This window comes from Nelumbo lutea, chromosome 2 (assembly GCF_056320005.1).
Source record: "Nelumbo lutea isolate HS-2025 chromosome 2, American lotus-T2T, whole genome shotgun sequence".
In the NCBI taxonomy this organism is placed as follows: domain Eukaryota; kingdom Viridiplantae; phylum Streptophyta; class Magnoliopsida; order Proteales; family Nelumbonaceae; genus Nelumbo; species Nelumbo lutea.
Genome location: NC_142685.1, coordinates 2,555,244 through 2,626,861, shown reverse-complemented (window position 1 = coordinate 2,626,861; position 71,618 = coordinate 2,555,244). Strand labels below are relative to the sequence as shown.

The following is a 71,618-nucleotide window of genomic DNA, read 5'->3' as shown; positions in this document are numbered from 1 at the left end:
AAAAATTTTCAGATGGAAGAGAAAATGACAGAAACTGGTCCAACTAACAAATCTGGTAATGCCTGCATCAAAGCATTACTTGCTGAAGAGATGTCCAAAGAAGAGGACCAAAAATACCAAATTTCAGGTTCCCCTGCACAATCAGAGTTGTTTCAGACAGAATCCATCCATCATTTTGAACCTCCAGTTGTCAAAGCGAGTGCAAATAGTGAAGGGCAAAGAACTGGTTTCTGCGTAGATAATACTGCCACGTCTGCTGCCAGCATGCAGTGCACTCCTGAGGAGTCGGATACCTGCCACAGACACTGCAAAGTATATAATCCTATGTTGGGACATAACCAACTTGATGAGCAGGGCATCCAGCTAGTAGAGAAGCGTGCTCTTCTTTGGGATAAGTTGATGAAAGGAAAAGAGGAGTTCTTAATGAAGAAGGTCAATGATATAAAGGACCTTGGTGATGGAGCTTCAACCCACCAAACAAAGAAATTTCTGGATGCTCTAGAGATATTTAATGTAAATAAGGATTTATTTTTTAAAATTCTACAGGACCCTGACTCTGCTCTGGCAAGTCAGTTTCGAGGTGTGCAAGCTTCTCGTGCAAAGACAGGATTAACCAAGTCAGGATCCTTCCCTTTGCCTGGTTCAGTTAGGAAAAATTTTATGCTACTCATGGACCAGAAGGAAATTGGGCCTTCTGCAAAACGAGAGAGCAAGTTGCATGCTGGGATACAGACGGCAAAGTTGAGCAAAGTTGATTCTTCATCTTCAGATGATAATGTAGGGAGCATTCTGAAGCCTGAGGACAGAACTCCTAAAATAACCGAAAATTGTACAGGTTTGGATTCTTCTCTCGGTTCACCTCATGAGTTGAAGAAGCGAGGGGAGAACCAAGTTGTTCTTAGTCGTTTCCAGAACATTAAGAAAAAGATAAAGCAAGCAATCAAAGAGAGCAAAAAAGAGCGTCTTCGGATTTCCATGGATGCAATCCTCCATAAAATCCCCTATGGTCGTAGGTCTTCCAAGAATGTGAGAGACCAGTGGAAAGAACTTGCAAAAGGAGGTAATAAAGTTAGTCCCAAGAATTATGAGAGCAATGGTCCCCTATCTTCTATCTGCAAGGGTAATCAGAACCGCATGAGAAGAACTGTTTCTCTTAATGAATCACTCAATAGATATTCTCAGTTGTTTGAGTCTAGCTATGGCAAAGAAGCTAAACAGCAATTCTGTGACAGGTTAAAATTGACGAATAATGGTAGTTGCTCCCCACGTAGACATGCCTCAAAAACCTTTGGAAGGATTCTTTCAATGCCCAATATTGAGTATTTATTTTCTCTTCAAAATGATATATCTTGTGACATTCCTTGCTTAGGAATGGAAACCAGGAATCATGCAGATGAAAGTGCAAATATTGACAGTTCTATTTCTGATGAACAAAAGCTACTTGGTCTTCCTACAATTACAGAGGATACCAGAGACTCAGAAGTTCTTGTAAAAAGTGAAAGCCAAGAAAACTTGGTACAGGAAAGTGAAAGTATTTCAGTACACAAAGATCAGGTAGGATTGGTGTTCTATAGAAATGATGATGGGAACACTGAAGATATTAGAACAAGCGATAATATGGATGATATAGGAGATAGCACTTCTATTTCACTCAATAAGCAACAAGTTGGGCCTAAGCTAGCACAACCAAGTCAAGTCTCTGCTCTAGACTCCTGTTTTCAAGAGGATGTAGCTAGTCCTGTAAAATTCATCAAAGAAGGTAACCCTCCCATGGAAATTAATTTTCCTTACTTAAATGCCAATAAATGGACTCCACTTCTTCTAGAAATAAGATGTGTAACATGGACTACCACACCAATCAGAAATAAATGTGTCAGTTTCTGGTACATCTAATAATAGTATAGATAGTTGATGTGTTTACTTCTGATAGAGTGTTCCAGGGTGTGTTACACATCTTGTTTCTAGCAGATCCGGACACCAATAAATCACACATCTCTTGCATCTAGATATCTCTGCCTGCTACTAATAAAAAATATGTCTACTTGATGGTTTTATATCATTACGCTATCACAGGTGGTGCATATCATAAAAAGTGTCCTAAATCTATTTAATTCCGAATATTTCTGGATCAGTGGTTAATCCTTAATATTGCATTTATCCCTTTATTACTTAAAAAAAAAAAAAAAAACTCCATAGTTTTCTGTATACTTTTACCATTTAATTCCCCTAATTGATGTTTTAACATTATTATTTACAAATGAAGAGAAGCTTATTTGATGTCTTTGGAAATGTGTGAAAATTGATGTCTGGACTTTAACATTTAAACTGCTTTAGTACGAGGTCCTGGCATAAAAAGTACTTTCCAAGACCTGTAGTTCTGGGTCTCAAAAAATGATTACAGTTTGCAGTAATTATGAACAGAATGCAACTTTTCTGAAGCCTTGAACAGCAAGCAACTTAATGGATTCACTAAAATTATATAGAAATATATCTTGAGCTTCAAACTTTACACTATTCTTATGAACACCTGATTTTCCTCATCAGTGTTTTACTGGGGGATTTTTAGGCGGAAAAAATTGCCAATTTGGTTACTTTCAGAGTATTTTGTCCTTTTTGGGCTGTTGATTTAGCAAATCCTTCTTTTTGTTTGTTATGAAAGGGGCGAATTCCCCATGAAAAAAAAAAAAAAAAACTTTTGTTGGTAATGATAATAGTATGCACACACAAGTGTTCCTGTGGCTTAAGCAAACTATATTTAGGCCATTAATTGAGACTTTGAGAGGTATCCTCTTAGCAAAATGATTTATGCCCCAACCACCACCCCACTTTTTTTATATAAATCAGTTTCTATGTTCACTTATCTACCATCAAAGTTGTTGGGAGTGACACTTCTAGTGGAATTTCCCTGCAGATTCTGAGTTCAGATCCATGTGCACCTATTTTGACAATATGGACTCTTCAGTTAATCTGCAAAACCACTCTGCAGTGGATTCTTCCTCTGACAATGTCAATACAGTGGATCTTGCAAATGCACAAGTGAAGAACGAGTACTATAATGGTAAACATGTAGATGTCAATGTTGATAGAAAGGATGAATCCGAGTTCAATTATGTTAGAGATGTGCTCAAGCTGTCAGGGTTCAGCGGTAACGAGTACCTTGGAACATGGTACTCCCCAGATCAACCTGTAGATCCCTCATTGTTTGAGGAAATCGAGATCTGCTCACCCAGAAACTACTCTAGACATGGGGCGCTTGGAAGTTGTGATTACCAGCTTCTGTTTGATCTAATTAATGAGGTCTTACTAGAGATCTATGGGTTATCATTAGCATACTGGCCCCACCCCTTGTCCTCCAATTCCCTCATCCGGCCAATGCCTGTGGGACACCATGTTCTTGAAGAGGTCTGGTCGAGTGTTAGCTGGTACCTGAAATTGCAGCCGGAACTAGACCCTTCTCTGGATTACATTGTGAGTCGAGATCTTGCAAAAAGTGATGGTTGGATGAACCTTCAATTTGATATTGAGTGTGTGGGGCTGGAGCTGGAGGAATGGATACTGGATGATCTCTTAGATGAAGTCTTAGATGAAGTTACCTACTCGTGACTCGTGGTTCTAGGAGCCTGATCAGGCTCTCCGAAGCTCTCTCTTACCGTTTTCTATAGCTAGTAGCGGAGTTTTTTTTTTTTTTTTTTTTTCCTTCTGATTGGTCGTATGTAATTAGGGAAATATTATTCATGTAGCTGAAACATTGTCTAGCAATAGGGAGAAATGGAAAAGAAGATTATGATTCCTTACCAAAATTATATACATTGTACAGTTTAGCAATGTAAAAAAGATCATGTAATTCTTTCTTGTAAATTTATTGGGAATACAAGGATTTGTGTCATTTTAATCATCAGTGGTGTATACTAGTATTTAGTAACATAGTAATGTTTTGCTTTGACTTGTCCATTGTATTAAGAAAGACTAAAAGAGTGATAAATGAAGCAATGAAAAGATCAACACTTACTACCCTTTGTACAACCATTTTACCCAGGCAATCCAGCAAACATCCCGGTGATCTTGGGATTCACCATTTGATGAGTCCCAGTCTAGGAGAGCGGAGAACCCTACTTTGAAGTTTGAACAAATAAGCAGCATTAAATAGCAGCAAAACCATAACCTATCGCATTTAGATGGGATGGATTGTCAGGACTCAGGAGAGGCTCTATCAAATATTCAAATGATCTGGTCATTTGCCTTCTAATGTTAACTTCACTCGTTTTTCTTTTTCATTAGGCAACGGTTTTTTTTTTCGGTAAAGTGAACAAGTAACCACTAAAAAACATCAAGGATAAATGATGATCCCCGCGATACACGGGCTATACTGATTTAACGACGAAGGGGGATAAGTAGATGGCACAAAGGGGGTGTTCTTTTTTTGGATTTTGAGAGTGGAGAAAGTTGGTCAATGGGATTTTGGTTCTCATTGACCAAAAATCTCATGTTCTTTTTTCAGATCGATGTGGGGACCCGAGAAAGTTTATTTTACTGGGTTTCACTTATGTGGGTAAATGATACTCATCTCCTAAGTGAATAAATAACTTTCCCACCTAGGGAGAAAGTTGCCAATACTTGAACGGGACAAAAATGCCATTTTTAATAATGGATTTTTATGGTTAAAATGGTCATTGCTTTATTTACATGAGAAATAAAAGAACATGGGTAAATGCACTTACCCAGATAAGTGTTTCCAATAAGAACTTACCACCGGTAAGTAACTTACCGAAAAGCGAACAGGGCCAAAAGAGTTTAACAGTCTTGCTTTCCTAGCCATTACATGTGCCTGAACAACGTAGCTTATTACTAACTTTAATATTGACAAACAAGGACAAAAAATAACTGATGTGGTTAAGAAGAAGTTGTTGTCTCCACCTGATGCTTCTTGTAGTTCCTTAAATTTAGATAGAACTTTCTTGGCATCTGAGAATAGGATAGCGCTAGAGATGTTGATAGAAATTAGTCTTCTTAGAGGACCTTTGACGATTGCCCATACTTCAGCTTCTGCTGGGGAACTCGCCATACAAGGTTGTCCTTCGGCAATGAACGTTTGAGAAGAGTAAGAAACTACAGTTAAACTAGTTGAAGTTTTGTATGCATCTATTTCCCAAGAGCCATCAACAAAAGACTAAAAGAGCATGAGTGAGATGAAATATGGAACCAATGGTGGATCATCTATGAGGATTAGCTACAATAGTGATGAAGGAAGATTTGGCCCGACCTCATGATCATGCAACACGTGGCAAAGGCAATAGCTCGGCACAACAGCACGCCTAAGGCGCGAGCACTAAAGGAAGGAACCAGCGGTCCGAACTCCCTACCAGCAGCCCGAACTCACTACTGGGAACTCGAACTCTCCCTTGGGCCCCAAGTCAAACCCGAACTGGCCTGCCCTATGGCAGTTCGAAACACACCTCACCGAACTAGCCTGCCTTATAGCAGTTCGGGACACCTCACCAAACTGGCCTGCTTTATGGCAGTTCGGAACACAACTCTCCGAACTAACCTGCCTTATAGAAATTCAGGACACCTCACCGAACTAGCCCGCCTTAGGACAATTCGGGACACCTCACCGAACTGGCCTACCTTATGGCAGTTCGGAACACACCTCGCCGAACTAGCCTGCCTTATAGTAGTTCGGGACACCTCACCGAACTGGCCTGCCTAAGAACAATTCGGGACACCTCACCGAACTGGCCTGCCTTATAGCAGTTCGGGGCACACCTCACCGAACTGGCCTACCTTATAGCAGTTCGGGACTCACCTCACCGAACTGGCCTGCACTATGGCAATACAGGACATACCTCCGAACTCAAGACTTCACCTCGCTCACCACTCCAGCACTTCGCCTCTAGGACGCCAAACTGAACAAACCGTACCATGCCTGACACAAAGGAAGTTCGTAACCAGGGGCGGCGCACCTGACTGACTTGGGATCTGACGCTTGATGGCTGCACTTCAAACGGCCACCTGCCACCGCCACCTGACACCACCATCTCCAGTTATTGAGACAGCTCCGACAAAGAGTAGTGGTGGTTCTGTCCCAGCAGAAAGGATGACACCCGAACTGGCAGAAACAAAGATAATCATACCCGACCTGACAGAGACCTCGGAGTGAGTGCGCAAAGTGGTTATAAAAGGCCCCCTACCCCCAACAACAAGGTATGTGAACTTTGCTCCATCTAGTCTTTACTTTGCCTTTGAGAGAATACTAACTTGAGCTTCAGAGTTATCTCACCGGGTTCCCCCCGAAGTTCCCTCATCTTCTCCATTTCAAGCTCCTCATTGCTCCAGTCAGAGGCAAAATCGTTGACAGGTAAGACCGGCCGGATTGCGCTCCATCAAGTAATTGTAAAGACTAAAGAGGGTAGTAGGCAAAGGAGAGTTATTGTCTGCCTGAACACAAAAGATTCGTCGGATCTGGCTTTTTCCTTTTTGAACAGAACTGCATTCCTTTCATCCCATAAACTTCTCAGTGGCGAGGATTCTTGCCATGATAGGTTTTCTCAGATCTTTGCTGATATCATTGTATGAGTTCCACATGTCAAGAAAGTCTGGGTTATGCAAACTCAAGAAGGAATCTGGATTGAATCCCATTTGGGCCTGGAGCCAAACAGCTCTAGAAAAGCTACATTCGAAGAAGCGGTTTCCTTAGATTCCTCTTGATCATGGCAGAAGGTGCAAGTTGTTTCTTTAGCTCTTCTTAACCCCCAACAAGTTATTTTAGTTCTTATGGCATTAAGAAATAACTTCTAAGCATGTAACTGGCATCTGAAAGGAGCCTGAGAAGACCAAAGCCACAACCATTTAACCCTGGAGGTAGAAGTCTCACCTTGCTTGGACTTACAAAATTGTCTATATGCAGATCAAACAGTGAAAGATCCATCCTTCGTACCTTTCCACATTAAGACATCAACTACAGATTAAGGGGAATGGTGCAGACAGCATTCACGCTCTTATCAAATAAATTTTTGAGAAGAGGTCGATTCCACTTTGTTTTCACATAAACAAAGAGGAAAAAATAAAAAAAAAGAGCTACAAGGATTTAGCATGGTTCGGTTAAAGCCAATATAACAATACCTACACCATAGTGGTAATCTCAAAAACTCAGAGAATTACCAAGTGCAAGGATTCACTACATGAAAAAGATACAAGCTGATGAGGGCAGATTTGGCCCTCCAGTGAAATTGTGACATGTGGCACCTCGTGACAACTAGGAAAACACCCAGCCAATAAACTTACAAAGTTGGTGACCCACCCGGGCACCAATCTGGCTGGCCTGGCGTGACCTGCGCGCGGCCTGCGCGAACTACGCGCGGCACGCGCGACCTGCGCAAACTACGCGCGGCACGCGCGACCTGCGCAAGCTGCGTGCGGCGTGCGGCCTGCGCGACCTGGCCGAGCTGGACCAGCCTAGCGCATGATCCGGCCAAGCCGCCCATAAGGCGCCCACCGACAAACCTGGCCTAGACACTGACCCGCCGACTGACATAGGCGCCAGCTTGACGACCTGGTCTAGACACTGACCCGTCGACTGACACAGGCGCCGACCTGACGACCTGGCCTAGACACTGACCCACCGGCTGACGCAGGCGCCCCCTGACAACCCGGCCCAGGCGCCGACCTGGCCGCCTGACACAAGTGCCAGCCTAACTACCTCGAGGAGTTCACCACCGTACCCCGGTTCTGATAGGATGCGACGAGTCTTACCGTTTGGAGGCTTTTCACCCACATAACCCGCGAGGACTCCGGTATATAAAGACCTCACCCCCCAAAAGGGAGGGGGATGAAAAAAGGGAAGTAACCCCTGTTCTCTAACTCTCTCATATTATCTTTAAAGCTCTCTAGAATAAGAGTGCTAACTTAAGCGTCGGAGAGCCCCCACCGGGAAAATACCCCCGGGACCTCTGATTCAGTTCTCGCAGGTCCTTCAGCTCCCACCGCCTACAAAGAGGAGGAAAAGATGGAGTTCTCGGAGGTCCCTCAGCTCCCACCACCTACAAAGATGAGGAAAAGATGGAGTTCTCGCAGGTCTCTCAGCTCCCGCCACCTACAAAGAGGAGGAAAAGAAGAAGTTCTCGTAGGTCCCTCAGCTCCCGCAGCCTACAAAGGAAAGAAGACCACCTCAGCTTCAGCATTCTCTAAGTCACCGGCCGCCAAGTAGGCAGTTCGCCACCAGGCAGTTCGCCACCGAGTAGCTCGCCATTGGGCAGTTCGCCACCAGGCAGTTCACCACCAGGTAGTTTGCCACCGGGCAGCTCGCCACCGGGCAGTTCGCCACCAGGCAGTTCACCACCAGGCAGTTCGCCACCAAGCAGTTCACCACCAGGCAGTTTGCCACCAGGCAGTTCACCACCAGGCAGTTCGCCACCAGGTAGTTCGCCACCAAGCAGTTCGCCACCAGGCAGCTCACCACCAGGGAGCTCGCCACCAGGCAGTTTGCCACCAAGCAGTTTGCCACCAGACAGATCGCCACTAGGCAGTTCGCCACCAGGCAGTTCACCCCCAAGCAGTTCTCCACCGAGCAGTTCGCCAGTAGGCAATTCACCACCAAGTAGCTCATCACTAAGGCATGCCACCACCGAATCAAATAACGAGGTACTTAGCCAAAAAATTTTACATCACAAAACATTGGTACGTAGCTGAAAACGGTTACATCACAAGCCAAGTATGAAAGAAATTACAGCAAATACGTTACAAGTAAAATGGGAAATTAATAATGTAAATTACTGATTGTATGGTCAGTTTCTAATTTTGTTTGGTGTTCTTATTGTCAATACTCCCCCTGAAGTTAGGAGCAAAGATGTCTATGGATCCCAACTTAAACATCTGTTTGGATTGATCCCTTGATGTAGCTTTGGTAAAAATGTCTTGGCTTGAAAATTTTCTTACAGTCGACTTAATGTTTGGTTCATTCATGAAACACCAGATTTGCTGCAATGTAATTCATTGCTTGATTGTCACAAAATAGTTTCATTGGTGTTTTAGGATTAAACCCAAGTCTTAAAGGAAGTAACGGAGCAAAATTAACACACAGGTGGCAGATGTCATAGGCTCATAGCTCTATACTTAGCTTCAGCTCTTGACTTGCAAACACACTTTGTTTTTTGCTCTTCCAAGTAACTAGATTCTCACAAAAAAAAAAAAGTACAATCCACAATGGTTGACTTCCTATCCATTGAATTACATGCCCAATATGCATCAATGTAACCACCAATCTCAGCATGGTCATTCTTCTTCATCTAAATTCCTCTTCTTGTAGATGATTTGAGATATCACAATATGCGTTAAACAATTTCCATGTGCCCAACCTTAGGAGAGCATAATTTGACTCACATAACTAACAACAAAGGTTATATCCGATCTTGTGATGGTAAATTAGTCGACCCGCAAGTAGGGGTGAGCAAACGGTTTATTTGGATAAAAACTGAACCGAAATAACCAAAACCTAAATTTCAGTTCGGTTTTTGGTTATTTTGGTTAAAACCGAATTTCAACATTATATATTTTAATATATATTGTAGTGTATATTTTAACATATAATATATATTATATAATAAAAATATTAATTATACAATGTATATAATAAATTATATATTTTAATACATAATATAATATATTTTATACATATTATATATGTATTATATGCTAATATATATAGTATAAAGAATAAAGTTCGGCTAATCCAGTTTTTTTCGGTTAACCAAATATTTAAAACTGAAAACCGAAACCGAAATTTTACAAAACCAAAAAAATTGTAACCAAAATTTTCAGTTTGGTTTTTCGGTTTTAACCGAATACTGCTCACCCTTACCCGCAAGTCTATGAAATCTGCCAATATCTTCCAAAGGTTCATCATTTACATTGAATTTGTTACTATAATCCATATGAGATCCAAAATTCATTGAAGTATAGCTAAGTTTTACATATTAGGCTCTTGGTGACTATTTGAGGCCACTTTGTTCAATTTACTAGCAAGGCCCTTCTTGAGATTCAAGATGATGACCTAAAGGAAGGTCCATATAAACTTATTCTTCAAGATCCCCTTGTTGAAAGGTGTTCTTCACGTCAATTTAAAATAAGAACTAATCATAGTTAACAACAACGGGCATAAAACCCCTAACAATGTTCATATTAACAATTGAAGAAAAGGTTTCTTTGTAACCAATAACATAGGTTTGAATAAAACCCTTGGCAACCTACTTTTCTTCATGCCTTTCAATTAGGGGTGTCAATGAACCGGTTTTGGATTGGATTCAAACTGATCAAAACTTTATCAAATCAGATTTGGACGGCCTGTTATAATTATTGGATTGGGCCAGTCCAAAATAAATTGGTCCATATTCTTATCGGTTTGAATCAGACCTAAACCAAATTCCCAATAATTTGATTATGAATCCAAACCCTTATCTAATTTGAAACTGATCAAAACCGAAGCCGGCATAAAAACACTTTTATGAAAGCACTTTTACAAAAGTACTTTATAAAGTAATTTTATGAAAAGTAATTTTATGAAAGCAATTTTATAAAATGACTACAAAAACACTTTTATAAAAGTACTTTTACACAAAAGCACTTTTTATAAAAGTAATTTTATGAAAGTAAAGTACTTTTACATAAGTATTTTTATGAAAGCACATTTACAAAAGTACTTTTATGTGAAAGCACTTTTATAAAAGTATTGTTATGCGAAAACACTTTTATAAAAGTACTTTTACAAAAGCATTTTAATAAAAACACATTTACGAAAGTACTTTTACGAAAATACTTTTATGAAAGGACTTTTACAAAAGTACTTTTATTCATTCACTTTGGATTGGATTGGATCCAATCCGGTCCATTTGCATTTTATCAAATTACTTTTTTTATCAAAAGTATTTTTATTGAAGTACTTTTTTTTAATATATTTTCCGGGATTTCTCATGTTATTTTGTGTTTGGTTCAATTCGAATTGCATTGAACCCAATCTGGTCCATTTGCATTTTATTTAGACTGGATTTGGTCCAATCCATTTATAAATGGACCAATATTATATTGGACTGGATTGGACCAAATCCAATCCAAGTGAAAGCCCTACTTTCAGTGGATCCATCATTATTATACTTAATCTTGTACATCCATTTGCAAATAACACGTGGCTTTCCTTTAGGCAATTTCACAATATCCCAAGTATGTTTTTTTTTTCAAGGGCCTCAAGTTCATCGTGCATGGATTTCCTCCGAATTGACATATTTTGGCATCACAAAATCTCGATGGCTTTGTTAATTTTAATAAGAAAAGCATCACGAGCAAATGATATATTATCATAACAAACATACTCTTGGATGGGAAAAGATGTCGTGTGATGGGTATAGAAATCCTTGAGCCTATAAGGAGGATGAGTAACATGGGTTAACCTTCGTGAAGGAGCCTCAAAAAGGTTCATTTGTATGGACAATTCTTTCTTCCACCAATTCCTCTAATGCCTATCTCAGAGTCACCATTAACAATTGGCGATTAATCAAATAGCATAGCCATTTTTATCATCAAGATCATCAATCAATGACAAAGGGGCAAATTCACATTAAGTCTCCCCTTAAATTTGATCAAGTGCATATTTTTTCTTTCAACAATCTCATTTTGTTGAGGGATGCCCACACACGAGAGTTGATGCACAATTACAAGTTCAAAAAGACATGTAGGAAAAAAAAAGTCTATTTGAATAGTCATTGTCATTATCTGTTGGTAATATTTTTATTTGAGTATCAAACTGAGTCAAAACTATTAGATAAAAATTTTAAAAATCGTACAAAAACATTATGTTTTGACTTTAGCAAATAAATCCAAGTAGCTCTAGATTTATCATCAATGAATGCGACAAAATACTTGAAACCATCTCTTGAATCAATAGGAGCATGTCCCCACACATCGGAATGAACTAATTCAAATGGTTTAACAGAAACATGTGAACTATGTGAGAAAGGCAATCTGTGATTTTTAGAAAAATAACATGTATCACAATTTACTAGAATTCAAAAATCAAGAGGAATTCAGCAGTTATAGAGCATGATCTAAATGATGCCCCAACCTTTGATGCTATAGCCAAGATAAATCTTTCTCTTTACTCCATGCTACAAAAGCAATACTTTGAGAATCGAAGGGTTTGCTTGGTTCCCTAGAATAGATGCTGAAATGGAATCGAGGTTCAAAGTATCGACACGTATTGGCCCATATCAGTCGATACGTATCGTTCTAGGACCCTTCCGATATGCCACTATAGTGGGTGTATCGAGGGTTTGATCGGTTCAAGGTGTGGAGGAGACCTAAACTGGCCCCCCTGAACCTATTTCGAAAAAATAAATAAATATAACGTAAAAAAAGGGTATCGATTCGCTCGATATGCCCATACCAGCGTCTCGGGTGTATCGATATTTTGAACCTTGATGGGAACCGGATGGTCCATTTTGATCTAACCATTTGTTTGGTTAGAATGGGATACCAAATTCCATTTTTTATGAAATGGGATTCCCAAGGGGGAGAGGGGAGCCTACCAAGAAGTAAAGAACACATAACAAAAGACCCCCTAAACCCTAATATTAATAAAATAATAATAAAATAGTAGTATTTTAATAAAATATCAATAAATTAATAATAAAATGATATTAATTATTAAATAATAATAAATCAATATGAAAACAATAAAAACGAATATTAATAAAATATTCATAAACTAAGAATAATATTAAGATATTAATGATTAAATACTAATAAAATATTAAATAACAAAGTACTAATAAAATAATAAATTATTAACAAACTTGTAATAAAATATTCATAATAAAGTGTTACTAAAATTGTAGTTACATACTCATAAAATATTAATAAATTAGTAATAAAATGGTAAAATATTGATTATTAAATATTTATAAAAAGTAATAAAGTACTAGTAAAATAATAATAACAAAAATAACAAAGTAATAATAAAATAATGAAACAATAATAATAAAATATTAATAAATTGATACAAGATTAAAATGTAGATCTGATCGGATTCGATATTGTAAAATGTAGATCTGATCGGATATCTCAAACAACTATTCGAATATGAATCTATTAAGGATGTTGGATATCCAAATATGATCCGATGTGATTTAATTTTAAAATAATAATAAATTATTAAGAGAAAAAGAAAATATAATAATTTATATAAAAGAACAAAAAATATAAATATTTTTCAATTATTTTCATCGGATAGTATCCGATCCAATATAGACCAAAAAATGGTCGTTTTCCCGTCTAGCTCGTGAAAGCCCGATAGCGCTAGACCAGACGGGAGCCCGAAAAGAAAAAGACCGTAAAAGCCCCAAGAAGCAAATCCTCTATTCGGTCTTTTTAGCTTCCCCATACGTCTGGTAAAAATTCGAAAAACCCCTTCGTTCTCCACTTTCGACTGAGAAATTTTGCCCCCAAGCGACTGAGAAGCATCGACACAGACACAACACAGGTATAGTCTTTCTCCTTCTTCCTTCAATCTTCCATTTTTTCCATCGTTACACGCGTTTTTTTCCATGATCTTCTCTTTTGTCATCCATACTCAATAGTTCCTTACGGTTAGGGTTTAACATTTGTTAACGTTCCACATATTTCTCCACGCCCAATACGTCGAATTCCGAATCCGCCCAAGTAGTTTGCTGTAACTAGATCTCAACTGTATTTGCTTTCCCTTCCAAAAACTCTCTTTCTTTCTTCTTCACAGTGAATACTAACCAAACTCTGTGACAGTAAAATGCTGGTGTCATCCTCATTTCTGAGAATATCAGGAGCTGTTGATTATCTACTACTGTTACTCCTCCAACAGCGGCAACCACCCACATTCCCTGTTCAAAAACGTCGATATACTTCTTCCCCTTCACTTCCCTGGTCAAAATCTATCATCCTTTCTCGTACTTCCCTTGTGAGTCAAGTGATAGTTGTTATGCTCCAAGACAGACCTTTTGATGCTCAAACTGCCGCCTCAATTACTAGGCTCAATTTCAATCCATGGACTGTTGAGATTGTCTGTGAGGTTTTGAGATCTATTCCCAGATTCTTTTTCCAATCTGCTAGATCAATTGGACGCCAAAAAGGTTTTAGGCACCGGACACCTCTTAGACAGAGAAATCTACGATTAGAATCTGACAATCTTCATGATGGATTGCGTTTTTTTGGCCCTGCTGCATACCGAGATCCTGAAAAGGTCAACTTAGGATCAGAAAAGGCGTTACAATTCTATCATTGGGTTGAATCCCAATTTGGATTTATCCATAATGAGAGTACTTGTAGGGAGATGGCCTGTGTATTGGCCAAAGGGAATAGGTTGAAAATGCTGTGGAATTTTCTTAAAGAAATGGATGGAAAATGTAACAGACAACTTGTAACAACTGCTACGATCACCTGTTTGATAAAAGTTCTTGGAGAGGAGGGCTTAGCAAATGAAGCATTGGCAGTATTTTATCGGATGAAGCAGCTGCGTTGTAAACCTGATGTTTATGCCTATAATACAGTCATATGTGCTCTTTGTAAAGTTAGGAATTTTAAGCAGGCAAAATTTTTATTGGAGCAAATGGAAATGCCAGGTTTTAGATGCCCTCCTGATATATTTACATACACAATTTTGATTAGCTCTTATTGTAAGCATAGCATGCAGACTGGGTGCCGCAAGGCCACCAGGAGGAGGTTGTGGGAGGCAAACCACTTGTTTCGGATTATGTTGCTTAAAGGTTTTGTTCCTGATGTTGTTACTTATAATTGTTTAATTGATTGCTGTTGCAAGACCTATAGGATTGGAAGGGCATTAGAGCTTTTTGATGATATGATTCAGAGAGGATGTATCCCTAACCGGGTTACCTACAATTCATTTATCAGGTATTACAGCAAAACTAATGAGATTGACAAGGCCATTGAGATTTTAAACATGATGAAATTGATGAACCATGGGATACCCACAACAAGTTCATACACCCCTATTATACATGCATTATGTGAAGCAGGAAGAGTTTTGGAAGCACAGGATTTTCTTGTTGAGCTAGTTGAAGGCGGGTCAATTCCTAGAGAACATACATATAGATTAGTCTGTGATGCACTGAGTTCAGCAGGTGATGCTGGATTTTCTGATGAAATTCAGAGATGGATTGAGAATGGGATCAAGAATAGATATAAGCAAGTGATGCAAGTGAAACCAATAATGAAAGGTAGTTCCATTACAACAAATGTTAAATCTGGTGTTTGAGGGTTTGGGAATGCTCAACCATGCTGAAATATGAGAAAGTTGTCTACTTGTGTAGTTTTCATCATGTAAGCATTTCCGTCATGATTTTCTAAATCGTAATCAATTATTCTAAGCATAGATCCCTAATTATTTATTTTTCATTTAAATGGAATGCACACTTCCCCTTTGTCTACAGGTTGGTTGGTCAGCCATCAATTATAAGCTTGAATCTCTGATTTATGCACTTCATTGGAGAACAACAGAGGCAGAGCATAATTTGCTTCTTGGTTTGTAGCTTGGTAAGTCCAATTTAGGTGAATGGTGGGATATCAACTAATTAACTGCAGTCCTCTAATTTGGTAAAGTGTGAAGTTCCTCCTTAGGTATCACGCGAGAATGATTCTCACGAAATAGAAGGTTTGCTAAACCAAAAACCTAGAAGTTTCAATTTCTTGGGTATCAATGCAAGAATATTATAGTGTTTGAATGATGTTGGCCAATGTACTACCTGTCATGTTTACCTTTGGGTTGTGAGAGCAGCTTGGCCTAGAGCACTACAAATAGCCTCTTTAATAGGATAAGTTCATGAAGAACGATAAACTTCAAAACAAGTTGTTCTAAATCTGGAGTATGCTTCCAATCCACTAAATATAACATTGAGAACTGTTGAAAATGCTTTGCCACCATCAGTATCCCTATGCCTGACAAAGATGCCAGCATACCAGAGAAATGGACAGCTTTTGCGAGTGACCTGGAATATTCTTCAATTGCTTTGTCCTCCCCCACAAAAGAATACACTGTACGAACCTATGAAATAATCTGATCCATGGAAAGAGAAAATTATATCAGTTCAATGCATGTGAAACAAGATTGCATCATTGGAAGACTAACAACTTTAGTTAACTTCATGGGCCACTAATTGGAACTTAATTGATGCCATTTGGCTTCAGATATGCTAAAATAATATTCTCAGCCATATGCGACAGGATTTGTATTCTTGTCATAACCCTCCAACATAGACTAAAAGGGAAGCAGGTAATATCCTAGAAAAATATACTGAAGAGTTCTGTTACCAGGCTAGGTCAACTCTAGTACTTGAGTGAGGGTATTGTCATCATGCAATCAAGCTTTTAAACTTTGAAGGCAATATCTATACAGTACCACATTAGGGAATGCAAATATTGATCTGAGACAAAGGTAGGAGTTTACCTCTTTTGCAACCTTCCCAGCTTCAGCATAAGCAGCCTCACCTTTTCTTGACAAGGTTGACATGATTATTACATACCCTCCACCAGAAATAACCATCGATGGAACAATAGCCAATATGAAAAGTGAAAGTTGCTATACTGTTGTAAATCCTATAATAATGCCAACACAGAACTGAACAAGGTATCACCAAGCATGGCCTGCCTGCATTTAGATTTAAAGGAAAAAGGAAACACAATTTTAGTGGTCTTATTCAGACATCAGGTTATTTGGTCATCCACCAGTTTCCCTATATATACATACACATTCAGTTATGTACCTTATCACCTATGGCATCCTGCATGAGTATAGCATCACTTGAGATACAAAATATAATGTTTGCATCCCTAGTTTCTCTATCAAAGAAGTCAATATCTCGTTTCAAGACAGATTGAAGATATTTCAATCTCAAACAAGCCACCTGTCTCTCTCCTGTTTGCATCCAGAATGCGATCAATACCTTAGATCCATGTGGGAAGGGCTTAATACAATCAGAGGTAAGAGGAAATTCCTTCGTAGCCCCAAGGGCAAGATATAAACTTGTGGAAGTAAATATTAGGACTACCCATCCATGCTGAATCCAAGACAAGGACTTCCAAGTAAACAAAGTGCAAAGCTTTATGCAATAGAAAGAAAGATTCAACTGCAATTAAAGTGAACCCCATTGGTAGGATTAGAGAACTTTTGCATTCCTATTCTCTAAATTATTAATTGGATATAAGGCTTCCAGAAGGCCGAAGTTTCTGAATGCTCTAGTTATTCCCTAAACAAGTCTATTGGGCACAGGTTATTCCCAAAACAGGTCTGGAACCATGATTGGAGTCCTTTCTCTGAGTGAACAAAAGGAGATATGTTCATAGCCTTACCTGTCATCTGTTATTACTGTGTGCTAAAAGCCAATTATTTCAAGTGTGACTCAAGACCTGATTATACTTGATATCTAAAATTAATTAATCAGTTCTGTAAAACAGTAAATTAGTAAACTATTTACATGTTGACATTTGACAAAAAGGCACAAAACAGGTTTTTTTTTTTTAACCAGTAGAATTGTATTGATGGGCTGGTATTTTTCACCAGTATTAAATCCATGTTACAGTCACCCTTCTTAGGCAAAATGAGTTACATGGACTAGAGTAGGCTTCCCTTCCATAAATCTGAAAGCTTGTTGTTAAGGTCTTTGACTTTTTTTATCAAATTCAATGGTAGATGGACCCTCAGAAGGGCTGGGTTTGCTTATTCAAGTGTCACTCCCACAGTCCCACCCATTTCAAACCTTGTAAAGCTGTTGATAACTCTTATGTAGCAGAGTTACCTGGTTTGCACCTGAGACTCTTACCTGAACTTGTGCTGGAAGCAGGAACAGATAATTTTAGGTTTGGAGCTAACTTGAATTAGTTTGACTGAATTTTGGTTAACCTGAGCCATTTACTTAAGGGGCTATTTGATAACGTTGAAGTGGCTGGAACAAATGACTTATTACTTTGGTTGATCAAAAAAAAAAGACTTATTACTTTGTTACTGATAGAAAAAGAAAGGGATGAAAATGAAAATATCTGCTGGGTGTATAGTGGGCCAATAGGCATAGAAGATTCTACCAAGGCAGAAGTGTTGGCTGCACTTACAGGGATCAGAATAATTAACAGATTAGGTATTCAGAACCTCTCCATTGAAGGCGATGCAGCAAACACTATAAAATGGTTAGGAAAACAAGAGACCGGACCATGGAGACTTGGTCACTTTCTGATGGAGGCAAGGGATTTACTGACTGCTCTAATGCAAACCTGATTTGGATTCCAAGGGAATTTAATACTCTTGCAGATGGACTAGCAAAATTAGGTGCTCTGTTAGAAGATTTGTACTCTGATAAATTTCCTCCTGTATAATTCCTAAAGATCCGATCCCTGTTTTTGTTTTTCTTTTCTTTATATGTGTACACCTTCTTGTGTACCCTTCTCTTTTCTTAATGAATTCAGTTACGTTTTTCTCAAAAAAAAAAAAAAAAGAAAAAGAAAAAGAAAGAAAGATATCTTAGGTATTGGATTTTCTTGAAGATGCTTGTGAACCATTATTAGACAGTATCTTTGTAAAGATGTATGAATGCATATATGTAAATTGAATTACTTACAAAAAACTTCTTTTCTATGATGGCAGGCAACTTCCGTACTTTAGTAGGACCACCTTGCAGTTACTTCAAACATACGCAGGTATTGAACTACATAATACATTTGTGCCAATGCCATTTCTTGAAAGAAATCAGTAAGCACTATCAGATTCATAGTTGTCAAGACGACGCCTAGGCAGGCACCCTTTGAAGCTCGCCTCGCCTAATTGCCAAAGCAGTTTTCTACTTCCTACTATAAAATACTTTTTTATTCATTCTTTTTTGAGATTATAATTATAAAATAACGTTATTAAACTAAAATAATCATTTTGTGTGTTTATATACTAATTTATTTTTATTATTTTCTTATTTATTAGGGTTTAATCAACACAAACAATGCTAAATGCTGTATTGAACCCTCAAAGACTTAAAAACCTGAACCAATAAGTAAGGAAGACTTAAAATTTTATCTAATCAGCACATTTTCTTCTTCCATATATTCTTCTTCTTCTTCTTCCTCTTCTTCTTCTTCTTCTACTACTACCACCAATACTTCTTCTACTCCTCCTCCTCCTCCTACAAGAATAAGGGTTCAGCCCCTATATTTTTTGAATTTTATTTTCCTTCTTCCTTTTCATCTCATGAATATGTTGATTTACTATACTTTAATATGAAATTTATACTTTTCTTATGAAAATCATGAATAATTATTAAAGAAATATGGTTATGGTACCTAGGGAACTACCCTAGGATCTATGTTTTTTAACATAAAAAAAAACCCATCGCCTAGGCGACTAGGCAACAAGGCGCCCCCAATCGCTTAGCCTTGCCTTGGCACCTTGAAAACTATGTCAGATTTATTTTGAAACAGTACATATACTTGCATTCTCCATTGTATAAGGTCCAATGTCCAAACTACTATTGCAGGTGTGTGATGATTCAACCTGAATGGGAAATGATACATGATCCTCTGAATTACAATCATCCTCTTGAACTCCCAAACCATTATAATCATCTTCCCTATCTTCAGTTATTTGTTTTTCATGGATTATATTAGTTGGTTGGCCCCAATAATTATGAACACAATATATGGATTTCAGTGTTTTGAGATGTGTGTTAATGGACTTGATTTCAGTGTTAGTGGACTTGAGACGTGGGTTTGTGTCCCCTTATGTATGGAATTATGTGAGCTCCACATTGATTTTTTTTGTATAGTGTGGCCCATAGTTGATAACCACATATGTCAATGTATTTTTGGGGACTACATTGATATCTTGCATAGGGAAATGCATGAGTGGGGCCCATTTTAATATTTTTTGTAGGTAAATGTGTAACTGGAACCCACAAGTACTATTTACATGTTTGGCTATGTTACGAGGTCCCACACATGACATTTCACCTGTGTAAGTGTGGCCCACAAGTATGCTTGGCAAATGGTCTTTTGGCCTTTCTAGCTTTTGAGAAGATCTTTGAAAAAAATTGCAACCAAAGTACCAAACGGTCTTTGGTCTTTGAAGATCTACCTGTGAAAACTCACCAGTCTTTTGAGGTCTTGAGCGTTTGGAAGATCTTCCTAAAAAGACTTGCCAAACACCTCCTTAATAGGTGAACTGAAAAAGGCCCAACAAGGAGCTATTAACGTTCTTTTGCAACTACAAATGGCAAGTTACACATACCCAGAAGTTGTATTTCTAACCATCCTTTGTCCAATTAAATCTCTGCAAGTATTGAAGAAGAAAAGGTGGAACGAGTGGATAATTGGGACTTGTCGAAAAAAGAAAACCTGAGTGCATAATTGGGAACAAGTGAGAGAATGGAGGACTGCCTTCCTCCGTCTAGGTAAGCTGCTTGGTGATCCAAAAGCAGGCCTACATGGTGGGGTTATTTTTTACTACTGTTGGGACTGAGTCCCAGTTTGTTGAAGTTTCTGACCGAGATTCCCCCTTATCTGTAATATGAAACTCATGTCTCAACTATCAACTCCTTTTTTTGCATAGAGAAGCACCAACTCAATTATTTCCTTTGCTTCTTAAGAAACATGTTCAAACAAAGTTTGAATTTAAAGGCATCATATTGCTTCCAACTGTGGATCACTGTTGCAAACAGGACAAGGAAAACCAAATCCAAAGTTCAGGCATTATAGAGAGCAGAGGTAAGCCCATCATTTAGATGTCATTGGGTCTAAGAGGACCTCGGAAGAAATGTTGCACTGTGCAAGACGACTTTCCCACTTTGGAGCATTAAGAAGATCACACAAGTTTCCATGGCTTCTTTCTTCCTTCCTGTCTTATTCGGACACCCCGAACAAGAAAACGAAGCAGGCCCCTCTACAGGTCTCTCTCAACCACCTTCCCCTCTTCCCCCCCCCCCAAAAAAAAAAATAATAATAATAATAATAATAAATTAATTAATTAAAATAAAAGGAATGTTTTGTACATACATTTTTTTTGGTGGTTATGTCCACTGATCTTCATATTGGTAGAGCAAGATTAGTTTCATTTTGTATATCTTGTCTTGTATTCACCTGGTCTGCACATTGGACTTCTTCAGGAGAGGAAAATGATAGACAGATTTAGACTATGGGCTAAGGGAGGGACTGGCGGGAATGGATGTTACAGCTTTCACCGCAGTCGGCATGATCGCCATGGCAAACCTGATGGTAAGTTACTCTCGTTTCCTCCTATTTATTACTTATTTTGTTCCTTATTCTATATATTGGTTTTGAATCAAAATGGCTGCGGGATTGAGAAATTATAGATTTATTGGATTGGACTAATAAAAAAGACAGAGAGATTCCATATTTTGGACATTTATAAAAAAGACTTAAGTTACTAATTTGAAGCTGTGGTTTATTGGAAGTTTTTGCTTTCTTTTCTTTTATTGTGCAAATTAATCTAGGTGGGAATGGTGGAAGAGGTGGTGATGTGATTTTAGAGTGCTCCTCTGCAGTGTGGGACTTCAGCAGCCTGCAGCATCACGCGGTACCTAACTCTTCTTCTCCTTTCATTAGTAACAATTTCTCATCCTTTTTACCAAGTCAGTATAAGCTTGATTGGTATTCAAATACTGACAAATATTAATGATGGGTATCCTATCTTACAGAATGCAAACAGAGGGGGGCATGGAGCATCAAAGAATAAGATAGGAAGCCGGGGGGCCGACAAGGTTATTATGTGGAAGCATTTATGTTGTTCTTGTGAGATTCCATTGTGTTAACTTTTATTAGATCCTAGGGTACAAAAGCATGGTTCAGTTTATTGAGACCTGATTTTATCTTCTAGGTTGTGCAAGTACCTATTGGCACTGTAATTCATCTCGTAGAGGGTGAGTATCCTTCTTCTGTTGAGAACCGTTCTTTGATGGTTCTAGATCCCTGGGAGATCCCTGGTACACTTGAGGCATCTCAAGCGGAGAAGCAAACTGCAAATATTACCAGTACAGCAAGGGTAGTGGAAAGAAGGGATGTTGATGGTTCATCTTCTAGCTTTGAGAGGAAGAACAGGAAATCATCTAGCTTGCAGAAGGTACCTAGGGAATCATCAATGAGATTTCTTTCTCAGGTTTCTCCTTTGAGTAAAGAATACAAAGCTCACAGGGAAGAATCTATTGTCTATTATGAAGAGGTTGGTAGTGAAAACATTGAAATCAATGATGGTACATCTGCAGCAGAATGGGAAGAAGAAGAAGAAATGCAGGAAGAAGAGATGGAAGAAGTACAATATAATGTTGCAGAGTTAACAGAACCAGGGCAAAGAGTACTTGTTGCTCAAGGAGGAGAAGGTGGGCTTGGCAATGTCTCTTCAGCAAAATTTTCCAAGAACCACAAGTATACAAATTATTGTAACCATAACCCTAGTTCACCAGATCTTGGGATGCTAGATGATGAAGATCAATCCTCATTCAGTGCCGGTCTGCCAGGATCGGAGGCTGTTCTCATATTAGAACTTAAGAGTATTGCTGATGTAGGCCTTGTAGGGATGCCAAATGCTGGTAAAAGTACACTTTTAGGGGCCATTTCAAGGGCCAAGCCTGCTGTGGGCCATTATGCCTTTACTACCCTTAGGCCTAATATAGGGAAGCTGAATTACGATGACTTCTTCTCAGTCACTGTTGCTGACATTCCAGGGCTTATAAAAGGTGCTCATGAAAATCGTGGACTTGGGCATGCTTTTCTGCGACACATAGAGAGAACAAAAGTGTTGGCTTATGTAGTAGACTTGGTAGCAGCACTGGATGGTAGAAAAGGTATCCCTCCATGGGTACAGTTGAGAGATTTAGTTTTGGAACTTGAATACCATAGAAAAGGTTTGACGGATAGACCTTCCTTGGTAGTTGCAAACAAGATCGATGAGGTAGGTGCAGAGGATATGTATGAAGAGCTAAAGAGAAGGGTGCGAGGTGTTCCCATTTTTCCTGTCTGTGCAGTCTTGGAAGAGGGCATAACAGAGCTAAAAGCAGGCCTTAGAATGCTTGTAGATGGTGGAGAATCAAGGAGGCTTCAGTTAGATGGGATTATGCTTGACTAGTTGACTAACACGTTTCCAAACATGGGCATCCAATCTTTAACGCTAAATTTTTGTGATGACTTCGGAGAGACCATAGCTTCTTTTAGTTTAGGGAATGGGTAACGATGATCTTCTTCTTCCATACTGTTGCATTGCCTGTCGACGCTTAGATTGGTACATCGAATGGAGCTTGATTGATTGATTGGAAACTGGATGACTGAGCTCCATGATACGCTGATGATTGGTTTGATTGGATTTCTTGTTGATTAATACGCCAGAATGGTTACTACAATATTGTTTGATCCGTTGTTAGTGAGTAACTTCTCAAAGGCTTCATGATCATTTTCACACTGAAAAGCCATGTATTCTGATGTGAACTTTTGATATCACAGAGAAACAAAGAGAACCTGAATGAACGATTGTTAAGTGTTAATGAGAAATGTTGGCGAACCAAAAGGTCCTCTATGTAGTCCACCATCTAATAAATCAAGCCAATTGGTTCTTTACGGAACCGGTTCATTGGTTAACTGTTGCCTTCTATGGCAATAAAGCGAAGGAAACGGAGAAACACTAGGGTACATGTATAACAGACCAAAATTTATGGTAGAGAGGATAGATGGCTTCTTAGGCTCCGTTTGGGAAGAGTGTAAATATAAAAGTTATTGGTAAAATGCAAATATGTTTGGTTCGTGAAAATGCAAAGTTGGTTTAGTTTTGCAATGATAATTTTGTACTCTTAATAAATGATTTATAATTGGGATAGGTTCAAACAGGAATCCCGAGATTGAGATGTGCCTTTTTAACATTGATCAACTCTAAGGTTGTGTTTGGAGTGTAGAGTGCATTCGGATCCATGAGTTAGTTTTGCATTGACAAATTTACTTTCTTACTGAACAGACTTTCAGTTGTAATGGATGCAAACATGAATCCCTATATAGAAATCTACCTTTCCTAACATTAACCACTTTGAATGCAAATTTACTTCTTTTTTTCATGTAAAATTACCTTTCATTTTAAGTGTAAATATACCTTGGAAATTGTGTTTTATATCATTGTCAATTCATAGGTGCTTTCTTTGCCAAAGGGCTAGCAAAACTGAACCAGAATGCATATTTACACTAATCGGACATTTACACCCTATTTGCATCATTTCCAAATGCAGCAAGTGCAAAGTTTGCATCTTTTTTTTTTCGGGATATTAACTTTGCTCTCATTTTAAATGCAATCATGTCTTGAAATCTGTATTTACTGTCATTTTTTTTTAAGACAAATGCATTCTTACCAAAGACTAATACTGAACCAGGAATACAAATATGCAAATATACACGTTTGCACTCTTAGCCTTAATTTTCAATATCTAAACAAAGTATACATTCAAATGAACGAGGGAGGATGCACTTCTTGGTTGAATGGCAATTTGAGAGCGGACAATTTAGCGAGGGATACGGCTCTTGAGGTTGGTGTGAGGCGCTCTTTAAAGAACAAATCTGAATTGACCCCAATGCACCTGTGTAATATATACAAAATTAGGATGAGAGAGATGGATTTGTGCCAGTAGTAAGAAGGAATTCATGGCCGCCCCTCTCTCGTTACACTCTGGACCTCTGGCTTTGTAATAGCAGATGACCAGTTCACTTTATATTGGTGGTGGACTACATTGATGACCCCGTGTTCCACTCAGAATTGCTCTCTTTTTAAATATAAGACTTAGACCTGACAAAAAGTTGATCCAACCCGCGAATCCAACCCGACCCAAAAATTAGGTTTAGGGTCTCATATTGAATTACCTGAATTTGAGAATGACTCGACCCACCCAACCTAGAAAAAATTAGGTTGGGCTGGGTTGGGCTATGGGTTAACCCGTTGACCCGATTTTTAGGTCTAATTGGGACTATTTATGCATTGTTAGAAGTTTCCACTCTTTAGATTTTACTACTTAGTTTTTACTCTTTGAAGTGTTAAATGTTCAAGTTTTTTTATTTTATATTTGGAATTTTAAGGTTAATTCTTTTAATTTTGGCATTTTTCATGTATTATTCTTTATTTTTAAAATTTTAATTTTTTTTTGATGACCCAAATTAACCCATGGGTCAATCCTAACCTAAACATTTAGGGTTAGGATCTAGCATTTGGAAACCTGACCCGAAATCAACCCGAAGTATCTTGACCCAACCCGAAACCGACCCACCCAACCCAATTGCCAAGTCTAATAAGACTAGTATATAGTTATGGACATATATAATTACTAATCATACCCTCCTGATTACTAATCCCCGTGGTACACTCAGGGATTTGCCCTCACCATTGCTTTCACAGCAACAAAATTGCAATCACAAATGCTGTTTTGGCATGCGGGTGGGTGAGAGTTAAAGTTTTGTTGACACATCTTATTAAGTAATTCTTCTATTCCGTATACCGTATACTCGGTTAAAAAAAAATTGTAGCTGAGCAACTTTTGGGCCCTAATATCAATAAAAGTAATCTTTTTAACATAATTATTAAAATAGGCTAACTATTTTTAAAAAATATTAAATAGGGGCAGAAATATTGTTAATCTCCTTCCTTTAAATCGTCGAACAAATCTCTCCCAAGATTAATAAATATTAATCACAAATCTCTACTTTTTTCTTCATTCTTGTAATTGCTGGCTTGCTGCAAATAAAAATGGCGAAACCCACTCTTGTGTTTTTGCATTTTGTTATGTGTATCTCACTTCTTTACTTAGCATAATTATTGACCTCTTCCAATCCCAATTTCTAGGCTTTAATGGTGTTCAAAACTGCTTCAGATACCTCTAAAAGGTTTAGTAGCTAGAACCAAGCCGCCAATTTGTGTTCTTGGTATAGTGTTTCATGTATTCTTTTAATTATTTCAGAAGAATAATTCATAGCAGTTCTACTTTAAGTTTGGAACAACTCAGATGCAGAAAATAAGAAGAAGAAAGAAAAAGAGAGAGAGATCAGAATGGGGAGATTTATTCAGCGGTCAAAAGGTAGAAGGAATTTAATAATTAAAAATAAAAGTTAGCCTATTCTATAAATTATGTAAAAAGATTATTTTTATTGACAACTGACCTTGTGCTTCGTACGGAAAAGTAGCATTTTCTTATTTTGATATCCGTTATCCAAGTGGTTAGTCATGAGGTTTTTACATTTTTATTTGATAACCAGACAAAACCTTATTTATAATTCAATAACGCACTTTTAACTGATGAAAAGAGTGGGATGCATCATGCATGTCAATGTGAGGTTTCAATAACCCACCTTTTTGCTGGTTCTTCATTTGAAACGAGAAACTAAAGGGTATGAACTCCAATTAGGGATGGTAACGGGCAGATTTTGGGAGCATTTTGTAAATTCTAGATCTTATTCACCTCTTAACTCATACCTATCTCAAAACCCGTAGTAAGTTGGATTTTGATAATCTAAACCTTCATCGTAAATGAAAATGCAAAACCCTCCTCGCATTCAAGGGTAGGGGTAGGTTGGGTTTAGAATTTGTATCTAATTTTCTATTATTTATTATCGTATATAAGCAATAAATAAGTAAAATAGCATAAATAAATTATAAAGTTTCCAATTATTTGATCAACATATATAAAAAACACATAAGTTATCAATTATCCTTCACATAAAATTCAAAATAATATTAAATTCAACACCTAATACATAAAAGTTATGTGTTTTCCAACAATATGCGGGTCGTGAAGGGTCAGGTATAGCCTAATACTATACTCTACCCATACCCGTATGGGTTGGAAAATCCCAAAACCTGTCATTCAAGTAAAAAAACGCACCCCATCGGAAAAGGTAGGGGCAAGTATCCACCGAGTAGGGTAGAAGTTGCCATCCCTAACTCCATCTCCATAAAAGAGAGAATAGTTGTAATTTTAAGAATTGGAAGGAAATTAGGTGGATTGTAGTGATTTTACTTTATGCTCGAAGTTACCCATGTCTCTTCTACAAAGAAACTCCTACCATGCATCTCTATTTATCTCTCATTCCTTCTGTTCATTTTCCCCCTCTTTTGGGGGTAATGACACATATTCTAGCCCATACCATAGGGTGCAAATGGATCGGATTCTGATCCAATCCGATCCTATTTGGTCGAATTCAAATTACCCCTATTCGTATCTTCAGATTGGACCAGATTCGGATCGCCCCCTATCCGATCTGAGAAGATCTGATCCAATATATGTTATATATTTAAAATATAAATATGTATATAATACATATATATACGTTATTTATTTATTTATAAATATATTATTTGTATTGCATTTTTTATAAATTTATTATATTATTTATTTTTTTATAAAAATCTTGTATATATCATAAAAATAATTTAAAAAATAGAGAAAATTCCCAATTGATACCCTATATTTGGGTCTAGTGTCACTTTGGTCCCTGAACTTTAAAACACGACAATTCAATACCCAAACTTTCAAAATGTGCCAATTTATCTACTGTTAATTGGCCATCAATTATATGTATCATATAACATCATGTGCGATTTAAAACTTTTGAAAATGTCAAAATTACCCTTAAAAATTAAACACTATTCATCATTCTCTTCCTAGAGAAATGAAAGAGATGTGTAACCCATCTGATTTCCTGCCCAAATTCTTTCCTAGACACGTCTCAAATTCTTAGACATTTTTTCATAGACGCTCAATTGAGCAGATTTCAACTGCATTGATCTGAGCGACTTTGTTTCCTGGCAACGGTATTGGGCCTAAAATTATTGATTCCGTAAAGCAGGTTGGTTTAGTGCATGTCTCTCTATTGAATGTGTGGTAAGATTTTTGTTTGAGAGAGAGAGAGATGAGCAGCAATTAGAAAGTGGAGACGATCTCGAGACTTTGCTCAATGGAAGATAGAGAACTTTGGTTCATGCTCTTACATATGGACCGACCTTTTCAAGGCCGGGATTGGGAACTGGTAACACCCTTGTTCCTTGTATAATTCTCCATGAAACCCCCTTTCTTTTTCTTTAGTATAGTTTGATTCTTCTGGATTCATTCAATTGTGTTTCAATTCCAAAATATTCACATGATTCGTTCCTCTTTCCATTGAATATACATGCACTTGTCGATAGAGAAGAATCGTTATCTCTACATTCGACTCTTTCTAGAGCCATGTCGGGTCGCTAAAGAACAACTTCCAATAGTTAGATTTGTTCTCCGAGTCTCTATTCTCTAATTTTGGCGCTAGTCGTCACCCTTAAATCTCGCCAAGTATTTATTCTAATTTCGCTTTTTTTGCTGCAAATTCTAATTTCGTTATTGTTTTGCATTTGAGCGTTCATTTATTAATTCCTACTTTATTTCCATTTGAAGAATTTAGTCAATTATCACAGAACGCTATAACGAAACTTCAATTAACAGGGTGAACTAGTACTAGGAGGGAAACCAAGTTTATCTCCATCTGGATATCTCTGTTGATTTCAGAAGAGCTCCGAAGACCTGGGCATCATGGGTTGATTGGCATATAAATCCACGCAAGACTCAAGTTTTCTTTCGAAGTTCAACACCTTCCCGTTTCAGGTTAGATCACTGCTTTATGGAAACAAATCTGTTATTTTTCTTGTCTTGTGTTTTAGTCTATTTCAGTTGCTTAGTAAAATGAATTTACTGAACTGGGGAGGTCAATGAAATTCCGGGGGAACAACCTCTCAAGAGCTCTGAACACCAGGGCATCATGGGTTGACATGCACCTGAACACGTGCATGCGCCATGCACGTAATAGCTATCGCTTACAAAATCCACGCGAGACTCAAGTTTTCTTTCGAAGTTCAGCACCTTTCCATTTCAGGTTAGCTCACTATTTTATGAAAACAAATCTGTTATTTTTCTTGTCTTGTGTTTTCGTCTGTTTCAGTTGCTTAGTAAAATGAGTTTACTGAACAGGGGAGGTCAATGAAATTCCAGGGGGCACTGTAAGGATGTTACTCAACCCCTCAACAATATTTCAGGAACAGACAAACCACCCAAAAAAGAATATAATTGCTAGAGAGGTTATAAGACAAATAAAGACTCCTGTAACTCTCTGAATGTAACTAGTTTGTCAAAATACAAGATATATGGTCATCCATCTGTATATGGAAGAAATCCAGGGAAGGGTCCTTCAAGTATTCAAGACTGTAGTCATTGGTGCCTCCTGGGCGTTCCTGATACCTGGAATGAATTGTTGTATACTTGTATTATTATTATTAGCTGCAATCTAAAGAAAAACACGATTCCACTTAGCAAACTGATGAACGCATCTTAATGTCTCTCAGGTATTTTTTTTCCTTCCTTTGCTGTGATTGTTGTTCACAAAAAAGTAGAGGGGGTGTTTGGTCCTTCAATGTTTTTTCTACTAATGCTTTTATCTCTCAGACTGTATCATTCGCCTTCGCCTGTTCAGTTAAATGCTACCCGGTGATGATTAGATTGCCTAAGTTGGTTTCTCTCTCTTTACATTTGCATTTTTTTTTCTTTTTTTTTTTTATCTCTATTGGACAGAATACTCAACTGACTTTGATGTGAATTAGATGGTTGATAAAAAAAATTAGATGACATTCAAAGGGCATTTGTGTCTTTTCAATTGTCATTTAACGACTAGTTAACAAGTAATGGATTGCCACATTTTGAAAGTTCTGGTACTAAATTGTCACATTTTAAAGTTAAGGGACCAAAATAGCACTAGACCCAAAGTACAAGGTACCAATCAAAAAATTTCCCAAAAAATACTTGTATTTTTTATTTATTTAAATTGATATATTTTATTTTTTAATAATTTATTAATTTTAAAGAAAACAAGTCGGATGAATCAGATCCAAAAATTCAACTTATGGATAGGATTCAAATTCAAATTGAGGCCTATCAAATCCAATTGAATCTTTGAATCGAATCCAACAAGAATAGTGTCAGATCAGACCGGATTCAGATATACCCTTATTCGAATCTGATCCGATCCATTTGCATCATTACCCAAGGTTGTCGGCCCCGATACGCGGAACATGTGTAAATCATTCGTTTTGTTTCTTTTTATATGTATCGGCCCATACAAATCCGAAACAGGCCCTGTATCCTTATTCATTAATCCATATTTAATACCGAATCTCCCATTAATGTCATTTATTTAAGTCTAATTTCTCTTTCATTAATTAATCAATTACTCCAAAACAAATTTAAATTTAATTTAAATTTTAGCACCTAATTCAAATTCTCTTATTAATTCCTTTAATTAATGATCCCCTATCATTAATTTCGTTTTGTTAGTGTAAAAACTTCAACTTTTATCTATAGCTAGATTTGAACCTTGGTCACTTGATTTTAAGTTTTAAAACCACAAGTTTGCCAATGAACCACACATATTTGTTTGCTATAATTATATGTATTTTTAATTTTAAGTAAATTTTCACTTTTCTTAATTAGTGACAAGTTTTTATTAATAAATGCTAGAACTAATTATTAAAATTTATATACTAATAAATATTAAAATTAATTATATTGGTCTTTAAAAATTGGCATTCATATTTTAGTTTTTTTTTGTTTTTTATATTTTAGTTATTCCATCATTTTTTCAATGATTATTAATTGTGTCCTGATATGTCACACTTTATATAAACCATTAAATTATGATTTTTTACATTTAAATTACTTATTTACCATCTTATAAAATTTGTAAATATAGTTGATAATATATTTTTTAAGATTTATTTGATTTTTTACTATATTTATTCATATCTTAATTTTTCGTCCATATCTATACGTATCCAAAGCATACCCACATACATCGCTTAAAATTGCCTTTCCAATACACCTTGCATTTCTGATAGTTTAAACCTTACCCCTACCATACCACATGTGAAAGGAGGGTATTATATTGGCAATGACACTCCATTTGTTTTTTTTTTCTTTAAATTATCTATAAAATTTGACTCAGAGGAGATTAAGCGTGTACCTTTTTTTTTCTCTTTACTCCTGTTTTTTCATTATTAAGCGTGTACCACTTTTTTTATCTCTTTACTTCTGTTTTTTCATTTTATTTTAAACGGTGATCAATAAAAAAAAAACGAACTCTCTTTATCTGCTACTACAACCTTTGACTTTTTTTTGCACAAATGACCTGCGTCATACCCACATTCTCACACTTGTAAGGCTGAGATGAGATTTTACCATTGCCCCTACAAAAGAAGATAATATAAACCAGGCTCCGTTGCCCAAAGTCAAACAAAACCCATGACGGACTAAGATTGGGCCAGCTATTTGTTTCCACCCACACTAGTTATCAACTCCTCCAGAAGCCCTCGTTGAATTGTGCCAGAATCAAGTTGGCCAAGCCCCGTGAAACTGAACCTGTAGGCTAAAGGGATATACATGGTTTTCAAAACCGGACCAGACCGGACCAGTTCTGTTTTCCCCCAAAACCATTGATTTTGGTCAGCAAACCACTGAACCAGTCGGTTAATCATTCAAACCGTTCGAACGGTATTGACCATTTTTCAATTTTTTAAATCTTTTATTTTTTTGTCAGAATGGGCTGACCGTTCAAACCGATAACCACACCCCTGACCGGTTCGATCACCAATTCGGTTTTAAAAACCATGATATACAATAATATACAAAGTTTTGTTTTCCAAAACCAAAAAAGGGAAGAAAAGAAATAAACTCTAGAAGATTGAATAGGTGGAATTTCTGGGTTGACATCATTCATGGATCCTGCAGTTGATGGGCGCTCAGACATGATTACAAAGACCCATCAAAAAATGCAATTAAAATAACCTATTTCTTCCTATAAAGTAATTCCACAAAAAAAAAAAAGGTCAGATAACTTTAAAAAGAAAAGATCTAGCCACAAGGAACATCAAATATCTGTATGCGTGGCTAGGTCGAATCCTGCCTCTCATGAAACGAGCCTTTGCCTTGTCTCTCGCAGAACCCAGAGCCAGAGGCACCAAATGTTTCATTACCACTTGGGGTATGGCTTTGGAGACGATAAGTCTCTCCAAAATGAAACCAATCAAATACAAATTTTCCACATATGGGTCCTATACCCAACAGACATGAGGCAAAGCTCCCAAAGCATGTTGGGGATACTTAATGGATTCACTTTTGATCCAGGAATCTCGGACCAATTTACGGATATCTCTATCATTTGGATGCCAAAACGTTTGCACAAGTATACTAACTCAACATCAAAGCACCACCTGCAGAAGATCCATAGGTTCCCAACTTCAAATCAAATAAATCATGAAGCACAAAACAAATAGAGATGGATAACAACTCTGTAGCAATGTTCTGAAAATCATAATCTTATCATAAATCGTAAAATTAATTTGGTTTTTTACAAACTCATCAAACAACTAAAATAGATATACTAAAAAACTAAATAGATACAGAAAAGTAATTTTACCCTACTTTTAATCCGTATCTGTCATATATATACCTAAAACAATAAAGTTTAGAACTTGCACACTAGAAACCTAAGATGATATAATCAAACTTAACCATTTTTTTGGTAGGATAATCAAATTTGACTTAAAAGTCAAATAATCCACATACAATAACCCTTTAACTTACATATGATAGAAAATGAACTCAATGTCATTTATAAAAGGCTTTGAACAACCTAAATAAAAATTTTCTAACAAGGTCTTCAAAACAAAGTCTTCGTTGACAAAACTAGATGGGAAAAAAAAAAGAAATTATAAAATAGAGAACTTTTTTTTTTGATAAGTAATAGAGAACTAATTCTTAACTGAATTGATTTGAATCGCATGAAGCATATAAATCACAAGATCCATTAATCAAGATTCAAACCAAAACCCTTGGAACTGATTGTCCAAATTGTGAATAATATTGTAAATCACAGGATTTGACAGCATTGCTTTTAGCAGAACCCAAAAAAAGAACAAAGAAAAAAATGAAAAAGAAAGGATCATCATAACCAGACATGTTCTGTCAAAGAGTTTCTAGAGAGCAAATAGTCAGATCTACTATGCATTATTTTTAGCAATGTCTTCACATATTTACACAAGAGAAGTCTCATTTACTTCAAGGGAATGAAGCATGAAAACCTCATGAGCATACTATTTTCTTCAAAAAAAAAAAAAAGCAAAAATCTTAAGTTAATCTGTTATTTAATTTCACCTTACAAAGTACAGACTGATACAAATCACATCCCACTTCATCATTAGTTGTGTTACTCTTCACTTGATACATTATTTTCTATGATATATTACTCCATCACTAGCAAGTGCTTAATTTATACACGGGGATGGATGGTTTTATTTTATAATTTGTACATTTGTTCTTAGGGTGCGATTATGATACCAGAAAAACTTGTAACCAATCAACTGGTATCATAAAAGTGGTAACCAATCAGCTGGTATTCATCAAATTCACAGAGGGGGGTTTCTTTGGTCAAAGTTATTCTGGTATCATACTTTTCCTGCACCGTAGATTTACCCTTGTTCTTAATTTTTTTTTTTTTTTGTACCTCCACAAAACTATATTTCTGTCTACAGAAAACATATATTATTATTGAAATCTAACTAATGTCTTCTGTTCAAGTTTATTAAGAAAGAAAAAGGTTTAGAGTACATGTTCATTTTCTTAGGTACACCTCACCCAAATGCCTTGAAAACTCTACTGGTAAGAACCAATGTACAAACTCAACCCCCACAATTTCAAGTGTTCAATGACAACCATTTATTCCATTATGGGCATGTGGTATGAAGGCATGAACTCCCTGTTCTCCAAATAATATGGGATCCATGATTAAAGGTGGCTCACCTTTTTCTGTTTTTATTTTATTTTTACCTTTTTTAACAAGGAAATAGTTTCTTCCATTAACCAATTTTTTTCTATTTAAGTGAAGCTAGAAACTTTGACATCTTAATTTGCAGAGATGGAAAAATATCCTTTGTTAGAGACATATGTTGGTAATTCATGCTTCACATACTTCTGCTCATTTATTACTGTGCTTATTGAAATTAGGCGTGATCAACATCAATCACAGCTTAATAATCCATATGGTTCACTAGATTGGTTTTACCATGCAGATAGCAGAAAGTTTGGTATCGTCCTACCAAGCAAAATTTGCATTTCTTTATAGAACCTTTCCAGGGTGCCAGAGACACATTTATCCCCACAATTCAATCTTTCAAGTTTTATGCTCAAATAGATAGGTTTATGGGGTTGCACCAGTTTCGAAATGGCAAACTTTGACATTTAGTCTGATAAAGTTATACTCGAGCACAAGGTTCAAAATACCAATACAGGCCAATATGCTGGTTGGGGCGTATCGGCCTGTATCTTTGCTCACCATCATTTTTTTGTTTTCTTTTTTCCAAACTGGTTCAGAGGGGTCAATTTAAGGCCTGTCTACCCCCTGAACCAGGTCACACCCCGAAACACCCCTTGTAGAGGTGTATCGGGAGGCCACCAATACGATACGAATAGGCCGATACAGCCTGATATGTATCGATATTTTGAACCTTGCTCAAGCAACAGGATCAAACACTTCCAAGTCATTATATATTTTGAAAGCAAACAAGAGAAGGCACAACAATCATTGTCAAAATGCTAAAAGAGAGCAAGTCCACATCAGTATGTAAATTTCTGAAGATACCTTTTCAAGCGGACATTTGAGAAAAGCTTCCGTGCTGCAGCTCTGGTAAACATCTTAAAGCCACACTACAATCCATGCAAGTGTCCATGTCAAGAATAAAGCATATACCCAGTATGTTGGGTTCAATTAAGAATTATAAGTTATTGGGAACATGCAAAAATAAGGGTCATTACTCAATGTTGGGAGCGGTTGAACAGATACGGACCTAACCTTCGGCATTTTCTTGCACGAAGTGGCCGCTCTCAGACTAAAACCTGCATTCTCACACTTGTCAACAAGATTTTACCATTGCACCAAGCAATGACCCCTTGGGAACATGGACAAATAAATACTTGTAATAAAATCCTGATTACTGTTGCTGATAGAAAAAAAACATGTGCAAATAAATACCTGTGTATCACGAATTCCTCGACCAGCAGTCAAGAGAACCACGGCATGGAAACCCTTCATAAGAAAATTTCGGTACCACTTCCGCTGAAAATTAAGTGAATACCACTTGTAAGAAAATGAACTGGCAGATTCATTAAAAAGAAAAGGTATATAGGGAGGTAGATCAAATTAATGACTAAACTGTAGCCAGAGCCTTCTCCTCAAGATGTGCACGAGAACCAAATGCAACAATTGGAATATCAGATATTCTTGAACTTGAATCAGTATTTGCAGCATCTCCCAGCTTAAGTTCATTTTTAGCTAGTCTGCATATCTGAGATCCAAACTATCAGGAAGTTTACAGTACATATGTTATCCGAGCTATAAACCGCAATCCTACAATATGGTAACAACTAAAAATAGTACCATATTAAAATATTGAAACAGAAAGTTAGCAATGTGGTCAGTCATAACCAACAGAAACCTGATTTTCAAGCTTTTCTAAGTCATAAATCTTTGTTGCCCCATCAGCATCAAGCATTAGAAGAAGCTCACCACGTGAATGGAGCATTCCCTGTTTAACCATGCTTCCACAGAAATGAAGAGCTTCAATCAATTGGTGTCATATATGACAGGAAGAAAAGCACTAAAACACCCCTAATCATGTGACCAAAAAAATTGTTAGATAAACTCACACTTCTGATAGATTCTCCTTTGCCATGGTTCCTTCCAAGAAGAATGACCCTTACATTTTCTATTGTGTATCTTCTTACAAAGTCAAAAGCAACTCTCAGTGTCCCATCAGTACTCCCATCATCAACTATAACTACCTGTTCATGTATTCATCCATTTACAGAGATGCCAAAGAGAAATGACCTAAGGAGTAAGGACTTATAATTTGACAGAAAATATCATTCCTGGTAGAGTAAAAATAGCAGCACAAGGTTTGCATAGTTGACACAAAATAGTTAGGATTAAGGCTAAGTTATATTGAATTGAATACAGAGATGCCAAAGAAATACAATAAATTCAAAAGTATAAATTTCAATAGATATTTTAGAATGCACATGAAACTTCAGGCCAGCCTGAATACAACCTGGCCTGGTCCAAAGATTCATATAAACCAGTGCTGGGCCACCTAGGCTCAATTCTGGGGCCTGAAGTGAGTTCAGGCTAGCTTTAGACAGATCCTTGCCCAGACCAAGAACCTACAGGCTGACCTAGAGTTAATAATTAATATATAAACGTGCATGTAATATACAATTTTATGTAATTTATGTAAAAATTAGTTTATTCAGTGGTAGACAAATGTTATATATATAATCTTTAATCGGAAAATGGTAAAATAAATCAAACCATTTTTTTATTATAACACAAAACAATAGAAGGTAGCTATTTAATTGTTTACTAGTTGGGCTGACCCATGACCACCTGAACCTAGCCCAATTTAAATGGATTGGGATTAGACCAAATCCCTTCAGCTGAAACCAGACCTTGGCATGGCATGAATCCATTGTAACATATTGGGATTGTTGTATTTGAGTTGACCTTGGCCTGGCATAGCCTAGAGGCCCTGGATTGATGTGCAACCTAAATAGAATGGTACATCCTAGTGAGTTAAGCTGTTCAATACAAACTTAAGCACAAAGATATTGCCACACAAGTGAAGAGAAAACACCAAATTTCCTACCTACCCATACACAAGATAAAAGAACCATTAAGTTGCATAGTTACTTCAATATTTATTGACTTAAAGGAACATAAGATAGGGTTCATAAAGAGTGTTGGGAAAACAAGTTCAATACATCCATAGTTGAGTTATTTGAGCCATGAATTTAACAAAGAAATTCCATACCACATGCCAACAAAACCAAGGTCTTAGAGGACTACTATAAGGGTAGACATTCTTTATGATGCAAAACAAGGTAATTAAGGGTTCACATTCATCAAAAACAAGGTATCTTAAGGAATTACAAGTACATAATAGGGTGCAACTTGGGAAGGCTTTGTAGAGAACACTGATGTGGGCCCCACAGCTACGGTCCCACTGTGTTCGTAGGGTAGAAGATGTTCTAGTCTGCCTAGGGTTAGCTATTGGTCATTTAGTTGTTTCAGTTGTTATTTATTTCACTCTTATTTTTTGCTCTATTTGTTATGCAAAGACTAAGGGCAGATCTGTCCTTTCCATGTAATGAGCATAACCTATAAATATTAATTAAAGTGGCGGCAGCAGAACATTAAGCTTCTGCTCCTCCTTTCAACCCTTGTGTTCTACTGCTTCTCCTCCCTCTTCCTCTTCTTTCCTCTTACCTTTCTTCTTATCTTCGATCCTAAAATCCATTAGGGTTCAAGACTGATAACAGTCCTGAACTTCTACTTGGTATCAGAGCTAGGGCTTCTCATGTGAGTTTAGTCCAGCCGACCACATGATAACCATCTAAGGCTGGAAGCTGAGAAAGCAGAGTTCGTTGACTGGTTCTTGGAGATCTCCAGAGGATTAGCAGCTGTTTGAAGAAGTGCCACAGTTGCAGCGAGTTGGTGATCAGGAAGAATCAGAGAAGGCTAGGGTTCGAGTAACCATGGTAGGCAATGAACTGCATCCTATTGTAAGTCTTTTATTTTTTGAGAGAAGTAACATCAGAGAAGATAGGATGGACCTATCCAGCAAGGGTGGCCGAACCACTCTAGGGTTTTATCTCTCTATTCTCTAGGGTTTTGTCTTATCCTTGCGGCAAACCCTAGTATTGGACTGAACCTTGTGATCTTATCCTTGCGGCAAATCCTAATAGTTCAGTTTTAGGGTTTCAGCATATCAGATTGATCAGTTTAAGGTTTCATATTAACCCTAATACAAACCTTATCCGTACGGTACTGTCTGGAGTGTACAGATTTTAGGACTAATTAAAACCTCAAATTGGCTTCAGCATATCAGATTGTTCTTCAAATTGTTTTTTAGTTTTCTTTTGGGGTTTCGAACACTTCTAAAGAGGTGAAAACAGTTCGGACTGTTGCTGTTGTATGTGGTTGTTGATTTCAGATCAATTTTATACATATTTCATGCACATCTACTGTGAGTACAAATTGGTTCTATACTGATTTTGTGATTGTGGTTGGTAGTCCTAGTGCTGGTTTTGACTGTAGTAACCCTAATTTTGAGACTTCTGGTTCTTGACTGAAATGGTGTTTAAGAATCAGGCAGAAGGCAGTTTTGGGAACAGCAGTTATGGTGGTGGTTCTGAGACAGGTTTTCAGATTACAACCGTAAAGTTTGATGGATCAAACTATTTGGAATGAGCCCAATCAGCCATGATGGCTATTGGGGGAAGGGGCAAAGTAGGGTATCTCTTGGGAGATGTGGCAGAACCTTCCAAGGGAGACCCTATGTATACCAAGTGGGTCCAAGAAAACTACTTGGTTATGACATGGCTCTGTAATTCTATGCAGCCCCATATCAGCCGAAATTACTTATGGGCAAAGACAGCCAAGGAGATATGGAATGTGATGAAAGAGACTTACTCCCAACCCCTTAATGTTGCCAAAGCATATGAGTTGAAATGTGAGGTGAATTCCCTTAAACAAGGAGAGAAACCGGTGTCGGTCTACTTCTCTACCTTGAAGTCCCTGTGGCATGAGATTGATCATTTAGAGACTCTTGAGTGGGAGAGTCCCAAAGATGCTTAGATACATAGAAAGCACATCGAGACAAACAGTGTTTGAGTTCCTGGCAGGACTGAATTCAGAATATGATATTGTGAGGCAGCAGATTTTGACCAAAGATAGTGTGACCCTCTCTCAGGCATACTCCTTAGTGCACAGTGAAGAGACCAGGAGGAAAGTCATGATGCAACCTCAGCCGCTTACACCTGCCTTGGTAGTTGTCAAACCCAAAACAGATGATGATTTAGAGAGGGGCAGAAAGAAGGAAGATAAAAGGGATGTGGTGTGTGAGCATTGCAAGAAACCTAAACACACAAAAGAAACATGTTGGAAGCTGCACCCACATTTGGTCCCGGCAAAGTTGAGAAATAAAAGGGGTAATGCTCATGTGGCTATGACTACTGATTCAGCATCCTCATCTGGCACGAGAGGTACACCATTAGAGACCTTGGTTGCAGTTCGGGCTGCTCTAATACAATTGGAGAAGGAAGTTGGCAGTTTAGCTCAGTTACCGCAGTCATCATCAGCTCCGGCCACATTGGCCTTTAAACACTCAGGCACTCGAGCCTCAGCCTACCATGCCTCCGCTCCAGGTACTACTGAACCGTGTTGGGTAATAGATTTAGGTGCATCCGACCATATGACTAGCTTGCCCTCCTTGTTTACTACTTATTACTTATCTTCTGGTAGGGATAAAGTAGCTATAGCTAATGGCTCTCTTGTCCCTATTTCTGGCAAGGGTGACATCAAACTGTCGGATACTATATCCTTGTCCTCTGTCTTGCATGTTCCTAAGTTGGATACTAACCTCCTTTCCTTTAGTAGTATTACCAAACATTTGAACTGCTCAGTAACTTTCTTTCCTGACCGATGTGTTTTTCAGGACCTAGAGACGAAGAAGGTGATTGGGACTGGCTGTGAGACGAATGGGATCTATCTGCTCGGGGAGAGTTCTCGTCGGGAAGAGTCAGTGGATAAGTTACTTGTTTCTCAGGTTGTGAGTCCGGTTATGCTTTGGCATAACCGATTGGGTCATTTATCTTTTCGGTCCTTGAAGAGTTTGTTTCCTACTTTGTTTGAGTCTGTTGAGTCACCTCAGTTGAAGTGTGAAAGTTGTGAGTTTGCTAAACATTGTAGAAACTCTTATTCATTGAATCATAAAAGGAGTAATAGTTCTTTTGATATTGTGCATACTGATGTTTGGGGGCCATATCACATTCCTTCTATGGGTGGGTACAGGTATTTTTTGTTATTTGTTGATGACCACACCCGGTTTTCTTGGGTTTATTTATGCGATCACAAGATGAGGTGCATGCCCTGACCCAAAAATTCCACCAAATGATCCTAACCCAGTTTGATGCCAGGATCAAAGTGCTTAGATCTGATAATGCAAATGAATACTTTGCTAAGCCATTGGCATCGTACCTCCTTAATCATGGAATTATCCACCAGAGCACTTGCCCTCATACACCTCAGCAGAATGGGGTTGCAGAGAGGAAGAATAGGCACACCTTGGAGGTGGCTAGAAGTATTATGTTTACCTCCAATATTCCTATTCGCTTCTGGGGTGATGCTATCCTTACGGCGGTATATATTATTAATCGGATTCCTTCTCGGGTTCTTGATATGAAACCTCATTTTTCCCTTCTATACCCCAATGAGGAGTTGTTCACTATTCCCCTCAAGACATTTGGTTGTACCTGTTTTGTTCAGCTTCTCGGTCCCCATCACTCCAAGTTTGAACCCAAGGCCTCCAAATGCATCTTTCTTGGTTATGCACAAAATCAAAAGGGTTATTGTTGTTATGATCCTGTCTCAAGGAAGAAGTTTGTATCCATGGATGTCACTTTCTTTGAGGAGACACCCTACTATTCTCAGGTCTCTCCTCAGGGGGAGAGTAGTGAGCGTGGAGATTTGGGTCCTTTTCTTTAGGGGGAGTGCAATGAGGACAGGGTTAATACCTTTGGGGCTGTTCCCTTACCTATTCCAGTTGGTGATGAGGGTTGTAGTAGCGAGGGTGGTCAAAGGGATCGGGAGTTGAGAGTCTATCACAGGCGATGCAGGCAGGTTGATCCTGGTCATCAGCAGTCCCAGCCAGCTCCAATCTCTTCTGCGGCTCCAAGTCCAGATATTACAGTCCCAGGGCCCACAGAGACTCCTACCATTGTTGCTATCTCACCCTCTGCAGATGACCTTGACCTTCCCATTGCCCTCCGTAAAGGAAAACGGCATTGCACCACATCTACAGCCCACTGCATCTCCCAGTTTTTGTCCTATGATTGCCTATCTCCCTCCTACAGGTCCTATCTCACCTCCGTTGCTGATGTCCCTATTCCGAGAACAGTGCAAGAAGCCCTATCAGTCCCGGAGTGGAGAGGTGCAATGCAAGTTGAAATGGATGCCCTGTTGAAAAATAATACCTGGGAGCTAGTTGACTTGCCCAAAGGAAAGAAACCAGTTGGATGCAGGTGGGTATTTACTGTGAAACACAATGTGGATGGTTCCATTGAGAGGTACAAAGCTCGGCTAGTTGCAAAAGGGTTCACTCAGACTTATGGTATAAATTACTTGGAGACATTTGCCCCAGTAGCCAAGATGACCACCATTCGGGTTCCATTATCTCTTGCAGCAAGCTACACTTGGCCTTTGTACCAAATGGATGTTAAGAATGTCTTCCTGAATGGGGACTTACAGGAAGAGGTTTACATGCAGTTGCCTCCTGGATTCTATGATACAGAGGCAGGTAAGAAGGTCTGACGGCTCAATAAGGCATTGTATGGTTTGAAGCAGTCACCTAGAGCTTGGTTCGACAGATTCAGACTAGCCTTTGGGAAGTTCGGTTATGTACAGGCCCAATCAGATCATACACTGTTCATCAAGAGGGTGGAGTCGTCACTGACACTACTTGTAGTATATGTTGATGGTATTGTGGTGACAGGAAATGACAACCATGAGATTGAGTCCCTCAAACAGCTCCTTCATCAAGAGTTTGAGGTGAAAGATCTGGGTACACTACGGTATTTTTTGGGTATTGAGGTTGCTAGATCTAAACAGGGGATCTTTGTCTCTCAGAGGAAATATGTTTTAGATCTCTTGGCTGAAACTAGAAAGCTAAAGACAAAGTTATGTTCCAGCGTTTGGTGGGAAAGCTCCTATATCTATGCCTCACCCGACCAGATATCAGTTATGTCGTTAGTGTTGTCAGTCAGTACATGCATTTTCTTAGAACCACGCACCTTCTAGCAGCAGAAAGAATACTAGCATACTTGAAGAGATGCCCGGGTAGAGGTATACTGTTCAAGAACAATGACCACATGAAGGTGGAAGTCTATACGGATGCCGATTGGGCTGGGAGTGTTGATGACAGAAGGTCTACCTCTGGATATTATGCTCTTGTGGGAGGTAACCTGGTTTCTTGGAGGAGTAAAAACAGAGTGTTGTCTCCCAATCCAGTGCTAAAGCTGAGTACAGGTCAATGGCTAATGGAGTGGCTGAAATTCTTTGACTGAGATCACTACTTGAGGAGTTGGGTATTGAGTATGAGAAGCCCCTGATGTTGTATTGTGATAATCAAGCGGCTATTAATATAGCACACAACCCAGTGCAGCATGACAAGACTAAACATATTGAAGTTGATCGACACTTTGTACGAGAGAGGGTCTCATCACAAGAAGTGTGTCTCCCATACATCACCTCCAATATGCAACTGGCAGATATCCTCACCAAAGTTGTACCACGAAAGAAGCTAGAGGCAGATCTATCCAAGTTGGGAATGATAAACATTTATTCCCAACTTGAGGGGGAGCGTAGAGAACACTGATGTGGGCCCCACAGCTACGGTCCCACTGTGTTCGTAGGTAGAAGATGTTCTAGTCTGCCTAGGGTTAGCTATTGGTCATTTAGTTGTTTCAGTTGTTATTTATTTCAGTCTTATTTTTTGCTCTATTTGTTATGTAAAGACTAAGGGCAGATCTGTCCTTTCCATGTAATGAGCATAACCTATTGTTTTCACTGTAGCTACTGTAGCTACTGTAGCTACAGTAGTCCGAACCAGTAAGGAGAAGAGGAAAGAGAAGAGAAGAAGAAGAAGATGAAAGAACTGTCGAACTTGATAGCTAAACCCTATCAGTCGACCTCTTAATAGTGATTAGGCTTCTAATTAAATGTACAAGGACTAAACTGCCCCTACTTAAGTATGGGACAGAGAACCTCTAATAAGACTGCCACATAAGCTCATAACTTAACCAAGGTGAGATGACTAATCTACCCTTATTCGGCCAACTCTAACACTCCCCCTCAAGCTGGAGAATATATATCATATAATCCCAGCTTGTTACATATATAGTTCACTCTCCCTGAGCTTAAGGCTTTTGTAACCAAATCTGCCCACTGATCACCTGAGCTTACATTAAGCTTCTGCTCCTCCTTTCAACCCCTGTGTTCTACTGCTTCTCCTCCCTCTTCCTCTTCTTTCCTCTTACCTTTCTTCTTATCTTCGATCCTGAAATCCATTAGGGTTCAAGACTGATAACAGTCCTGAACTTCTACTGGCTTGAATTGAGTATTCATTAAAATTCGAATGGGCCCAACCTGAGGGCCCGTGTTCAATGCTTAAATGGAGAAGTGGTAAAATCATTGGCAGTTCCTCAATTTTCTATGCAAGGAACTAATTGGGGAAAGATAAAGGAAAACCTATTTGAGATAATCTGGCCATGTGAAATGACAACCCAAAGCACGTCATTGAGAAATAATATTTGCCGCATGTGAAATGTTACAACTAACAACAACAACAACAATAATAATATAAAGATGGTTGCAACATTACACAGGCAGCATAGATTTGATTTTATAGAATAGAGTATAAACATATACATCTCAATCTAAATTTCAATGCTAATACCATAAATAAATATTATTCATGATCACTCTAAAAGCATATACTATCATCTTAAAGCTCAATCTTGTTATTTAACAATTCCCTCAGAACTTACTTCATAAGAAAATGACTTGTCCTTTGCAGCACGCTGTTGAAGATAACTGCAGAATAAATATCAAATAACAACCATCCTTAGAAGAAATGGGGAGCAATGATAACCCAATATTAACAATAAAACTAGAAGTTGCAAACAGTATACAGCATAATAAATATGCAAGGACTTACTTCATGGTCTCATCAAGTGTTCCAGGGAGCCTGTGTTCTTCATTATATGCAGGAATTATCAAAGATATGTACTTCTCAGCTGGATCAGAAATTGAGGGGCATGGGACCTGGAAGAAATGTTTCTAGGCATAATTAGTATTTTAAAGAATCACATAGAAGATTTTGATCAAGCTTACTCAGTAAATTATATTGACTCCACATGGTGCAATGGTATACAACAATCTACTTCTGATAATCTATTCTTGTCTTTTTCCCCTCATCCAGAGGTAGGCTGATATCAGAAGCACAATACCAACTTACAGCATCAAGTAAACGGTAAACCCATAAACCAATGCAACCAGCATCATGAACTGAGATTATTATGACCAAGAACAAATTTGAAAGAATTACATCCAAAATCACATATTATTTATAAATATCGGCTTGTCCATATATGGAAATATTTCTTCTTTTATATATTTGATGATTGATGATTAACCTGGTTAGGTTCAAGTGGAAAAGGATTGTACTAGACAATCCGTTACAGGTACTTCTTGTTAACAAAGCACTGAATTGCCTTTAATAAATGCATAGATTAGAAGCAGATTCTTTTATTCCACTAGACTATTTTTAGACGCCAGGAATTGGTCAAGTGGGTTGACTTATGCTCAATCCAAGATTCCTACGTCTTACATAGAATTGTGATACTAACATTGCTAGTAGTATGCAGCATATTAATTATTAATTATGTAAGGACTTCCTTCATGGTCTACTAATCAAGAGCCTGGGCTCTTTTTTGCCTGAAAGGTAAAATTTTATTAAAGCAAAACAGAAAGAGGGGGGGGGGGGACGATTCAACCTTCCCACAAATCTTCTCAATAAGGAGGATTGATCTTCAAAGATCCTGCCACTCCTTTCCCTCCATATGCATCAACATACTGCCAAGGGAGTATCAAATTTATTATAGAAAACTTATCTTTTCTCCATTCTCCTGATACCAATCTTTAGGGTTGGAAGGGGCAGGCAGGGCCAATCCTGTCCCCCCCCCCCCCCCCGAAAAAAAAAAAATGGGAAATCCTTCATATGTTTCAAATGGAGCCCCCCTCCCCCCTCCACCCAAAAAATAAAACAAAAAAAAAGTCCCATCTAAATGTGTGTCTCCATTGAAGTGACCCAACTAAAAATAGGTTAATAGCTTTCCTTTTGATAGCTAACCATTTCCTTTTTTTTTCACTAAAAGGTTACTAAGTTACTTTGTCTAGGCCCCTAGGGAGAGGAGGCATAGAAAAATATTACAATATGGCTTCATTAGTTACTACTCGTTTTATTGATTCTTAAGCAGATTAAGGGGCTACTGGATATGAAGTGGCTTAAATGAATGGCTTATAGCTCTGTCTTTAGTGGATAAGTAATTAAGTAGGTTAATAGCCCCTTAATATCTGATTGGCATGTAATGATTGAATAATAGACCCTAAAGCATTTTTATCCTATAAAAGACAAAGAAATAAGTCATACAGTCCATCACTTCAGCCATTGTCAAATGGCCCCTTAGACAGCAAACTTGCATTTTATGACTTAGTTGTAAGACCTGGTTTGTTAACATTCTTCTAATTATTTCATAAGTAGAATTAGGCAAGATATATGCATGTAAAAGCATGAGATGAAATCTTCTCTACACATTTACAATTTCTTTTCCTGGTTTTTCTTTACACACCAAAATGTGGTTATTAACTTATTTGTGTATTAGACATCTAGCTTATTATGGAGGCAAAAGAAAATTCCTTCAGGAATCCTAATTCAACATTCTTTTTTTTTTTTTTTCATTTATCATCTTTTCATCCCACTTATATGGCCACAAGCTTCTCTACTTGTAAGAGCATGGCAAAGTTAGCCATCCATTTGCAGAACTCAAGCAAGCAGAAGCTGCAAACCCAAGCACACCTGATGAAAAACAGATGTGCAAAGGAGTGTCAGAGAGATTGTCATCCAGTCTCCATAACCTTCATGCATACTATTCATGCACATGCACTTTTTAGTAACTTTTTTTATTTATATTTATAATTCTATTAAGTTGCAAACGACTCCACAGAAAACTATCTAAGAATACATAAAATTTATCTTTTCAGATGTACCACGTTATAACAAGAATAGCAGCAGGTTCAGCATATCAGGGACCCCATGACCATTTCTAATAACCTCTACCCAAGTAACGCTTCAGCTATAGCACGCACGTGTGCGTCAATTACCAAAACCATATTTTATAGTCTCAAATAAACCATAGAAATATCCTTTCCGTCATTTAATTTATGACTTGCATATGTAAGAAAGCTACCACTTTAAATAATTTTAGCATGCAAGAGCAGGGGATCATGTAAGATAATTCTTTACATCACAATTTTCGAATCCAAATAAGTTTAAACTCTTCAGATTTACCGCAAGAAACGTTGCAAGAGAAAACAAACAGATTCCCTTATTGAACATAGCACCATACAACCAAAATGCAGCCCTAATTCACATAGGTCTCTATAACTCCAAAGGGCTCAGAATTAATGGGATGTGCAAGGATTTTCAAGAGAAATTCAATTACCTGTTTCAAAGAATTTGGGTCCTCGAGAATTGCAGGATCTTTATCGTGACTGAGATTGAATAATTAACTATTAGAAGGGACTGGGGAGGGAAAGCAGAGGAAAAATAAGGGAGCCTGTTTCAAGATATTGACTTACAGGTGTCTACATCTTCTTCCGAAAGCCATTAAGATGACTGCTAACAATAAGCCTGAAACAAGAAACAGAGCCACCATGAGGAGTTCAGTTATCGTCCAAAGCCACCACTCCATGATCGTTACAGCGTCGCAACTCTATACGGACTACCGACTACGGTATATGGTATATCGATCTGTTAGTTAAGTTATTCCGTTTAATAATTTATTTTTAATAACTTTTCATCGTGTGCCCGTCTAGCTCAGTCGGTAGAGCGCAAGGCTCTTAACCTTGTGGTCGTGGGTTCGAGCCCCACGGTGGGCGTTAATTGATAGTGTTCTTTTAAAAGATTCAAGTCACTTTTTTCTTTGAAGTTACTTTTTCAGCTCCGGATAATCAATTGTTAGCTCATCACCCCCCTACCCTACACACCAAAAAAAAAAAACATGAAAAAATATGTTTTCTATACAATATATCCAAAAAAATTTATACATCCAATAATCCAACTTTAAACGATTCTTAAAATCACAAAATTCATTAATCAAAACAAGACAAACACAATCTAAATTATTGGTTAAATCAACATACAGACTGATGGAGCGCGATCCGGCTGGTCTTAGCTGTCCGCTGCCTTGCTTTCGAACGGGGTAGCAGGGATCCTGAAACGGAAGAGATGGGAAAGCTCCAGGGGGAACCCGGTGTAGAGGCTCCGAAGCTCAAGTTAGAATCCTTCAAAAGCAAGGTAACACCAGATAGCGCAAAGTTTGCATACCTCCGTTGCCGGGGGCAGGGGGCTCTTATAGTCACTTCGTGTACTCGTCCCGAGGCCCTTGTCAGATCGGGTATGATTACCCTTGCGCTTGTCAAATCGGTTGTCGTCCCTTCTGCTGAGACAGAACCGTCACTGCCTAACCGTCTAACCGGAGATGGCGGTGGCAGGTGGCCGTTTAGAGTGCTGCTGCCAAACGTCAGATCCCAAGTCAGTCAGGCGAGGCGCCCTCGGGCACGGACTTCCCTAGTGTCAGGCATGGTACGACTTGTTTGGCTTTGGTGCCCAGAAGATGATGCGAACTGTTACAAGGTGGGTCAGTTCGGCGAAGTGTATCCCGAGTTGTTACAAGGTAGTTCGGCGAAGTCTATCCCGAGTTGTTACAAGGTGGCAGTTCGGCGAAGTCTATCCCGAGTTGTTACAAGGTGGGTTAGTTCGGCGGTCTATCCCGAAAAGTCTATCCCGAGCTGTTACAAGGTGGGTTAGTTCGGCAAAGTGTATCCCCTTGTTCTCACCTAGGCTTGGCCCCTTTTGCCGAGCTGTCGTTTCTGCCACGTGTCTCATAATAAAGAGGTCGGGCCAAATCTTCCTTCATCAATTGCCCCCCACTCCTTGCGCCGAGGGCCTTGCCATGGTGCGGGGAGTTTTCACGAGGTGGTTGTAGATTTGTCCCGTCCTTCAAACCTTCACTGTATGAGACGCTTTTGCTAGGGTTTTTTCGGTTTTCGAGAAGGCTGGAAACGTGCTTACTCAAGAACGCTGGTGGTTGTGACCGTGCGTTTTAAATTTCAAACCAACTCGCGCCGCTGGGACGTGACAGCAGGTCATTTCAAAAAGGCACGCCACTGCTGTACGTGCGCCGTCGACTGTCAGGGAGACGTGCGGCGCGTCAGCTTCGAAAAGACGCGTGTCAAAGTGACGTCGGTTTCAAAAAGACGTGCTGACGTTTCGCTTTTTTCGGAAAGACGTGCGCCAATCACGTCTCGACTTTAAGGGTTGTGCAGTCGGTAAGAACGTGGGCCGTCGGATCGTCTTCAGTCTGCACGGTCGATTCTTGGTTACTGTAGCTATAAATAGTGGGGGACCCCGGTTGGTTTGTCACTTCTGCGGTTTGTCTACTGAGTACGCGTCCAACCTTTCAACTCGCGTCCAAATCTTTTCCAGCTCGCGTCAAGGCTGGTTATACAGTCTTCACGGTTCTTTGGCTTGTTCTTCAAACTTTCCGGTGAGTACTTTCTTGAATCTATCTTTCCCCCAATGTCTAGCTTTGATAGCTCAGACGATTCTTCGAGTAGGGCCGTCGTAGGTTCCATCAACCGGGCCATCTCCCCAGACTGCCTCAGTGATCCTGAGGTGGAGCTTGAAGACTATGAACCAGTGGGCCGAGTCGCTTCGGGCAGTTTGGCGTCTACCTCCCGCCGAGGTCAGATGCTAGACAGGTTTGGTCCTTCGACCATGACGCCTGAGGGGCTTCAATCCATACTTCTGTCCTACAATCTTCTTGGGGGGTACACATATTTCATTCCTTCGGGTAGCTTTCCTTGGGAACACGGTCCCGACGAAATCGTGATTTTTCGAGAGCAGCTCGCTGCAGGGTTGCGACTTCCTTTCCATCCCCTTCTCGTCGAAGTCATAAACCACTTCGGTGTCACCATTGGCCAGCTTCATCCGAATTCTATTCGGAACCTGGTGGGGACAATATCCCTTTTTTGCGAGCAGAACTTCCCCTTGGACTTAGAGATATTCTCCTCTATCTTGATGCTCAAGAGACAGGCGGGTCCTCTTCCTGGGGGGAGACGGGGGTATTACCTTACTCCTCGCCAGGGTTTTAAGTTTCTGCATGATCTTCCTAACAAGGTCCCGGCGTGGAAGCGGGACTACTTCGGCGTGCGAAGTGCACAAGGATGGCCCTTTCAGACCGGGTGGGGTGAGGCCGCTCCCGACTTGGGCGTAACTCTTGATAAAGAGACGGTGAAGGGTCCCCGGCAGTGGGCACGGCAAGGCTTAAAGTGCCACCACTACTTAACGGAGGCTAAGCTTTTTGTAGTCGGCCTGAGTTCGGATAGGTTTCTGGCTATGCGGCTTTTTTTTTTTTGATGTCGAACTCGTTTCTGTAGGTGTGATGGATGCGGAGAGAACTCGCGGCGGGCGTTTGTTCCAAGGTATGAAGAGGAGGAAGCGGGTCGCCAAGCGAACTCGTAACGAGCTGCCCCTGGATGAGGAGCCCCAAGCCCCAGACCATACGACAGAGGATCTGCCCAGGGAGCCCGAAGTGACTCCACCAGTGCACGAGACTGCCGGGGCGCCTTTCGCTGAAACCACTCATACGGGCACTCCTGCGTACTCAAGTGCTCCTCACTCCAGGTCTGCTCATACGCGGGTTGGGCCCTCAGGCTCGGGAGCTCAAGGGGAGTTTAGGAGCGTGTTGATGCCGAACTACGCTCTTCAGAAGAGTAGGGATGCTACTTTCCCCGAGGAGGTCGCGGCGTGGACCGATCTTCCCTTGAACCAGGTCGCTTGCCGCGCCGTAACACATGCCATGGTGGTAAGTAAGATTCTGTCTTATTTAATTCCGTTGCTTTTGTTGTCTTTTTGCTCACTTGTTTCTTTTGGTAGGTGAATTCTTCGATTCATGCCTTGGCGGCCCAAGTGGAGAGGAGCTCGCGACAGGCGCGAGCTGCTGAGGCTGCTGCTCATGCTGCTGAAGAAGCCTTCCGTGCTGCAGAGGCAAATACCCGGGCTGCTGAGGCGGCTGCTTATGCTGTTGAAAAGGCTGCTCGCGTCGCGATGGCCAGACAGGCGAGGTCTCAGCGTGACGCCGAGGCCATGGGGGTAGTTGTCAAGCACATGGCGGACATGAAGTTGGATTTGCAGCATCAAGTCGAGTATCTTCAGGAGGACATTATGGAGAGAACACAGCTTTTTTCCCAAGGCGTTGAAGACGCCAAAAAGAAGGCAGTTGAAGACTACATTGCCTCCCCGCGTTTTGACGATCTGATGGTGGACTTTTACAGGAGGGGGTTCAAGTTGAGCCGGTGGATGATCCGGAATACATACCCCGACCTCGATGTAAGTGCCATAACCACTTCGCGCATAACTCAGGAGATGGCCAATGCTACCGATGGCGAGCCGGACTCTGAAGGAGAGGCAGGGCCTTCGGGTGTTGTTGAAGTGCCTTCCGATGGCGAAGAAGTGGCTCCGGGCATGTAAATTTTTTTTTTTGCCAGTGTACTGTTTCTTGCAATGGAGTCTTTTTCCCCTTGCTCATCTTCCCCGAGCTGTTTCTTTGCCGAGTTTTTAAATTTCCGTGGCCTTTTATGCCGCGAACTGATTTTTTCCGAGCTGATAATGTGCTGAAGTTCCTCGGCTTGCCTTGTGGCACATGGCCTGATTTCGTCCACCTCGCTAGGTGGTTTATAGGTAGTATCGCCTCAAGTTCACGATGTTCCACGTTCGGGGTACTCGTTTGCCTTCCAAGGTTTCGAGTTCGTATGCGCCCCCGAGCGCTGTTTTTACTTTATAGGGCCCTTCCCAATAAGGTCCAAGCTTGCCGACGCCGGGTTCGGGCACCATAATCTTCCGGAGGACCAGGTCGCCGACTCGGAAGCTTCGTCGCTTTACTCTGCTATTGTAGTAGCGAGCTACCTGCTGCTGGTATGCCGCTATTCGGATGTGCGCGAGGTCCCTTACCTTGTCCAGTAGGTCGAGGTTGGTGCGTAACTCGTCTTCGTTCGTCCGATCGTCGTATGTTTCTAATCACAACGTTGGTATTTCGATTTCCGCTGGGATCACCGCTTCAGTGCCATAGGTGAGGTTGAAGGGGGTTTCTCCCGTGGTTGCTTTTTCGGTCGTTCGGTGAGCCCATAAGACACTTGGTAGCTCTTCGGCCCACAATCCCTTAGCTCGATCCAGACGTGCTTTCAGTCCGCGCAGGATGACTCTGTTCATTACTTCCGTCTGACCGTTTGCCTGTGGGTGCGCGACTGACGTGAAATTTTGTCGAATCCCCATGTCCTGGCACCACTCTTGGAACTTGATATCCTCGAACTGTTTGTCGTTGTCGGAAATTAGAACCCGAGGTAATCCGAACCGACATACTATGTTCTTCCAAAAGAAGTTCTGTATGTTTCGGGCCATAACAGTAAAATAATCTACCGCAACAACTAAGAATTTTCTTCCGCCTGTTGCTGGTGGGAATGGCCCAAGGAGGTCAATGCCCCATTGTGCAAAGGGCCACGGGCTGGCAAGGTATTTGAGGTCGGAGGCAAGTTGATGGTGGATGTTAGCGTGCTTCTGACACTTGTCGCATTTTCTGACGAGCTCGACAGCTTCTGCCTTCATCGTTGGCCAGTAGTATCCTTGTCGAAGTGCCTTTTGGGCGAGTGCTCTGCCCCCCAAGTGTCCATCGCACAGGCCTTCATGAGTGTCACGGAGTACAAACTCGGCTTCGGTAGGTCGCAGGCACCGCAAATAGGGGAGCGTGTACGACCATCGGTATAACCGTTCGTCTATTATGACATATTTTGCCGCCTGGCGCTGCACCCTCTTGGCGGCATTGCGTTCTACAGGGAGGGTTCCGTCTATCAGGAAGCTCGCGAGTGGATCGATCCAGCTCGGCTCTGCTTCTAAGATGGGAGCGACCTCCTCTGTCCCCCCGAGAATACTAGGCCGAGGTAAGTCCTCTATGTACACAGTTCTCATATTGTTGTGACTCGTGCTGGCTAACCGGGATAGGGCATCGGCCTCAGTGTTTTCGGACCTTGGGATTTGCCTGATGATGTGTGACCAGAAGTTGAGCAGGGCTTCTTTTACTTTGGCCAAATATGCGATCATGGAGAGATCGCGTGCTTCGTATTCCCCGGTAACTTGGTTTACCACGAGCTGAGAATCGCTGCAGATGACCAAGTGTTTTGCCTTAACCTTTTGTGCTAGGTCCAGCCCGGCGATTAGCGCTTCGTACTCTGCCTCGTTGTTGGATGCCGCGAACTCAAAGCGTAGCGCGTACTCTACTTTTGTGCCGCTCGGGCCGCACAAGGCTATTCCAGCTCCGCTGCCTTGCCGGTTTGAGGAACCATCCATGTGAAGGATCCAGGGCTCCTCATCCCAATTTGCTCTTCGCCTGATCAGGAGAGAGGCCACACTGGGTGCTACTTCACGGGGTTCGAACTCTATGGGCTCAGGAGCTCCGGGTTCGCCGCATATGGGGACCTCGGGCTCGACCTGTGGAGCTTCGTGGCTGAAAGTGCACTCGGCGATAAAATCTGCCAAAGCTTGGGCCTTGATAGTGGTTCTCGGTTTGTACTGGAGGTCGTACTCGCTGAGTTCGATGGCCCATTTCATCAGTCGACCGGAGACTTTGGGTTTGAGTAAAACTTGTCTAAGAGGTTTGTCAGTTAGGACGATGACCGTGTGAGCCTGGAAGTACGGGCGGAGTTTCCGAGCTGCTATTACTAGGGCGTATGCTAGTTTTTGTATCTCCGGGTACCTTACCTCTGCTCGCAGCAAAATTTTACTAACATAATATATGGGTCATTGGACCCGGTCTGTTTCCTTTATTAGTACCAAACTGACCGCCTCGTCGCTCGCCGAGAGGTACAGTTGTAAGACCTCGCCCACCTCGTGCCGGGCTAAGGTTGGTATACTAGCGAGGTAACCTTTTAGTTCGTCGAACGCGAACTGGCAGTCCTGGGTCCATTCGAACCCTTTGCCTTTGACTGCCTTGAAGAAGGGTAGGCAGCGGTTTGCTGATTTGGACAAGAAGCGGCTTAGAGCGGCTATGCGGCCGTTTAGCCTCTGAACCTCTTTTACTTTCCGAGGTGGTTTCATCTCTAGAATGGCTTTTATTTTGTCCGGGTTGGCCTCAATACCGCGCCGATTGACAATGTAGCCTAGGAACTTGCCCGAGGTGACGCCGAAGACACACTTGTTGGGATTCAACTTCATGCTAAAGTGACGCAGGATTTGGAAAATAGAATCTAAGTCTTGTATTAACTCTTGTGAAAACTGAGTCTTGACGACCATGTCATCTACATAGCATTCTATCTTCGTACCAATCAGAGGCCGAAACAACTTATTTACGTCTTTGGAAAGTTGCCCCGGCGTTTTTTAGTCCGAAGGGCATGACTTTGTAGCAATACAGGCCAAACTCGATTATGAAGCTGGTTTTTTCCTCATTGGATGGGTCCATTCTAACTTGGTTGTAGCCCGAGTAGGCGTCCAGGAAGCTTAGCAACTCGTTTCCCGAGGTCGCGTCCACTAGGCGGTCAATTCTGGGGAGGGGGAAGCAATCTTTCGGGCAAGCTCAGTTTAGGTCGGTATAATCCACGCACATGCGCCACTTGCCGCTTGCCTTTTTTACCAACACTGGGTTGGCCACCCAGCTCGGGTAGTGGACTTCCCTTATGAAGTTTGCTGCGAGGAGCTTCTCGACCTCCTCGTCGACCGCTCTCCAGCGTTCTGGGGTTAAGTTGCGTTTCTTCTGTCTAACGGGTCTGACTACAGGGTCAGTATTAAGTTTGTGAGTTATCAGTCCGGGGCTAATGCCGGGCATGTCGGCCGTGGACCAGGCAAAAATATCTAAATTTTGAAGTAAAAAACTCACCAGTTCGGCTCGTAGGGGGTCTTCGATGGAAGCTCCGATGCTTAGTGTGCAAGCTGGGTCCGTAGCTGAAGTCTGGATTGCGACTGTTTCCTCCGTGGGCGAAGCTCGCTCCTCACCTTGCTCCGCCGGCCGCTCCAGCTCGAGGTCGTCGGCCGCCTTGGTTTTTCCCTTTAGGGCGGCAACGTAGCACTTGCGGGACTCGAGCTGGTCGCCCCGCGCTACCCCTATACCGAAGTCCGTAGGGAACTTCAGGGCCAAATAGTAGGTGGAGACCGCCGCCCGTAGGACATGCGTGATCGGCCGCCCTATTATGGCATTGTATGGGGAGGGGGTCGTGACTACCAGGAAATCATGGTTGAGTCTGACCGCACAAGGCCATGTGCCGACTTCCACAGGGACAGTTATTTTCCCGAGGGGCCTAACTTCCTCTCCGCTGAAACCTACCAGGGGAGTGTTCGCGGGCTTCTGCTCGCTCCTCTTTAACTACAGCTGGTCAAATGCCGATTTGAAGAGGATGTCCACTGAGCTGCCCGAATCTACGAGTATGCGCCTGACCTCGAAATCGCTGATCCTTAGCTTAATGACAAGCGCGTCATCATGGGGGTAGTGGACTCCTCGCGCGTCGTCCTCCGTGAAAAAGATTGGCTCTTCGGTCTTTGGTCTCTTTGGGGGGTTCCTTTCTTCGAGGGCCGCTTCGCGAACTGAAGTTCGGGCTGCTGCCGAGGTACACCCCGCTACCACCGATCCTCCCACTATTACATGGATGGTTCCCCGAACTGGCCTCTCTTCCGGAGGCTGCTTCTGCAACGGTTCGGCAGGTCTGTTGCTAGACTCGGGTGCATCCCTTTCGTGCTCCCCTTGCCGACCTGCTTTATTATTGTTGTGTTGTACAAAATTTCTCAAGTATCCGTGACGGATGAGTCCCTCTATCTCGTCCCGGAGGTTATTACACTGTTCGGTGCTATGACCATGGTCTCTATGGAAACTACAATACAAATTCTTGTTTCTATCGTTCGGATTTCCCTTCAGGCGAGGTGGTCACTTAACGTACGGAGCGTCTTTGATCGTCATTAAGATCTCTGTCCGCCTCGTGTTCAACGGCGTGTAGTCCGTCCGAACTGCTAGGGGGGCCCAGAAGGACTGGTTCGGCTTCGGCTCCCGGGTCGAGTTTTTTCTACTCACCGGGTTGGAGAGCTCGCCTTCTCTCTTTCTTTTCTCGTTCCCGCCTTCGGTTCGTTGGTTGATCTCTTCCTCAGTCCTCATGAACTTATCCGCGAGTTTGAGGAATTCGGCCACGGTCGCGGGCTGGTTGGCCACCATGTGCCATTTGAACTCTTTGTGCATCACCCCTCTTTTGGCCGCCGCGAGCTACACTGCGGGGTCCAACCGCGGTATTTGCAAGCATGCCTCGTTGAACCGCTTGATGTAGCCCCGAATAGATTCTCCTTCTCTTTGGACCACTCCGAAGATGCGTTCCTCTGTTTTGGGGCACCGTCGGCTGGTGACGAAGTGTGTGGTGAAGACTTGCACGAACTGGGCCCAGCACTTTATCGACCCGGGGGGCCAGGTTCCTGTACCAAGTGCGGGCTACCCCCCTGAGGGTGGTGGTAAAGGCCACGCACATGCACGATTCGCTAGCCCTGGCGAGGTGCATTTGCGACTGAAAGGCATCAACGTGGTCGTTGGGGTCGAAGGACCCGTCGTACTTGTCCAGAGGTGGGAGTTTGAAGTCTCTGGGTAAGGGGACCGCCAGGAGTTCCGATGCGAGGGGGGAAGGAACGGAGAGAGCCGGGGTAGCCCCTACCTCGTCCGAGCTCGTGGCTTTGCCACTGAGTTTCGACAAGGCGCGGGTGGTGGTTTGGCGACTCCGTCGGTGCCTTCGCCGTTGAGCGGGCCTTGTGCTGGCGCTGCTGGCCTCCGTGTTACCGAGCTCGATGGGCCCGGAATGCTGGTAGTCCGCCGCCAGGGCGCTGAATCAATTTTCGGTGAGCGAGAGCTCGGGCTTGGAGCGCCGGGGTGCCGACCTCACGGGCGAGGTTCCCGACCCACCCGCGGGTTGCGAGGCGGGGATGACATTTTTCTCTCTTCGGCCTGGGGACGAGGCCTGGCTGTTGGGGTGGTTTTGGGGCCGGGAGGCCTTCGCCTGGCGGGGGCGCCCATCCTGCGGGGAGGCCTTGACCGGCCTCGGAGCGGGGTGGCGAGGTGGAATTAGTGGTTGGTTCAGTGGCAGTTGGGGGAACTGCTGTTGATAGTGATACTGGGAGATGTTGTGCAGCACTTGGTGCTGGTGAAGCTGGTGTTGCTGGAACTGTTGCATTTCGGCTTGCATTGCCCGCATGCACTGCATCAGGTCCTCCAATTGGTCTTGGCTAGCTGCCAGGGGGACGGCAGTTGGTTCAGTGAAAGTTGTCTCAATGGGGAGAGGAAAGGGGACGTTTGTGGTAGGAGGGTTTACGGGTGCCACTGCTTGTGGCGTGTTCAGGATGGGGATCCCATCCGCCGAAAGGGGGATGGTGAACTGTCCAACGCACACTACGGGGACCTGAAGTTGCTCCCCGGTGGCGTTTGTCTCCGTGCCGCGTCCGGTGTTGCTGGAGGAGGCCATGAGTGTTGGGTTTTTTGAAGAAGAAAGGGGGTATCGAAGTTTGGAGGGAGGATTTTTGAAGCGTGTTCCCACAGACGGCGCCAATTGATGGAGCGCGATCCGGATGGTCTTAGCTGTCCGCTACCTTGCTTTCGAACGGGGTAGCAGGGATCCTGAAACGGAAGAGATGGGAAAGCTCCGGGGGGAACCCGGTGTAGAGGCTCCGAAGCTCAAGTTAGAATCCTTCAAAAGCAAGGTAACACCAGATAGCGCAAAGTTTGCATACCTCTGTTGCCGGGGGGCAGGGGGCTCTTATAGTCACTTCGTGTACTCGTCCCGAGGCCCTTGTCAGATCGGGTATGATTACCCTTGCGCTTGTCAAATCGATTGTCATCCCTTCTACTAAGACAGAACCGTCACTGCCTAACCGTCTAACCGGAGATGGCGGCGTCAGTGGCGGTGGCAGGTGGCCGTTTAGAGTGCTGCTGCCAAACGTCAGATCCCAAGTCAGTCAGGCGAGGCGCCCTCGGGCACGGACTTCCCTAGTGTCAGGCATGGTACAACTTGTTTGGCTTTGGTGCCCAGAAGATGATGCGAAGTGCTGAGCGAGGCGGTCTTGAGCTCGGAGGTATCCCGAACTGTTACAAGGTGGGTCAGTTCGGCGAAGTGTATCCCGAGCTGTTACAAGGTAGTTCGGCGAAGTCTATCCGGAGCTGTTACAAGGTGGCAGTTCGGCGAAGTCTATCCCGAGCTGTTACAAGGTGGCAGTTTGGCGAAGTCTATTCCGAGCTGTTACAAGGTGGGTTAGTTCGGCGGTCTATCCCGAACTGTTATAAGGTGGCAGGTCGGTGAAGTCTATCCCGAGCTGTTACAAGGTGGCAGTTCGGCGAAGTCTATCCTGAGCTGTTACAAGGTGGGTTAGTCTGGCGAAGTGTGTCCCCTTGTTCCCGCCTAGGCTTGGCCCCTTTTGCCGAGCTGTCGTTTCTGCCACGTATCTCATAATAAATAGATCGGGCCAAATCTTCCTTCATCACAGACCTTTTCTTTTATTAGCCACTTTATACACCTCTACATAGGCTCTACCTATCAGATCAAATAGAATCTATTCTATATACTTAAAATGATGTAGTTATTCATGTCAGTTTATTTTCTATCTTCCTCGCATTGCTTGTTAGCAGGCAGCAGCCCCCCTCAAAAACTTGTGGCTTTTTTTTTTTTAATTCCTTAAATAAAAATAAAAACAGAAGCTGGATTATTTAAGTTATCTTGTTCTTAGAATGGGTGAATTGAATATGGGACCTACTTATCATCAAAACTAAAATGATTGAAATATTTTTAATAAATCCTTTGGTTGCGTTTTGGAAAGGATGCAAATATGTAGAGTGTAAAGTGGTTTATATAAATTACTAATTTGGGTTAGTTTTGTATCAATAAATTTATCTTCTTATCAAATAGATTTTTAGTTATAATGGATGCAAACACGAATTCTGATAAGGCATATGGCTTTTTTTTATCAAAAGTCCACTTGAACGCAAATTTAATTATTTTTTATTCATTTACTTTTACATCTTATTATAAATATAAATATGCATTAACTATCATTTATCAATGCATAAATGTAATGTTGCCAAAAATAAATAAAAGTAAACCAAAATGCAAATTTACTCTAAACCAGGATTTACACTCCAACACAGCCTTTATCTTTCATTTTTCTTTGTTCTGACAGTGAGGATTTTATTCCATTAAGGTCTTTAAGTAAAGTGGGTGAAAAACAAGATATCGTGTTTTTCCTTATTCATCCATCCTGTTGACGGAAGGGAAAAGTTGTTGGAGAAGCCTTTTGCTAGCTTCATGAGCCATATCATCCAAAAGAGATGATATCATCCAAAATGAAGGAATATCAAGGAAAAAAGATCAGAAATATTATCAAAATGAATTAAAATATATTTTATTAGTTTATATCATCCAAAAGAGACAAAGGGATGGCCACATTAGATCCTTTCAACGCCAAGATAGCACTTAGGGAGTTCTGAGTCCACAATAACAAATTTTCATTCAGCCTTCACAGCACGACACACAGCCTGTAACGCCCTATAGTGTAGAACTGCCCCAAGTTCCACTTAAATGGACTCTTACAAAAGACCCAATGGACCACCCGCCAGCACATACCAGCCATTAACAAAGGCACAGATATACACACACTAAACAACAACAATAACAATAAAGGAACCCTTCTTATCCCTCCTATAACCGAGTCCAGATCTCCTCCCCACGTCTACCTACATATCATCACAATCACACATGTAGCATATCTCATCCTCCTACATAGTATTGAGAGATATTCCCAATGCATGGTGATAATATGTTGTGAATAAATATAGGCAAAATTATTGTCGGCAGGAGATCCAGAATCCCTAAAACCACCTATCACATGATCTTACCAAAAGAAAACACCATTGCATTTAATCCTCAAAAACTCTGATCACACCATTACATTTAATCCTCAAAAACTCTGATTGCTCCTGTAATTTCGAAATTTCTTATGAGATTGGTCCAGAATTTTCTGACTATCGACATTTAGTAACTTACTTTCAAACAAAATGAAGTTAGAAAACGAAGAAAATTTGTTTTGATTAACAACCTATAAACTTTCCATGAAAACAACCTAAATCCATGCTGAATAAATAATTTCCAATTTTTATTTGACAAAGATCGTAAGCAATGCTCCAAACACAACATCCGTTGCCTTGGTCTATCCAAGATATGCATGAAGGAGGTCCAAACTACATTTCATTACTCTAAATGGCTGTGATCCTAATCCAACTCCAACATATTGGCATCAGTATTAGACTTGTTCAGCGGGCTCAAGTTTGTTGTGGTGTTCAACTGGGATTAAGGAGTAAGAAAGAGAGAGCGCGCTACTTAGGCACTAAATAAGAGAGGAAAAGTTGGTCAATGGGTATCTCTTTCTCATTAACCAACTTTACAGTACTCTTTTTGTATTAGGTAATGAATCCTACCATAAATAGAGCTTTATTTACCCGCATAGAATTTATCCATATGGGTAACTTTTCCAATTAAGGGAAAAGTTTATAAAATATTATAGGACAAATTTGCCCTTTTAACATTCATTTTTTGGTAAAAAAATTATTATATTATTTACATGGGAATTAAAAAAATATGGGTAAGTGTTACTAAGAAACATTTATAATTTACCTAAGTGAGAAATTTATAAGCAAATGAGACTTTAAAAAAGAATTTGGGAGAACTGATGACCTCTACGAACCTCAAAAGTCACAACTCCCTTTCTTCATAAATCTATCATGGGTCTCCGGCCAGAATTTCGATTTTTTTTTCCAAAATAGTGAGTCTATGCTGGGAGAGATAATCACTTAAAAGAAGGTGTTAATGTTATTGATTTGTTTCTTTTATGTCAAGAGAGACTTCAATTCATATATACAGCTTGTTGATTTATTCAATTGCCATATTTTGTTGGATGGTACCTATCTCTTGCCAACGAGATTTACCATCTCATGAAAGAGAAACATAAAGGCTTCAGATTGATTTCGGAGAAAAAGAGCAATTAAAAAATGCTAATGAACTAGTTTTGGGATCCCGCCATTACCGTTGCGTTTGAGTGCAAGATTCCATTAAATGTTGAATTGGAGGAATTACAAAGTTATTGGAAGGTACATGTAAATGGACCGATTGGAGCTAGCAAGTAGAAGATTCCGGTTCCGCTATTTCAGACCCCAAAGTGTAACGTAACAGGCTAACAGGCTAACAGGGCTCACACTCATCAGCTGGTTTAATATGCCATGAACATGAAGGGAACGAGCAATTATATCGATCAGAAAGTAACATCGTCCAAATTAACACAGGCACAGTGACTGACTACAACTTTTCTTTTTAAGGGCAAGTGGGCAACCCCACTTTGATCGATGCCTTGAACACTTCCCCGAAGGCAATCTAAGAGAAAGGTGGAGATGGAGAAAGCGATTGTACTTGAGTCGCACCCATCACAATTCACAAATGAGAAATCTACTCCCCGGTCTACAACGATCCTCTATCATCCATAGCCAACACCAGCAGGGACCACCATGAAATGAAACGATCACTGTAGCAGCAATTATTGGGGGCTTCCATTCTTTATTTCATTGCTTGGTCCTTTTTTAATTTTTTAGAGAAAGAGATTCTGAAACTAAACAAACCAATGCCACTTGGGAACTGGGACCCTTGCTTACTCCTCCATTTCCCCTCCTCCTTAAGAAAATATGTTTTTAAAATTTCAGCAACTGAATAAAGGTGAAGGCATTGACAACAGGAGAAGAGAAAACCATCCTTTTTCCACAAGGGATCCGATCGAGGATTTAAAAGCGAGAGTATAGTATGCTTATTCACTAGGATTTGATTGCTTAAAGAGGGATCAGAGAGAGAGAGATGCCAAGACCCCAAGACAGGAGATGTATCGTTCTAGTCTGGATCGCCTACACTGAAGGATTTGTATCAAGTTGTACACTAACAATTCATCAAAACTTATAGACCTGACCTGACTCTATAAATACAGTTTTAAGTAAATGTGCAAGCTCTGAATCAAACCCTATAGCTATATATAGGGCCTATAACCACTGATGAGGATGTTAGAGTCTAACCCGATAATAATTGGCATCTATATTTTTAAACTGTAATATAATTTGCATCATAGTATAATAATATTACCATGAGAAAATATGTATTTTTCTATAATGAAAGAGAAAGTATTAGACAATGGGTATCTTTTTAATGTTTGGCATGCCCGCGACCGACCAGTAGACAGCGTTACTTTGGGCTCATCACATTGATTTGGAATAATCCAATAGATATATGATGATAATATGCTTCCTAGGGAAGGAGAAGGACGACATTTCCATCATGTTGTGTGCATTCTAAGTAATTAAATTATATAGGCAACTTACATTATTAATTAATGTTCGGATAGGCATGCATCATACATGCAATGGGTTGTGAATTCTTTTCATTCCACTAGGTGATAAGGTTCATATACCGTAAGTGCAGCCAATAGCATGTAGCTCAGCCATCTTTTTTTTTTTAATTTAATTTATAAGCTAATCTAATTTGTTTCTTTCTGGTAGCTAGGTCAATACATAAATGATACATAGATGGATGATTGATGGTGGTGGTTCATTTGGGGTCTGGTACTGGTCTATTCGATGGTGTGGCAGTGGTACTGGTCTATTCGATGGATAACGTGAGCCTACTATGTATGTTGACTGGCTAAGTACTCCATCATCCTCCACGGGGGATAAGAGATATGCAATGTGATATGATAGGTTGTATTACAATGCTATTGCCTATTCAATAACCTTAATTATTTGATGGGACAAATACATAATATAGTTACCTGCAACTTCTTATTAATTTCTGATCTTAACCTCCAGCTTGCTGACTTTTTTATTTTTTATTCTTTAATTATATTATCAAGTATATCAGCTGGGAAAAAAAAAAAAAAGATTGAATGGATGCATGAACATATGTGTGGCTGGCTTAATTCTTCACCTACTTAAATACTATCTTCTCCCTTTTGTTGTCTAGCTTACTGCAATGTGTAAAAGATCGAGGTACAATTGATGTCGCTGTCTGCCGCAGAATCATGCTCATCCATGACCGTGTGTCAAGGGAAGGGAAGGGCCAAGGGGGGCCTTGTTTTTGTTCCGTTTGGCACTTTGGTTGGTCACAGCGCCACGCATTTTCATAAAGAAACAACGATAAAGCAAGCATTTAGCGAAGCAACCCAAAAGTCTTGTTCCGCCCCAACTTTCATCACTAGAGAAAAAGTGGTGAACAGTAGGAGATTATGGAATTATGGATAGAATCACAACTATCTTCCACGCAACCCCTACTAGCTACGCCACTACAGTCTGTGGTGTCAACTCCTGCTGAGTCCTCCTAGCTCCTGATTACGTTGAGAATATATATATACAAGACCATGTTGTCTTCTTAATTAATCTGGTGTTCCTTGATTTTATTAAGTAACAAAACTGTGTAACACCCTCCAAGTCCAAGCGACAGATAAAATGGGTGAGATTGTTTGGAAACCACTTTCTATATATATTAAAATCTTGCAAGATGATAACAACACATCTTCGATCTATTTCTCTTCTTTATTTGCATGTACTTGTTTTGTTTTCTTAAGGCATTTTGACTTTAGAAATGAATGAATACAACAATCAATTAAAAATATATAGACTATTATTCCAAAATAATTGAACTCCTGCCATTAATTAAGAATTTTTTTGGGTAAAACATAAACACCCCACTTGGGTTTTCAGAGGAAAATGTTGACGCGTAATGCATTCTTTTGTGTGTGCGTTTTTATTTTTCTCTCTCTCTCTCTTTTTCTCCACTCTCTTCCTCTTCTCTTCTTTTCTCTGCCCCCGCCCTCCTCTCTCACTTCCATGTTCTCTGCAGTGAGTGAATAGGAGAGGAGTTGAGCCATATCAATTCATAGTTTCTTCATTCTTTTATCTCTTCCCCTCCATTCTTTCTATCCTTCACACTTCTTTTTTCCTCTCTCCCTCTCTATTATAACTGAAACAACTAATCAGTTAACCACCGGTCATCAAATCAAGGTTGAGCTGAGTGTGTTTTAGGCATGGTTTTCAAAATCAGACCAGATTGGATGGTCAAACCGGAAATAGGTCACCTGTCCGGTTTCGTTTTTTCCCAAAATCATTTTTTTCCTCAAAATTATTGACCTTGGTCAGCAAACCGCTGAACTGACCGATTAACCATTCAAACAAGTTTGACCATTTTTTTATTTTTTTTGTAAGAATGAACTGATTGTTTAGATCGAACGATTGGACCATTCAAACCGATAATCGGACCTCTGACCGATTCAGTTTTAAAAACCATGGTTTTAGACATGTATTTGACGTATGACAAATTCATGGAAACCTCCAAGGATTTACAGACAAGACTTGAGCACTACCCTTAATCCAAACGTTTCCACCAGATTGGATCAATCATTATATCAAGTCCTCGCATTGCTTTATCTCTTTTCCAATATGAGATTTTCTTCTCATCCCAACAAGGCATCTATATTCTACACCCAATATAATAACAAAAAGTTGGAATTGGGTTTACTTGATATTCCTTATAATTTACCAATAATAATTTCAAATTAATTGTCTAAAAATGTTATTTTATAAGAAATATATATATATATGATACTTTTGAGAACTGAGAAAAATATAATTATCAAATCTGTTGTAAAATTAGCAGGTTAGAGCCCTTTTAGTTAATATCAAATATTATCGGGTCAAGACTCAAAGAATGATAAACTCAATTGATAATAATAGTTAGTTATATACTGAATAGGGTCTAGGTGCTTTTTATTGGGTCGACATTATCTGTCCCAGAGCCTACTGGCAGCCCAATTTCTAGTTTATATGTAAATTAGTGTTTTTGAGCCATTGTTGACCCAGGAACCGTTCATGTAATTGATTCTTTTTCACCATTAATCCAGTCATTGATCAAAAACCATTGATTTGGTTAGTTACTTGTGGATCTATTTAATGATTTTGGTTATTTTTTATTTTTTAAGTTAAAACTGACTGCCTGTTTGAATTAGACAATCCAACTGTCAATCCAAAAATAATTTGCCATAATGGTTCCGATTCTAGGTTGGTTTTTAAAACCTTGATATGAATGTCATATACTTTTATGAAAATTGAAATTATGTTTTAATTACACACTTCTGATTTCTTATTAACTTAGGAAAAACAGGAATAAAAATATCTTACATAAATTCATTTATATAATTTTATTTTTAAAATAACATTAATTTTCTATAAAGAACATTTTTACAACAACAAAAAAAAACAAGAATTCATTCTAAAAAATCCCTAAATCATCGAGTTTATTTCCATTCCTGAGATAGTGGTAAAGTTCCAGTTCCCGATCTCCTTACAATATTTTCAGCACTTTCTTAATCGGATTTTTCTGCAGGGGGTTGTATTCTAGGGACCCTTAGGTCCACATCTTACATTCATCCCCCGATAGACCAATAATATCTCACCATGTCGTCTTAAATTCGTCGACTATTATACGGAAAAGATATGATATGGGAAAAATAACTGACTAATAAACTGAATTCACATTCGTCAATTTCATCAACTTTGAAAAAAAAAACTTAAAAAAGAATTAACATATTCTCATTTAGGCCCCCGATGAAAAGATAGAAATATTTATCAGAAGACGTGGGTATTCACGAAAGTCGAAAGGTGATTTGTCGTTTTACTACACTTTAAACGGAATGAAGCTTTCGTTTCAGCCTGTCACCGTCACTTTCATCAGTTAAAAAAAAAGAAAAAAAAACCAAGAACGTACGTACACGGCTACACGTACATAAACAAGAATTTAACATGTTGGTTTTGCCCTCCTGCCCATTAATTAATAGAATATGAAATAATTTATTTTCAACTATGATACGGAAAAGATATAATATTCGTCAATGAATTGAAATCTTAAAGGGTGCATATGATGACAAATTAAGTATTATTTATTAAATGTATGAATAGGTTTTAATTGATCAAAACTTTTTTCATATGATATCTTTCCGGTATCATAAATTTTCCTTTTTTAAAAATACCAATTAATAGTAATTAGTTATTACATAGCTTAGCTCCCATTTACCATAATTCCTCAATAATTAATCGTTTCAAGCGAAATGTCCCTCTTATTTTCCCTGTTTTCTTTTTCTAGTTATAAATAAATAAAACAAAACATTTGTCACGGAATTATTGAGTGGGTGGGGACAAGGCGGGTCCAAGCTGTCAGGTGCGATTAATACGTGGGGACTTGGGAGGGTACTTTTCTCTGGTTAGTAGCCGAGGCCCGAGGGTTAGTATTTGGTTGGAACGATTTACAGTTGCCTAGGATGGTGACACGCGTACGGTGAAACACATCGTTTCCTCTCCTGAATGGCATTATAAATTGGAGTCAAGGTCTCTACCTGAAAACTCGTTCCAGAGTGTTCTGTGTTTGTTGAGATTGTATTTTCCTTCTCTCTCTCTAATCACCCTCTTTTCTCATCTTCCTGTTCATATTCCCTGAGAAAATGTCTTGCTGCGGAGGTAACTGTGGCTGTGGCTCTGGCTGCAAGTGCGGCTCTGGCTGTGGAGGGTAATTTTCTGTTTATGTTTTCCCTGATAGTCCTGGTGTTGTGTTAAGTTTTCCCTTCTCTCTCTCTCTCTCTCTCGTGTGAAATCAAAAGTTGATTCTACTTGTTTTTTTCTTTAATTTGAGGATGACTTATCTGGGATAGTTCTGTAATAGTTTGCATGATAGACCCTTAATGAGATTTAGGGAAATGGATCATCATCGGCTGTTTATTCCTTTGCTCCTTTAATTCATCCTTTCTTTTTTTTTTTTTTTGTCTCTTGTGAATTCTCAATAATTTATAATTTTTTTATATGTTCTGAACTCGTGCTTCTCTATCTAATCGTCCAAACTAATTTTTTTCATTGTTTTCCTCCCCTTGTCAACATATCATGTCCTAATTAATTTTTCACTGATGTGGTTGCAGATGCAAAATGTACCCGGACTTCAGCTTCTCCGGGGAGAGGGCAACTACTGAGACCATCGTTGTTGGGGTTGCACCTCAAAAGGCGTATGTATCTTTCTCCTTGACGACTGGCCATACGGAAATATTTTAAGTTGGCTACAAAAGAAATTCTGCTTAATTTGATAATAACTATAGGGCTTTTTCTTTAAGTTAAAATGTGGATTCAAGAAGTAAGTTTCCATCAATTAACTCGATTATTAAATGTAAATGAAACATGTGATTGCAGATACTTCGAAGGGTCCGAGATGAGCTTTGGAGCTGAGAACGAAGGCTGCAAGTGCGGATCCAACTGCACCTGTAACCCTTGCAACTGCAAATGAGAGGAGGGCGAAAGAAGGGTTATATCTATGAATAACGTTGTCAGATAGTATGTGTGCGAGTGGGAGTAGGAGTGGGTCTCGTCTCGTTGTCGTAGGGAGTCTGATGAAGATTTCACAAATAAAGTAGCCATTACTGCTGCATATCCTGACTTGGGTTTGTCTAGTGGCTACTTGCTAGTGTGTCATCTCCTCTGTTTAGTCAGAAAATCACAAAAAAAAAAAAAAAAAGAGTGACTCAGTCACTCAGCTCTATTATGTATGAATATGGAATATGAAAGGAAGGGCTTTGTTAACTTATAAATTACGATGAATGAATGATGAATACTTTCTGCTAATCTGCTAATGGTATTTCCTTTATGCTTTTTCTTTCTTACTAATAATGAACAGCGTCTGATCAACTTTGAACGGGAATTGAGCCCACCACTTGGGCACCACAGATCAATAGATCATTATCATTCTAGCACTTTTTTTTCTTTTTGAGGAGGGCATTAATTGGTACTTTTTGCTGGCTCTATTTCTAAGTCCAAGTTAATTTCTGGAGATGGATAAATAATTATAGGGTAAATTACAGAGTACCACTTCACTTCTAATTGTAACAAAGACCCCAACTTTCGTCTGCAAATTGCAACAAAGAACCCTTAATTTTACTTTTTTTAACTTTCAAAAAAGATTTTGTGATTAAACATTTCTAAACTGTAGGACTATTTTGTCTGTTCTCTTACATACTTTGTAGAAATAGTTTACTTGTGTTTCTTTCTTCTTCTTCTTCCCATATTTGTTATTTTGAAATGCTGTTTTTTTTTATTATATAAAAAAAAATAAGAAATGTTGTTTTCTTTTTCATATGAATTTTGAAAGGACATTTTAGTAAATCAATGTCTTCACCAATTCAAATAATGAAAGAGGAAAAAAGTGTCGGAATCTGAAAGTGGATCTTCGTCATTTTGATAAGTTAGGAGGCAAATATGTGTTACTATTTATCAATAATTGTACCTTCCATACTAGTAGACAAATTAACAATTCATTCAATTGAATCAATTGGTGCGATCGATAGGTTCGTTATCTTTTTAGTGAATAAGGCCCCGTTTGGTTCGCAGGATTAGGGGTCTAGAATCGGAATCGGAATGGGTTATTTTATTTCCTAGTGTTTGATTGGGTGGAATCGGAATTCCATTCTCATTCCTGCTGGAATGGTCATTCCCTGACCCTCCCTTGGGAATAAAATTCCATTCCTACTGATTTTAATTTACATTCCCATTCTTATCTGAATCAAACAAACTATGGGAATGGACTATTCCGATTTCGACTATAAATCAAACGGATCCTAAGTTGTTATTGAGAAGGTTATAAAATACTTACACCATGGTTGGGAGTGCTTAAAAATAAGTGTTTATTAGGCCATTAAGCACTTATTGGCATTTGAGAAATAAGTCCAAAATAAGTGTTTATTTTAAAAATAAGGGTTTATTTTTTAAGTTCAAATTTCCATCTTTTTTAAGTGTTTATACAAACAAGTGCTTATTCAATTTTTTTCTTCTAAAATTATTCCTAGTTGAATTTTAAAATACCACTTATAAAATTATCTCTAGTTGAATTTTATAAGAACAAAGCATTTTTATAAAAAGTACTTTTGTGAAAGCACTTTTACAAAAACATTTATAAAAGCACTTTTATAAAAAAAAATACTTTTACAAAAGCAAATGGAAAAAGTGTAAATTCTAGTGTAATTTTGTTTTGGGTTTTACTTTATTTTGCTTCATGTCTTAATTTACTTCATTTGTGCTGCAATCAAATAAAATAAACTAAAACTTGAAACAAAAATATATTAGAATTTACACTCAAATCATTTGCACTGTCATAGTTTTGCATTAGTCCAGATTTATTTGCATTGCAAACAAATACAGCCTCATAAACAAAACTAGCGGGGGCCCGTTTGATGCACGGGATTTATTAAGCAAAAGCTAAATAATAGAAAAGGGTCATTTACTAAAATATCCCTTATAGTTTCAGGGATTTATTAAAATCTATCATATAGTTAGCATTTTACTAAAACACCACTTGTAATTTGCAATGGATTTAATCAATCTTCCATTACATGACATGGAAAATGATAGTATAGACCCTAATGTTGATTTAAATAAATTTAATCAAAAGAAAATAAAAATGCCACTTATGCCCACACGGGCAACCACTCTATTGGTTATATTTGGCCAATTTTGTTTTCTGTACCAAAAAAAAAGTGTTAAGGATATTTTTGAAATAAAAAATCATGGACCTAATGGCAAAACAAACACTCCTTAATGAAAGGTTGATTAAGTAAATAAGTTGTAAAATATATGGAATGTTTTAGTAAAATGAAAACTATAAGTTATGTTTAAGTAAATATGTAAAACTATAAGGCGTGTTCTAGTAAATGACCCTAATAGAAACACATAAGAGTATACAATTGTTTTATATTTTCAACTTCTAAAATAATTAGTAATTATCCATACTTTATATATTACTGTAATAATTTTTTTTATAATATAAAAATAATAATAATTCATTTCAGTTACGCTCAAGGTTCAAAGTATCGGAAACGCAAGGTGTATCAGAAAGGCAATTTTAAGAGACGTATCAAGATACGCTTTGGAAACGTATAGATACGGACGAAAAATCAAGATACACATGGATACAGTAGCAAATTCAAAACATCTTTAAAAAATATGAACAAAAATAAAAATGAGTTTTATGTGATTATAACTAATTTATTTAAACATAAAAAACCATTCTTTAATGATTTATATGAAGTGTTGGGATATAATTAGTAACCATTGAAAAACTAATAGAAGAACTAAAATGAATGTGTATACATACTAATTTTTGTTAGTTAATATTTTTTTGAAGTCATTTATTAGTTAATATTTATTATATATAGATTTAGATGATATTTATTATGTATACAAGTTAATATATTCCTTAATTTTTAATAAATAAATTTAACTTGTATCTGTCTTATTATTATATAAACATTAATAATCAAAATTATAGCATTGATACATACCTGAAACGGACCAATACAAGGCTAGTACGGACTCGTATCGATTCGATATAGACGAAAAAAATACAAAACCGTTTAATTAGACATGTTCTGTGTATCGTAACTCTTTTGAAATGATACGTATTGGTCCATATCGGCCAATAAGTTATGAAATTTAAAACCTTGGTTAGGTTTATTCATCAAATTGATGAAACTGACCAACTCGATCAACTCGACCCGAGTTGGTCAGTTTTCTAGTATTTTAGATCAGCTTTGGTTCAAAAATTTCCCAATTCGACCAATTTGGACCAGTTTCACTTTGTCCAATTGTAAACCGATCAAAATCGAACAACCTAACATGTTAATATTTTATATTTTAAATATAATTTTTAATATGGAAAAGTGAGAAATTTCCCATGTTTCTTAGTCTAAAAGTTTTATATCATAAATCTAATTTTTAAATTTATTTTTTTAATAATAGCACTGTAATTTTTAAAATTTAATTTAATTTTAAGTTTAACTCTTTTGAACCGATTGACAAAACCAAAAAAATCAATCCAAACTAGTACAACTTGAGTGGGTCGGTTTTCACAATAGTTTAATCTCTGATAATTATTGAAAATTTATATAAAAAATACACAATAATTGAAAATATATTGATAATGAAAAATACAATAAGTACTAAAAATATATTAACTTAGTCAATAAATAGTATAATCTCAAATAATAGTTTAATCCCTAATAAATATTAATCAATAAGTTATAGCAAAAATACAAGAAATTAAATTTAAAATTTTTTATAATAGTAGTTTAGTCTCCAATAATTATTGAAAGTTTTTTATTAAATAACATAAATAAATAAATTTATACATAATCACTGAAAATAAATTTATCACAAAAATAATAAATAATTACTAAAATACAATAAATATTAAATTTAGTATATAAAATTATATACTAAATACCGATTAAGAGTTTAAAAATATTATTAAAAAATATTAATTTATCTGGAAGTTATTTTCTCAAATTATTACTTTATATAAGTGAAATTAGTTATTTACAATATTATGTAAAAGTATTAAATTATTATTATTTTTAATATTATGTTATAATTGTTTTTATACGTTTCAGATTTTTTTAAAATTTATTACATATTTCTTTATTTTAACTATTTAAAATCTAGTTATGTTAAATATTTTTTTCTTTAAAATATTTAGTTATTTAAATGCTTAAATAATGTGTAAAATATTTAAATTTTAAAATTTATTTTTATTGATTTAATTATCCATAAAATCATAATTTATACTATTATTACATAATTTCATTATTAATTTTTTAATATATTAAATTATTCTTAATGTCAATATTATGTTATAATTATTTTTCTACTTTGAAGAGTATTTTTTTAATTTTATTACATAATTTCGTTATTTTAACTATCTAAAATCTAATTATGATAAATATTTAAATAATCTATAAAATATTAAATTTTTTGTTATTTGAATTTATTTATTTAAATATATTATATATTATTAAATATTTGAAAACATTTAAATTGGTAATCCAGAAAAACATAATTTAAATTGTTAGTACATAATTTCGTGAAATATTTTGTAAAAAATATAAAATTATTTTTTGTATTTTTAATAAATATTTTAAAGTTACTATATAATTTTGTTAGAATATTTAAATAATTCTTAAATTTTTTAATCCAAATTCCTTAGATAGATATAGATAAAAAGTAGGGAAGAGGATAAATTGGTATTTGAGATAATTTAGGAGAGAAACTCTCTACTAAATTAGAGATAATTTTGGAGATAAATAGGAATTAGAGATAATTTAGAAGATAAATAGGAATTAGAGATAATTTTGGAGAAAGTGGGGTAGGTAGTTTAGGAGAAATTTTAGGAAAGAGATTATTTAGGTTATTGGGAAAGTGCTTCTCATTGGTTGTTTCAAAATTTATTTAGGTTCTATAATTTTAATTATTCATTGAATTTAACAATCCATAAAATTATAATTTATTCTATTATTATATAGTTTCATTCTTATTTTTGTAAAACATTAAATTATTATTAATTTGAATATTATGTTATGA

General features: G+C 38.9%; 4 protein-coding genes, 1 non-coding gene and 1 pseudogene across 11 annotated transcripts in view; 5 read left to right on the top strand and 1 right to left on the bottom strand.

Moving 5' to 3' along the window:
• DAU1 (TRM32-like protein (DUF3741)) overlaps positions 1 to 3,895 on the top strand; it is a 6,624-nt gene extending 2,729 nt beyond the window's left edge. For all 4 annotated transcript variants that reach the window (XM_088967954.1, XM_088967953.1, XM_088967955.1 and 1 more), the window contains 2 exons: positions 13 to 1,759; positions 2,912 to 3,895. In XM_088967954.1, the coding sequence (XP_088824080.1) occupies positions 13 to 1,759; positions 2,912 to 3,603 (2,439 nt within the window). In that variant the 3' untranslated portion in view covers positions 3,604 to 3,895. The remainder of the gene's footprint in view (positions 1 to 12; positions 1,760 to 2,911) is intronic.
• Positions 3,896 to 13,382: 9,487 nt separating this feature from the next.
• LOC148868080 (GTP-binding protein Obg/CgtA) lies at positions 13,383 to 23,572 on the top strand. Of its 3 annotated transcripts, none has more exons than XM_088973968.1 (6): positions 13,383 to 13,522; positions 18,662 to 18,714; positions 21,162 to 21,270; positions 21,510 to 21,592; positions 21,714 to 21,776; positions 21,893 to 23,572. In XM_088973968.1, the coding sequence occupies exons 3-6, from the start codon at positions 21,171 to 21,173 to the stop codon at positions 23,135 to 23,137; spliced, it is 1,491 nt and encodes a 496-aa protein (XP_088830094.1). In that variant the 5' UTR covers positions 13,383 to 13,522; positions 18,662 to 18,714; positions 21,162 to 21,170; the 3' UTR covers positions 23,138 to 23,572. The 3 variants fall into 3 exon arrangements, with proteins under 3 accessions (XP_088830094.1, XP_088830095.1, XP_088830093.1); XM_088973969.1 differs by lacking the exon at positions 13,383 to 13,522 and adding an exon at positions 15,479 to 15,564; XM_088973967.1 differs by lacking the exons at positions 13,383 to 13,522; positions 18,662 to 18,714 and adding exons at positions 20,337 to 20,450; positions 20,718 to 20,944.
• LOC148868081 (pentatricopeptide repeat-containing protein At1g77405 pseudogene) lies at positions 13,401 to 15,286 on the top strand (annotated as a pseudogene). Its single transcript, XR_016108291.1, has 2 exons — positions 13,401 to 13,522; positions 13,801 to 15,286. The product of XR_016108291.1 is annotated as a pentatricopeptide repeat-containing protein At1g77405 pseudogene (transcript).
• Positions 23,573 to 31,755: 8,183 nt separating the features above from the next.
• On the bottom strand, positions 31,756 to 46,807 carry LOC148868079 (uncharacterized). The gene is made up of 10 exons (XM_088971451.1): positions 46,627 to 46,807; positions 46,491 to 46,539; positions 43,925 to 44,031; positions 43,755 to 43,800; positions 35,802 to 35,936; positions 35,591 to 35,680; positions 35,309 to 35,440; positions 35,128 to 35,211; positions 34,738 to 34,802; positions 31,756 to 32,311 (listed from the first exon to the last, which is right to left on the bottom strand). Exons 1-10 carry the CDS (start codon positions 46,737 to 46,739, stop codon positions 32,125 to 32,127), a joined length of 1,008 nt encoding a protein of 335 aa, XP_088827577.1. The 5' UTR covers positions 46,740 to 46,807; the 3' UTR covers positions 31,756 to 32,124.
• Positions 46,808 to 46,853: 46 nt separating this feature from the next.
• On the top strand, positions 46,854 to 46,926 carry TRNAK-CUU (transfer RNA lysine (anticodon CUU)). The gene has a single exon. It is a non-coding gene; the product is annotated as a tRNA-Lys (tRNA).
• Positions 46,927 to 65,579: 18,653 nt separating this feature from the next.
• Positions 65,580 to 66,836, top strand: LOC148868077 (metallothionein-like protein 2). The gene is made up of 3 exons (XM_088971450.1): positions 65,580 to 65,739; positions 66,143 to 66,226; positions 66,408 to 66,836. The coding sequence occupies exons 1-3, from the start codon at positions 65,675 to 65,677 to the stop codon at positions 66,499 to 66,501; spliced, it is 243 nt and encodes an 80-aa protein (XP_088827576.1). The 5' UTR covers positions 65,580 to 65,674; the 3' UTR covers positions 66,502 to 66,836.
• The last annotated feature ends 4,782 nt before the right edge of the window (positions 66,837 to 71,618 follow it).

Bases quoted from the DNA above. Each gene is read 5' to 3' on its own strand.
- LOC148868080 (XM_088973967.1), top strand. From the start codon at position 20,813: ATGTTGCACTGTGCAAGACGACTTTCCCACTTTGGAGCATTAAGAAGA. The intron at 20,945-21,161 runs GTCTCTCTCAAC...GGACTTCTTCAG, and splicing joins CGAAGCAGGCCCCTCTACAG to GAGAGGAAAATGATAGACAG. The intron at 21,271-21,509 runs GTAAGTTACTCT...AAATTAATCTAG, and splicing joins TCGCCATGGCAAACCTGATG to GTGGGAATGGTGGAAGAGGT.
- LOC148868077 (XM_088971450.1), top strand. From the start codon at position 65,675: ATGTCTTGCTGCGGAGGTAACTGTGGCTGTGGCTCTGGCTGCAAGTGC. The intron at 65,740-66,142 runs GTAATTTTCTGT...ATGTGGTTGCAG, and splicing joins TGCGGCTCTGGCTGTGGAGG to ATGCAAAATGTACCCGGACT. The intron at 66,227-66,407 runs GTATGTATCTTT...ATGTGATTGCAG, and splicing joins GGGGTTGCACCTCAAAAGGC to ATACTTCGAAGGGTCCGAGA.
- LOC148868079 (XM_088971451.1), bottom strand. From the start codon at position 46,739: ATGGAGTGGTGGCTTTGGACGATAACTGAACTCCTCATGGTGGCTCTG. The intron at 43,801-43,924 runs GTAAGTCCTTGC...TTTATTCTGCAG, and splicing joins ACACTTGATGAGACCATGAA to TTATCTTCAACAGCGTGCTG. The intron at 35,681-35,801 runs GTGAGTTTATCT...ATGGTTAAACAG, and splicing joins AAGGAGAATCTATCAGAAGT to GGAATGCTCCATTCACGTGG.